The 72089-nt window shown below is 38.4% G+C and overlaps 1 protein-coding gene and 2 non-coding genes across 6 annotated transcripts in view; 1 reads left to right on the top strand and 2 right to left on the bottom strand.

The window, feature by feature from the left end:
* GPD2 (glycerol-3-phosphate dehydrogenase 2) overlaps nt 1-20097 on the bottom strand; it is a 134667-nt gene extending 114570 nt beyond the window's left edge. The window contains exon 1 of one of the 4 annotated variants that reach the window (XM_019727175.3): nt 19759-20097. The gene's annotated coding sequence lies outside the window, so the exon portion shown is untranslated. Of the gene's footprint in view, nt 1-5517; nt 5785-6402; nt 6514-19109; nt 19537-19758 lie in introns of those variants that run through there. The other 3 variants (XM_019727174.3, XM_074336576.2, XM_074336574.2) reach the window with 3 other exon arrangements.
* A 32968-nt stretch (nt 20098-53065) lies between these two features.
* On the top strand, nt 53066-53136 carry TRNAG-GCC (transfer RNA glycine (anticodon GCC)). The gene has a single exon. It is a non-coding gene; the product is annotated as a tRNA-Gly (tRNA).
* Nucleotides 53137-53435: 299 nt separating this feature from the next.
* TRNAA-CGC (transfer RNA alanine (anticodon CGC)) lies at nt 53436-53507 on the bottom strand. The gene has a single exon. It is a non-coding gene; the product is annotated as a tRNA-Ala (tRNA).
* Between the last annotated feature and the right edge of the window lie 18582 nt (nt 53508-72089).

Raw genomic sequence — 72089 nt, 5'->3', positions numbered from 1 at the left:
AGAAATACACTTTAAGAAATACTTGTTGAAGATAGTTCATGAAATCCTGAACTCATAAAAAAAAAAGAGAGAGAGATACTTTTTATAATTAGTTATAGCACAATAATTTCAGTTAATTTAATTTCCTTACATTGTAAAAGAATAGTTCAAAATTTGATCCCAGCTCTATTACAGCTCTATTAATGCATAAGCCATGGCTGAGAATTACAACAGAGACCAAGAAGTATGTTGGGATGGGAGACCAGTTATTCTACTTCCTTGAGTTTGAGAAGATCCCTAGGAAAAAAGACTAACCACATTTTTCGTCCTGTAGTCTTTTTTTCCTTGTATCCTGATGAATTCTGCATTTAAAATTCACTTCCCTACATATCTAATAATCCACTGCATGTATAAATGCAACTCTCAACAAAGGGCTAAATTACACACATGAAGCATACATGCAAAGTAAATCTAAGATGTACTATAGTCAAAATAATCATGTATTGTATTTTTAGCTTAGTTATCACATTCCCTAAAAATGACTGACCCTTAAATAAATAAGAATCAGACAACAGGAGAGACAGATTACAGTAGCTCGTGTTTCTAACAACAATTTCATTCAAAAGTATGGAATACACATCATCAACATTTTCTAAATGCTCCGTTCCTCACCTCCAAAAAGGAAAAGAAAAGATAGTAGGTCCTCCTTGACCTATGCAAAAATAATAAGCAAAGCTGTATCTCGATCTCAGTTATCTTGGCTAAAACAATCTTGGTCATAAGATCTTTTTCTCTCCACTTGAATGAGGCATCCTCTCCAAATCCCTCCTTTTCAGATTTTTCTTTTCTTCTTGAAAAGGACTGGCACACACCCTAAGTGGAAAGCATTCAAGTACCAGACTATAAACAAGTCTAGTCACTGTGCATAAGACACTGTGTACCAACATTACACAGCTAATACCCTTGCAGTCTAAAATGTAAATAGCATGCAGAGGAGAAGATAAAGGGTTCTACTCAATATTTCCTATAGAGCTACTATTGCTGGAAAAAAATACAAACTCTATATTATTTTAATTCTCAAAACACCAGATTAACAAAATCACCAGGATGGTGTCATTAAGGAGACTTCCCTTGTAATTCTGTTTCTACCATTAATTTGCTTTGTGATTTCAGGCAAATCATTTATTTGAATTTGCAGATCCTCATTCCACTGATAAATAAAGTATCTCTGAAAATGTCCAGAACTACTTTAACATTAAATTCATATTATTTTATTATTGTTCTTCGTTCTATACACACAGGGGTGAAAAAAACACCCTTATACATTAAAGGTGGTACTATCTTAATGTCCTATTTATTTAGCACTGTTGGATGATTAAGGCTTACATTCATTCTTTCATTCAGTAATTATTTACTGATCATCTAACATGTGCCAGGCACTGAACATACAACTGAAAACAAACATACAAAAATACCCTCCTTCCAAGAGCTTACATTTGAGTGAACAGTCTGAAAAAAAAGAAAAAAAAAGTCTGAACTATTTTGAATTAAAATAGTTCAAAACTGCAAGTCACCTTTGTCTTCTTAAATCAGGGCTATTAACCATGGATTCGATTATGAATGCCTTAGAACCATCCATACTAACATGAGACTGTGCTATCACAGGGTGATGCCCTCAGGAACAGTAGAAGGAACAAGACTACTAACCCCTTTACTAAGTGGCCCACTGCCACACACTGTTCCCATGTGAATTCTTCCTCTGTCTGCTTTATAAAGTTTTCTCCCATTTCTTCCAAACTGTCAGGCTGATGGTAATTCTCCTTTTTGATCTTTGAGCTCTGCAGCTCACTTCTCACTTGCTACGACTGTGGTCAGAAAAACTGAGAGCCAAGTTAGCTAAAACTGTCTTTAAAATACAAATAAATAACTCTGAACAAGGCAAAAAGAGTGACTTACTAGCTAGCATCTTAGCATTTGTATTTTCAACATTCTGGCTCTATCTATTCAAAGGCCTTTTCCGCCTTCCTTCCTGTGTTCTAGGTCAGTGGAGCTTACCAGATAATTTCTGAAGTTTGTTGTACACAGTATGGATGAAACAAACTACACAAACTGCATAAGAACATGAAGATTAAGAATTTCAAATCAGACACAAGCACATAGTCCAAGATTAGAAAAAAAAAATTCTTATTTCAATTCTGTCTCATCTGAACAGACTCACATTATCTTTAAAAAAATGTGGCAAAGCTGTTTGCTTCTGCTCTAGAAACAATTAGAACTTTTTTTTTTTTTCTGTGCTCTCTTGGATTTAAAGAAAAGTTTATAGATAAATGGGCCAAAAAAGAATCTATCTGCCTCTCCTAAAAAAATTTCAAAATTGCTTGTTGGGGACTGGCTTATGAAAAACACACTTGAGGGAAAGATAAAAATTGTACACTTTAAGAAAATAACCAAAGCAAGAGTTCAGTGAAATACTCAGAAAAGTATCACTGAAGGACCTACCCAAGGAAAGATTGACGAAAGGAGAAACATTTGTTCCTGCAACAGGTATTCAGCTGAGATTTACTAAATGCCTGCTATACCTTCAGCACAGCTCTAGGGGCTAGCAATTTCTCTGCCTCATGGATTGGGGGGAAGACAAAATAAACATGTAAACAAATTGTAAAATCAAGTTTTTTTTAAATTTTGTTTTGGTCTTTTTTTTTTTGAAATTGACAAATGCTATGAAGAAAATAAGATGGAGTATTACATTAGAGATTGACTGTGGGTAGGAGGGATCCACTTTAGATAGAATGCTCATGGGAGTGACTGACAAAAAACATCATTGAGGAGGAAGAGCCAGTCACACAGAGATCTGAGAGAAGGGCCTTCAACGCACAGGGAACAGGTATGCAGACACTTAGCAGCATGTGCAAACTTGGCCTCTATGGAAACTGAAACCCACTCTGGCTGCAGCACAATGAATGATGTGGGCAGTGGGTTCCAGATGAGGTCAGAGGGCTAGACAGGTGCTGAGTCACGTATGACTTCCTCCTAGCAAGGTGTTTATTCTGACAAGATAAAGACGGAAAACCAAGATGGAGGGTCTTAATCAGTGGAATGATATGATACTATTTATAGCAAGGAAGAAAAAGCAGGGAAGGGAGAAAAAGCGAGAGGGAAGGAGGGAAAGAGGAAGGAAGGACAGACCCTAGCTACAGTGTCAAGAATGCCTTTTAGGGTATTAAGAGTAAAAGCAGTTGTCTTTTCCTAAGGACACTATTAGCCATGTTCATAATGAGTAGATGAAAGTATGAAAAAAGGACATAATGGGGAGAGAGAGGAAGAGTTAACATATGACATGAGAAAATAGCCAAAAATGTAAACCACAATCAAAACCAGGATTCTATAACAGAAAAACAAATACTTCAGGGATAACCTTGAAATAAGTATTTCTTGAACTTACACACTTGAAAGACTGCTCCCGTCCCATTCAGTCTAACAAAGGTGGTAACAAAGAACAGTAAGTGTCGACTGAGAGCCTCTTAAATGCCAACAGCAGAAGTCTTTTTTTATATTTCTATTCCCCCTTGGGCTCGGGTTGTTTGCAGGTGACTTTTCCCCCACAAAAAACCTCATTATATCTTGAACTGATTTTGGACTCATCTTGGAAAAGTACCCTGGGTTGCATCTCAACAAGCTGAAGTACCCAGAACATTCCCCACCAAACACAGGCTGGGAAGCTAAAGAGCTGTGTGAAACTTACTGACCCACTGAGTATAGAATTAATAGACAAGACAGACTGCATATGATTAATTGCAGTTATTTATATTTATGGGTTTAAATCTTGAGTATGCCTGGCCTCTCCCCATTTTCTTTCATAATTTTCCCCCTGTTGGAAACTGAAGAGCAAAAGTCAATTGCCGAGTGTTGGCATCACACAGGAAACTAAAGGGCCATGCATTTCAATTCCCGCTCAAGAAACACTCTGGCTGAGCAGATGTAATTCACCAGACCCCAGTGGGCTAGGCTCACACTGTTGTCAGTCAAATCACATAGCTGATGGAAATCAGCAGAGCACATTAGCAATTTATACTCAGTCTCTCCTCAACCATAAATTCCGAGATAATGTTTAGTGAAACCCAAAGTTAACCCAAGGAATTTAGCCCATAGTTTGAGCCTACGTTCTTACCATGAGGCAGTCAGGAGGCAAGTGACTCACAAAGTGAAATTTCTAATAGGACTCCTGTCAAAACTCCAGGTTCCAATGTCAATGCAGTGACCTCCAGGCGTGACCTCACCCAGTGCACTTGTACCCACCCTCTCCGTCATTAGTTTGGCAGCCACCAGCAGCATGTGTGTGTTCAGACTGTATTCTACACCCCCACCCTAAGACAATCTCAGCCTGCACAAAGCCACCTGACTTCTCTGGACTTCAGTCTCCTGACATAAAACATCGAGATCGTCTGTGCATTTGCTTTCTCGTGGTACTGCTAGATCCCATAGCCCGGGCCTTTTGCTCTCCAGGGCCTCTGGCAATTTTTCCTGTTTTCCAAAGTGGACAATGAGTGTAGGTCACTCACCACCAAAACGTCTGCATCAACGTCCTCTTAACCCCTCTGACTTGAAAAAGCAACATTTGTATGTTGGTATTAATTATGATAAAGTGAAGAAAAGTCTAGAAATAAGCGGACAGCTTTAAATAAGTTAGGCATTGTAGAATTTATTGAGTAGGAATTATTTTTTTCTGGATTAATTATACTCTGGGTGAAGATGGGCTACAGGGCAGTAGAAAGTTAATTATGAAGAGAACAATAGTAGACAAAACAGTATCTGTGTGTGCATTGTAGTTTTAAAGTACATGCGTGCGCATGCGCACACACACATACAAACACAAACACACACGCACACACACACACAAAGGCTAGAAGGTTATACCTAATAATGTTTAAAATCTTACCTTTGAATGGTAGGGTTATTAAGTTACTTTTATTTTCTTCCTTGTGTGCATCATTTTTTTAATTTCTAAAGTGAGCATTTGTTGTTATTCTTGCACTAAGGGGAAAAATGTGTGTGTGTGTGTGTGTGCGCGCGCACGCGCGTGTTAGAGACAGAGAGAGATGAATAAAAAGTAAGAACTCTAAAGAGTACCATGCAGATAGATAGCTGACATTTGACTAAATCCCATATCATCTGACCATTACTTGAGTGATTTTCCTGTTACACAACCTTCCTCATCTTTAATGAACTAAAGTAAAACCCATACAGAGAAAGGAAAAGGATAGTTTGCCTTTACAATTTATTAGGAATCTTGGAGCAAGAACTGGAAAATGTCACGGAGTCATCTACCACATTCTGAAGAACAGTCTCTACACTAACTAGAATGAATTTGCCTTGAGCACTGACATAGTAACTATTTAAGCCTGAGTTAAACTACACCTAAATTAGTCTTGAATTTTCAGTTATTTCATATTACCTCTTCTCAGGGATTTAAAGTTTAATACAACATCAAAACTCCCAACAACTAATCAAACCAATGACTGCAAAGTGGATCAAACTTACTGGAATTGGTATTCCCCAGGGTTCAACTCCATCAGCACAGATTCCGTTCAGACACCAACACACCCAGGGGGCTCCTCCACTGTGCCCAGCCCTGAAGGAAACCCACAGATGCACAAAGAAAGGACAGGCCATCCTAGATGGGGCCAACATTCCCTCTCTCTCCCCACCATGTGACAGACAATTCAGTGCTCTCAGGAAGGAACACAGCTCTGGATCTAAGCACAGCTGGGATCCTTGTGGTCATGGGGTGCTGTCCTTGGCATACACAAATGGTAACTCGGGACCAGTCAATAGAACTTTATCCACAGGAGGCAGCTGGTGTAGGTGCCATGAGAGACAGACAGTCCTGGATTGAATTCCAACTTAGCCACTTACTAGCCGTGTGACTGACTATGAGCCTTAGTCTTCTCATCTATAAAATGTCATCTACTTCACAAGCTATACTGAGAATTTGAGATAATATAAATAAGGTGTAAAAACACATCTGCTAGCAACAACTTCCATTACTGGTACATAACATTACTGAGCCCCTACTACGGGCTCCCACATTTGCAATGCCAAATTGGGGTGACAGCGAAGACTGTGGTTAGAGAAGAAAAGCAGCCAATCTACACAGGTCATTATTGTTCCCTGCTTTAGCCTAAGCAGCACCTGATTCTGATCAAGCAAATGCACTGAAGACTCACAGGTTGGAGTACAAATTCCCATGACTTCCCTGAAACAAACAGTAAGCAGGCTTCTTCCGGCATTTCTCTAGCATCTTCCCCCAAAATAAACATTCTCTCAAACAGAACAGATACTGTGATTTGTGGAGTGTTCAACCAAAACTAAAAACCCTATAAAGCCCAACATCTAACGCAGACCTAACTCCAGGCCGCAGGTTACCTGTCGCAGAGGTCAGATGGAGGCAGTGGGCTCTTTCACTGGAGGTGACTCACTCATCACATGGAGTCCAACATTTAAGAGCCTTTCTCGAGTAGTTCCGCTGATGGATTTAAAACATTCCCCAAAAGAGGCTTGAGCAAAGGTTTGTGGCCTGAATTAACCCAAGTCGCGGGGGACAACTTTGACCCACAAGAGTATTGTTTTGTCCTCTACTCAGAACATTTCTTGGAATTTATTTTTAGTTCAGAGAGGGAGAGGAACTGCTTTCTGGCTCTGTCACAAACCCTGAACACCATCTCCCTTAAAGACAAAATGAATATAAAGCCAAAATGCCATCAAAACAGTCAACACTTTTGTTTAAAGGAATCAAGCTATTTCTCAAGAATATGTCCTTTCTAGTATGATACTCAGATGTAAAAACATATATCATGACTTTGGTTAACCTCACAGCAAGAAACTGGGAAAAAGGGTTAATGATCCCATCGCAAGCATCAAAATGAGTCTTGTGTGGTCACTCGTTCAATGCATGTCAACTACTGCCCAATAGTCTACTGTACCCCCCAAACCACCTTGACCTGCGCCCACAGAATCCCCTCCATTCCCCACAGACTCCTCCACCACCCCTCAATCTACTCTTGCCCTCCCCTTACCACCAATTCCTGTCCATCTACACTACGGGACTCACTTCTGCAACCTCCATTCATGTGTGCCCTTACCACACTTCTCTTACTAGGTTCTTACTGCTGGTGTCTGGTTTACATGATCTATCTCAGTCTTTGTTAAATGTAATTAAATTTAGATTTCACAATAGAAATACAGTATGTAAACCCAAATATGTATTGAATTTTCATTTATTCAACGAATATTCATTGGGCACCTACTGTGTTAGAGTGTGAGTAAATAAAGATGAATAATTTATCATTTCTGCCCTAAGGGAACTCATAGCTTATAGAGGAAAATTCTAAAACAAATACAAGTGATACAAATAAGGTTTGGACAAGGGGCTAAGGGAGTAATTACCCCTAGAGGAAAGGGGATATAGGAAACATCAGCAGGACAGGTTTGTAGAGAAAGCAATAATTAACTCAAGTGTTGAAGGTTCACCAGGTCCAGAGTGAACATAAGCAAAGACATGATGGCATGAATGAATATTTCATGTTCAAGAACAAGGGGGTGTGGTATGCCTGCAGCACCGGATGCTCTGCAATAGTGATAAGGAAGGTGAGCAGATGGAATTGGCCAGCACAGTAAATCTCTGGAGGTCTTTCAAGCATATGCTATTCAGAGGACTTTGGTTTTGCCCAGTAGGCAACGGATTGCCAAGGTGGGCTTTTAAGCATATTTGTTGGTTACATACTATGTTATAAGGACTGTGCTGGTCAGTTTATATGTGTTATATTAATCCTTACAACATTCCTAGTAGGATTAGCCAGAATCACATTTGCCTTTAAAACACCATTCTCTCATTCCCAGTTTGCTTCAGGGAAACGAAAAGAACATGAGTCTGGGAGCAGGGAAATCAGAAGACTGGGTATTAACATCCATACACAAATTCCTAAGGGTATACTAAGTCTGCGCATGACGATGGCAGTGGAGCGGAGACCACAGGAGTCTAAATACACTTGGAAGGAAGACAGCTAAGATGATTCCTCCAGAAACAGCACATACCTTAGCTTCTGCCAAATAGGAGAAAGCACCTCCTCCTGGAGTTACACCACCATCTAGGCTGGCAAGAGGCCCTCGGAGCACCTGGTGCTCTTTGCCACTTGAGAACAGTCCCCACGGAGGTCTTTACACTCCAGTTGGCCACCAGGACATTAGGACATGCCCTAAGGCTACAGATACTCTGAGGCGGCTTTTACTCACACTTGGCCACCATGTCAACAGGAGTTGCCACAAGGTGCTGCACCCAGCTTCCTCCAAGACATCACAGGACTAATCCCAGCACACTCCACAATCCGCTGTACCTGTCATCACCAGAGGCCCGAACTGCCCTATGTCTCACCTTCTCAGCCATCCTCCCTTTCCATTCTGCCCTCTGAAACTCAATATCTATCCTCAGCCAACTGCATAATGTTCTCTCCTCTGAATATTCCTTTCACCCTGAAAACATGGAGAAAGCAAGATTTAACCTGAATTTTGAAGGCTGCAGCCCATTAACACTGTTTTCCCAGCACCTCATCAAGAGGAAGTTGTTTATACTTTCACATTTAAGTCTAATGTTCAGCCGGTATAAAGAGGTGTGGCTTCCCACCACCCAAACCATGACCTGTACCCATCTTCCGTTTACTGTAATGAAATGTCCCTGTTCCTAGTAACCACCAGCCTCTTCATTTGTGCCCTAGATCTCCTCCCTTCCTGGATCGTTAGGAATTGTACTCCAACAATATCCATCCCTCTCTCTTGCCTTCCTCAGTTTTTCCTCTCTACTTAATCATTCTATCATTTACTCTCTACTTAAACTCATTCTATTACTCTGTTCCTGGCAAACCTTCCTTAACCAATATCTCCTTCCAAGAACTCTTCCATTTCTCTGCTTCTCTTCACAATAAAATGTCTTACAGTTGTCTATAAACAGTCTCTGCTTCCACAACTCATCGTATGTCAGATTGTCAAAATCACAAATGGCCGCATTTCTCCAAATGCAATCTCTGTAATTAACACAGTAGGACTACCTCGTTTTAAAAATATTTTGAACTCTTAACTTCAGGGATACCACACTCTCCTGGCTTCTCTCCTATCCCACTGGCAACTCATCCTTCTCTTCTACATAATACAATGCTCCAATGGCCCTCTTCTCTATCTATACATTCTCTATGTGTAATTCCATCCAGTATCAAATAAAATCTATATGCAAATAACTCCTACCTCTGTATTTCAGCCAAAACCCCTCCTAGAATCTCCAAACTCCATTTATCCACTGGATATCCACTTTGGGGATAACTGTCTGATATCCCCCAAGAAATGTCTAATAAGCACCTCAAATTTAATAGTCCAAGCAAAATATTTTATGTCTTCCATCAAGCCTGCTTCTCTCCCAATTATCCCCTTCTCAGCTTATGGCCCATTGCTCAAGCTAAAAACAAATGTAAGTCTTTGTCTAGATTCTTGTTTCCTCTCTCCGGATAATTAATCTAACAGCAAATTCAGTCAACTAACTCTATCTCAGAACATCCCAAATCCATCCACTTCTTTCCATCTTGAACACAATGCCTGTCCATACAACTATAATTTCTCAGTTGAGCAACTAAAATAGACTCTTAACTGAAGTCCCGCTTCCAATCTTCCCTCCCCAGTCTACCCTAATCCAGCCTACTTTTTAGCAGCCAGAGCAATCTTTGATAGCATATATTCTCAGTATGGACATAACATCCACAAGGGGACAACACTGGTTCTTGGAAGGGAGACAGGGGAGACATATTATATATGACAATGATTTGTTGTCCTCCAAAGCTCAACTCTACCCAACAAAATCGTATTCCTTAATACTTAATGAATACTCTCTTGCTAGGCAAATTTTAATTTAAATGTTTAATTAATTTCAATTTAATTTTTCTTCTTAGAGAGATAATAAAAAAGTTGAGACACTGTTTTATAGCAAAACCACATCATGTCATTTAGTGGCATATAATCATCCAATGGCTTATATCATTGAAAAATGAAAATCTAAATGCCTTATTCTCACTTATAAAGCTCAATAGGATGTGGCCCTTGCCTACTTTTAAATATTCTCTTGTACACTGTGGTAGACTGAATAGTGGCACCCAAAAGATATCCACATCCTAAACCCTGGAACCTGTGACTGTTATAACACACACACACATACACACACACACACACACACACACACACACACACACACGACTTTGCAACTGTGATTAAACAAAGAATCTTGAGATGGAGAAATTATCCTGAATTTTCAGGGTGGGTCCCAGATACAATCACATATATCATTACAAGAGGGGGGCAAAGGGCTGTCTGACACACACAGAGGAGAAGGTGTTATGACCATAGAGGCAGAGATTGGAGCAAGGCAGCCAAAGGCTACTGAATGCTGTAAGCCACCAGCAACTGGAAGAAGCAAGGAGCAGATTCTCCCCTAGAGCCTCAGAAGGGAGCACAGACTGCCAACACCTTGATTGTGGCCCAGTGATACTGATTTTGAACTACTGGCCACCTGAACTATGAGAAAATAAATGTTGTTTTAAACTACCAAGTGTGTGGTACTTTGTTACAGCAGCCACAGGAAACTAATACAGAAACCTCTCACTCTCACCCACTAAGCTTCAGGTTTATTTACCTGCTTCTGCCCATCAAATTTATCAGGAATACAATTACAGTTTTTATACCCACTGTCTTCCCTGCCTGGAATAATCTGCTCCTCATCTTTGCACAGCTAGCTCCTTCTGGTCTTTCAGAATCCAGCTCAAATATCAGTTCCTCAGAGAGGCTTTCCCAAACCATCCAAATCCAACATAATCACATAGCTATGTGATCATCTCATATGTCTTGCCTTTATTTAATCATTATTATTTCTTCCCCCAAACCCCAGAATGTAAACTCTGTAAGAGCAGAGTATATCTGTTTTGTACACCACTATCATCTTAATTTCTAGTACAAGTCCTGGCATATAATTAGGTGCTAAATAAACTTAACAAATGGATGATTTAGGTAGGAGAAAGCATGGTGATGCTCTCCAATGAGAGGAGAGACAGCATTAGGGAGGGGCAGAGGGAGGGTGCAGAGATGGTGAGTCCTGTCTTGACTGTGGACATCCAAATGGAAATGTCCACTGAGTCTGAACTCAGGGAAGAGCTCTGGTTGGGAATGTGAACTTGGGAATGATTGAAATGGGATCTAGACAAACTTGATGGTGTAGAAAGCATCTACAAACATAGGACAGTGAATTAAGGACAGACCCTGGGAACTCCAACATCAAAGGGAAGAACTTTCAAAGAGATCCATAAGGAGTAGTCCTAAAGAAAAACAAAAATCATAATAGCATCGTGAAAGTTCAGTTTCACAAAGGATGGGTTGCACAAAAATGTCAAGCAATAAAGTCCCACTGATTTGCCTGTCAGGAAGACACCAATAATCATAAAAAGAAGAGATTCATCTAAGACAGAAACCACATTTCCATCAGTTGTAGTGTAAAGATGATCAAGTAGAAAACAACATATAAAATAACTTTCAGGAAGCATACCTTGAAAGAAAGGAGGAAGTGAGCATGTAGCAAGAGAGGAGCACAGGGTGGAGGAATCGTTTTGGTTTTTACTTGTTTGTCTTTGTGATGGGAGAATCTTGAGCATTCTTGTAAATGTTTAAAATGCAGGAAAACATGGAGAAATTTCATAGAGTAAGGTATCCGAAGGGGTGGGGGCCCAGAACTTTGGGGAAAGCATCAACTTTGGATAACTCTACCTCTAAGTTGGTAGTGAATGATAGAGTTGATGTATTCAGACACAGGGAAGATGAGGAGAGGAGAGCAAAATATTAACAGATACTGACATATCTGTGTTTTCTCAGTACAACAGGACGTGAGAACACTTCACTACAAACCCATGTTCTCTTCTTCCAGGGCTCCCAGCTAGACTACGTTTGCCAATCTCCCTTTGCTGATAAGTATGTCTGTGCACCTGACTTCTGGCCAATAGTATGCAAACAGAACTGACACATTCATTTCAAGACTAAGCATTTAAAAAGTGGACATGCCTCTCCTCTTTCACTTTCCACTAGCAGGACGCAGTTAAAAACAAAGCCCTAAAGGAAGGCAGAGTCACAAAATGAAAGGTTCCAGGTACCTGATTCATCCCGTGGAGGAAAGCCATTCACCAACAAAGACATGATCAAGAAGTAAACTTCAGCTGGGTTTGTGCTTTTATCTATTTTCAAATCTTTCTGTTGTAACAGTTTAGTCTGCTCTAACCACTAACAATCATCTTCTGCTTAAAAAAAAAAAATACACAGGTGGGGTAAAAAGTTCAAAGAAAATGCTGAAGGTTTGGAAAAACTATGGCAAGAAAAGGAAAAAGGTGCTCTCTAGAAACAGGTGCCGACAGCCTCGTGGCTACAGCTGGAGAACACCAATTTGTATGTACCACCAATTTGCATGTCTGTTCATTTTCCCGCTAGCATTCACAAACCCAGGTGTAGGAGTGGAAAAGGAAATTGATACCAAGTGGCAGGTTGTTTCCACATCCATTAAGACTGAGGAGGATTTTAATAATGTCATGGGTTCCTAGAAGTCAAATCAAAAGGAACAAGGCTGGCATACTGTGCTATGCATTCAATATGTGAAAAAGTTCACCACCATGGGTGGAAACTGTTGAACCACAGGGTGAAGTATTAGAAGGTGGCAAAGTTCAGTGAGTCAAGGAATGGAATCCAAAGTAGCAAAAAGCAGGAAGTACATTACAGAAATGCCAGTGGAATTATCTCCGGATTCTATTATTTCTTTACAGCATTTTCAAGAGAGTTTCTGTGTGACTACATAAATAACTATGGAGCTTTGAGTGAGTCACTTCAGTTCTCTGGAATTGTTTCCACAATGATATGACAGGGTTCACTGTTGATGTGTGAAACAATGGGCACAAAGCACTTAGCAGTGTGCCGAGAAGACGGTGATTGCTATTTACCATTCATTATTAATAATAAAAAGACATGTTACAGAGGAAGAAATTGAAAGGTGCAGAGACCATAGCATGAGTGGCTCTCTAATGTGACGTCTGGGATTCACAGCAACAAACACTGCTCCCCAAAAGATCCTTCTACCTAGCCTACATAAGGTCCCCAAGGTTTTGGTCCCCTTAGAATCCAAAGACCTTTGAGAAGGTGACAAGTTAATTTTATCAATCATCTTGTTGTGAATTAATTGTCTGGATTCTTTCTTAAGAGACTGAAGTAGGTGGGCAGGTGAGGGGAGAAGGGAGAAAGGCGTGAAGGGGGAGCCCTCAGAGCTCTGACAAGATGGCCGAGTCCTCAGTGGACATTAAATGACCTCCTCATTTGTATATTCCTCCACTGATGTTCTTCAGGGATTGCTTTTATAACTTTGGTTCAACTGTAATGATGTCCTTCCCTCTTCCTAAATATCCTTTAGATATCAAAACTGCCAAATGTGTAGGGAGAGAGGGGAGGCCGGAAAAAAAAATAGTATCCAGTTTACCTGATTAGCTGAGATGCATCTGCCTGTGTGATTGTGTCTTATCACACACAACCCATTTTTGCCATTTATTTCTTGAGTAATTAAGTGATAAGTGAATTATGAGGCAATTATTCACTCAACAACTATTTACTATGTGGCCTCCACATGCAAAGCATGTAGGTTGGGCATGTGAGGTCTATAAAATTGTGTAAGACCCAGCCCTTGCTCTACATGATCTGCAGGAAAAGAATTATAATAGAAAGGAGTAAATAAGAGACTTGTGAGTGGCAAAAAAGAGTAAAGGGTCTAGAAAATGTACACATTCGCTGCAGTTTTATTTACAATAGCCAAGATATGGAAGCAACCTAGTTGCCCATTGATAGATGAACAGATAAAGATGTGGTATATATTTACAATGGAATATTACTCAGCCATAAAAAAAGAATGACATCTTGCTACTTGCGACAACATGAATGGACCTAGAGGGTATTGTGCTCAGTGAAATGAGACAGAGAAAGACAAATATAATACTATATGATTTCACTTGCATGTGGAACCTAAAAAAACCAAACCAAACAAACAACACAAAAACAGATTCATAGGAACAAAGAACAAACTGATGGTTGCCAGAAGACAGGGGAATGGGAGAGGAGAAAGAGGAAAAAGGTGAAGGGAAATATAGTCAATAACAGTGTGATAACTTTGCATGGTGACAGATGGTTACTAGACTTAGTGTGGTGATCACATCATAAGGTATATAAATGTCAAACCATTAGATTGTACATCTGAAACTAATATAATATTGTGTACCAACTATACTTAAATTTTAAAAAAAATAGACTTTAAGACAAAAAGAAAAGAAAGTATACATAACACTTCTGAGTGGGGCAGTGAGGGAAAGCATCATGAAACCGGCAGCCAGTTGGGTCAGGACATACAAGGATTGGTAGGATTTCAAAAAGGCGAAGTAGAAGAAAGATCATAAGTATAGGATCAGCAGTAGGAATAAGAGAGATTAAAAGAATTCCAAGTAGTCCAATTTGGCTAGAAAATAAGGGCAGAAACTTAAAGCTGGGGAAAGACTGCAGAAGTCATAAATTCCAAGACAAGTATTTAGAACTTGATTCAATAACACAGAGTGACCCACAGAAGGGAGGAACAAAGAGTAACAGGATCAAAGCAGTTCTGACATTACCACAGTGAAACAAAACATCCTTTCTTTATTCCATTTAAATAAAAGTAAAATGACTTTTGAGAACCTAGTACCTAGTGATTATTTTCATCACTTTTCAAATACATTTAGAAGTTTATTGTGTTTCATTGAAATAATAATGGCATAAAATCTTAACCAAAATTTTCCTAAAATGTTGACCTTGAACATAAACTTTTGTTCCTACTGTGTATAACTAACTTACTCTAGTAGTCACTGTTGGGTATAAGGTAAGTAATAAAGCTTTCTAAGCATATGTCAACAAGTCATACTCAGAGACCATCTCATTTGACAGTGGCAGCTTCTAGAAATCTCATTTTCAGAAAATATCCCCTCTGTTATAGTTTGCAAGTTTTGTTTTCTCCTCTATATTAAAACCTTTTACACAAGGATATAGTGGGTAATCAAATATGAGATTCCACAGAAGACATATTGCTATTTGAAAAATATGAAACTTGAAAAAAAAATCTAAGTTAAACAGTAATTGTTCAAAAATACACACATTTTAACAGTATCTCACTATTTAAAAATAAATTATTACATTAGTAATTTCAATTTGCCTGAATAATTAAATGATATTCCAAATAATGCTTTAAAGTGCTGTTAATACAGACGTCACAATAAATTTTTAGTTGGGAGAGAAATATTTTACATGAACTAATTTTTTTCCCATTAATTTTAGTAAACTATTAGAAACAAAGCTTGACCTAATTAAAATCAGAAACCATGTTTTGTCTACTGCATAAACCAGAAATCGGATTTTGAAAGAACCAACATAAAATTTTCAACTGAAAAATGAGAAACAAGAGCACAGAAAAGATACAGGAAGAAACATTTAACACAAAGAACCAGTAAGACCCTCCAAAAAAGATGAAAATCCTGGAAAACAAGAAACAACAAATAAAAAATCATGGTCACATTCATATCAGGACACAAAATTAGAGTTCTGGACAAACTCTGACCACAATCACCTAAACACTCTCAGTATTAAAACCATCAGCTCCTCGTGTTTCTTTTTCCTTAAATGTCCCTGCGATCCCTGGTCAGATAATTCAGGAAGAGGTCTCCTTTAAAGTTGTTAGAGATTTCCTGGCTTGCAGCCACCTTGGCCCTTGACTTTTCTCACTTGAAGTTGAGTCTATTCATCTCTCCCTTCTATGTTTCTTTCCTCCATCAGTCAACCATTTTAAATCAAGGAAATATACAACATGTCCTTTATTAGTTGCTTCTTCCTCTATGACGTAACTTCCAAGTTTTCATCTTATCTCAAAGGTGATGAGTCCTGCTGTAATTATCTAAGTATTTTGATGAGCATCTAAAAATACTTTGATAATATCTTCTTAGTTTAGTTCCACTCAGTTCTTCCCTATCTCCTAAAATAACAACCCTGAAATGAGCCAGTTATGGGGGTCCTAAACCTACAGACTAGTAATGTTCCCCTGAAACCTCAGATGAAAACGATATCCCATTGTACACAATTGGATAGAGTAACAGGCAGGCCATGTGACACACTTTTACAGAAATGTGTTAAAAGTGGCAAGAATAAAGTTATAATTTTTAACTCCAATCCTGGGCTTTAAAACTTCAAAGACATAGTGAAAAGTATATGATTTACTGCACATACAGAATTTTACCGTAGGTTTCTAACATACTTTTCCATAGAAAGTACACTTTTGAAAGTATATGATTGTGCTGGCTTTTTAATACACGTACACTGCAGTACAAAATAGCAAACATTCTTGAAACAAGATGGTCTTCTTTCGCTATAATCTTCAGGAAACTTTAAGTTTCTCTGTTGCTGAAGTGACATCATCTTCATCACAAAATTGCCTCGACTACTTGAGCCCATGTTAAAATTTCCCTTCTATAATCAAAAGAGCCAACATTCTAGCACTAGGTTATAACTATGCAAGATTGTATGTTATTCTCGAATTGTTTTACATCTATGCTTTATCCCATTAAACAAATTCTAACTTCTCAAATGCAGGATAACCATACTTTTTCTTTACCTAGAACTTGGTACTATATAATGCTGCACAAGCCTACAGAAGACTTCATTTAAGAAAACAAATGTTACACACATTTGATTTCCAATGCTCTTTCTGAAGTGTTGTTTCTGCAGTTAGGACAACCCATTGAGTCCAGGTATTGACAAATAGAATCAAGTTTTGGAAAACCTAAGCAGAAACATCACATTTTAAAACAAGGGGGGGGGGGGCGGGGGGGCGAGAAGAAGAAGAAAAGAAGCAGAAGGAGAAGGAGGAGAAGAAGAACAAGAACAGAACAAGAAGAAAGAAAAGAGGCAAAACTAGATAATGATCTGGAAATTGCTTCCCTTCGCTAATAACCATAGCTGCCACTAACCACCTTCCCCATTCCCTTCGCGAATAACCATAGCTGCCACTAACCCCCCAACCCCCAATCACGCACACCAAATTAAAGAGGAGAAAGCCTGGATAATTCATACACAACATGCAAGAGCTAAATTATCTAGCTAACTACATGCTTTGTCCAAATCTTCCTGTTTGGAATATAAAAATTAAAAATATAAGAAGAAAGGAAACTAATATTTTGAAGTCTACTACCTGACAGGTCCATTACTAGCAACTTTGCATGTATTATATCATATATTATTATCCACATTTTGCCAAGACAATTGAGGCTCAGTGAGTTTGAATAGGTTATCTAAGGCCAAAATCTGGTTTTCTTTCCCCCACTACACTCAGCTAGAGTTTGGCTGTGTAGTCACTCATCAAGAAAACATTTATTGAGTGCTTATTACAAGCTAGTCACCACTCTAGGCCCTAGAAATACCAAAGTGTGTGAGGCTGAGCACGCCCTCTCACAGAACTTACATGCTAGTGATGAAAGATAGAAAACATATATCCAAAGAGCATAATTTTAGAGCTACAGTAATTTTCCAATATGATTTTTGTACAATGACAGTGGAATCTTTTAAAATATGATTAAATAGTTACAAAAATTAAACTGGGGGGCAGGGGGTTTAAAACCCACTGATAATTGGTAATACTGTGGCTCTATCGTCAATTACTGAGCCAGCCCATTGCATCTTTTAATAAATCAGAGGGAGGGGAAAGGAAGCAGAGCTTTAATGCTATTCAGAATTTATTTATAAAATAAAGTGACTATGTGAGATATCAGAATGGACAGCTCCACCAATGTTGGTTCTCAAACCCAAATTCCATCTTTTATCCATTATTCACTATGGTACTGCTGCATTGTTTGATGAGTTGATTTGTAAAAATCAACGGAGTGTTATAACTTGGCATATGCCCCTAGAACAAAGACAGAGAGGTTTCAACATCCACATCAGAAGTTTCCCCAGGCTGCACTTGGTATCCATTGGGCAATGGCATCCAGTCTCAGCAGACGGCCAGCAAAAATGTAGGACTTAGAAACTAGAGTGCTCAGCAGCTAGCCACCAGGCCCCAGTGCAGCAGTTGCATCACCCTCCACACTCCAAAAAGAAACTTCCCATCTCTTAAACTTGGAACATGTGCAAAATTCTAACAGTTTTGTTTTAAGCAATAAAGACTGGGTGTAACTTACCCTGCCTTCCCTCACCTATTTATATATGAGTATAAGTTGACTAAATTAGCTGTTAGCTATTTCTATAGCTGCCTCATGATATTTATAATGTGTTATGTAATTTGGGTTGGCCCATGCCACTAAGACTGTGAGAATTTGTGTTTGTAAATGACTTTGGAACTCCTAAGGAAGGCTGTTCAGGAGTGAATGGTCCTCTGCCTGGGTGGGAGGCAGTCTAGAGCCCAGCTGCTACGAGCAACACTTCATTCATAGGCTATACCTTCCTGACAAAGCATTCTTCACAAGTCTCTTTTTGTTCAGTAGAAGTTACTACCTGGGGAGTGGAGGCTCGTTTAGGTTCATCAGTGTATGCCTTCCATTTCCTCCTAGAACTGTCACCTTCCAGTTGCTACGGTCCTCAAAGAAGCCTCAGCCCCCTTCTAGAATCTTTCCCTCCCTTGCTTCAGAAAGGAGCAATGATCATCAGACGAGCCAACAACATCCACAAGACAAAAGTTTGCAGTAAACTTGCAGTTAGATACCAACCCTTGCCCCAAAGTCCTGCCACTTAACTAAGGTGAATTATTACTACACCCCACCGCCCTCCAAAACGTAAACAGCTAATTCCTACATAAGAATGAGTCCACCTTCTGTTGTTGGGGAGAAATCCTAAAATCTTTCCCCAGATTCTGGCCACCACCCAGCCCAACACCGGAGTCGTAGAGGACTATCCCGGGTCAGAAAGGGTCCGTGGCCCCTAAAACCCTGGGGGCGAGGGAACCCACTCTCCCAGGAAGCACACACCTGACACTGATCTTCTGGCGCGAGGGGAGAGAGGGCTGGAGCACCTAGTTCCTCCGGCCGGGGAGGAGACGGCCACCCCAGGAATCAGAGCCTCAGCCCTGGTACTCGCGGCGAGGTGCGCGTGGATGTCACTCGGGGCAGGCTGAGCCAGTGTAACCCAACGCGCCCGGCTTCGCCGCTCCCCCGCCCCCGCGGCCACTTCCTCCTCCCGCTCCTGCTCCTCCTCCCTCCCCGAGGGCTGGCCTGAGTGGCGCGGCCGCCACATCCAACCCGGATATTTCGGGCCCAGGCTTCGCGGGCCCAGCAGGGAAACGCGGAAGTGGAGGATGGAGCCAGGGCCGTGGGGTGGGGGAGGCAAGCACTGCGCACCAGCGGGCGGCGAGCTGGCGAGGTTGCCGCCGCCCAATGAACGTGCCTGAACCCAGACACGGGGACGTGAGGCCAGCCGGGTGGGGCCGCGGCGCGGCGGCTGCGATGGCCCTCGCCCAGGTGGCGGTTACTGCCCTGCGCCCTCGCCGTGCCGCACCCCAGACCCTCCGCTCCGCCTTGAGCAGGAAAGGCCGGGGGAAGATGGTGGAGGTGTCCCATTACGTCTGCCCTCCACCACGCGAGACACTCGTCCGCTTGCAGGCCGGCGGGGCTGGCTTACCTGCTTTCTTGTCACCCGCCCACGAATCTGGCTTCCCCCACTTGCCGGGCAGGCTTCCCTGGGCCTACAAACGCGTCTAGGAGGCGGGCGGACCCCTGGAATCCCGCCGTCAGAGCCCAGAGCCCTCGCCCGGGCTCCCCCCGCGCGCTCTGCAGGCGCGCCCGGCCTCCTGACTCCCCGCCCGAATGTCAGCGCGGGGACCCGTAGGGAAGACTAAGCCAAAGCCCCAGGGGTTGGGATGCTAAGCACAGGCTCCTGAGGCCCAGCCTCGTACAGGTGGGGGGAGGCAGAGAATCCCGCAGCACAGCAGCAGGCTTCCCAGTTGCACCCCCCAAAACTGACCCTGCCCACTGAGCATGCCCAGCTCGCTTGTTGGAACTACAAGTGCTAAACCAACCCAAGCGGACCCAAGGGAGGTGCAGATGTGGTTCAAAGGGACCCCATTTCTTTAAGACCTTTCCTCCGAAGACCTCTGGGCACTTTAAAAATAACCTTTCTACCATGGTATTGGAAAATAACCAGAGGAGTGTTGGAAAGGCCTTCCAAAGGAAGGCAGCCAAATAAATTTGAATCCAAATCGCAGTAGTGTTTTTTTCCAATTATTTATTAAGTCACTTACTAGTTTCTTTAAATACTGCAGAATTATTAAAATTGACCCAGAGGAATTGGATCCCAAACTCCTACGACAGTAACTTCAGGAAACCAGCCCATCCAGTGGTAGTGTATCCAGAAGAACAGTGGTTGTCAGCCTTGGCTCGTGAAGGGGTTCAGAACAGGCCTCCCCAAGATGTACTACTTTGGCATGTGGGTTATTTTGAGCTGAGATAATGGAGACCCTGGGGAGGGGGGGGGGCGGGGGAGGGGAGTCCTGCAGAAACTTTTACCTCTCCCTTAAAGAATCTAGATTGGAATCTTGCAGATAATAAGAGTTATCACCAGAAACAACTTTTTATGACTTATCAGAACCTCAGCCCTGGTATTCCCTGCAAGGCAGCTAAAATATCTAATTACTAAACACATGCTCTTCTTATTGTCCTGTGAATGACCTTCCTCTGCTCTGAAGCCCCAAGGGCCTGATCTCATTTTAGCTCAGAATTCCATATATACTTCATTTTTCCTTTCTGTCTCTGAACTCCTCATGTATGTGGTGTTCCTGTAGTGATACAGGGATCTGGTCCCCCAAATGATACAAGATTCTGGTATCTGGTACCCAGAGATCTTGGTCTCACGTACCCAAAGAATGAGAATGCAGACTCGGAAGGAAAGGTAAAGGAGCAAAGATTTTTGTTAAAGTGAAAGTACAGCTCTCTTAAGAGAAGGGGTACCTGAAACTGGAATGCCCACTGGCTAAGGCAAAAACTCTTATACTTTCTCTAGCATGCTGGGGAAGAGAGTTGGCACCTTCTGATGGATTTTGTCTGTCAAATTCGCTCTGTTTGTCCAGACTGAAGGGATTTACAAAATAACCCATTTATCCCCAGAGCACAATTACATTGTTGCCCTGGAGCGAATGAGTCATTTCAGAACCTGGAGTTCCAAGATACGGTTGCCTTTGTTTGTTCTACCTGGGACTTCCCAGTTTACCTAACAACAGGCTAGCTATCCTGTCTCAATAGGCATGTATGTAATTAAATTTGGTTATTTTTCTCGTTAATCTGTCTCATGCTGATTGGGATTGGATTATTAGACCAGCTGGAAGAACCTAGAAGGTTAGAGGAAAGTTTGTTCCTCCCCCACGATACACATTAGAATGGGAGAAGAGGTTATAAAATGACTGATACCAGGTTCCCATTCCCCCACTAATTAGATCAGTCTGGATGGAACATGGAAATCCTTATATTATAAAACTGATTCTCAAAGGGTCGCCTTGGGAGCCAGCAGCCAATAGCATCACCTGAGAACTTGACAGAAAAGCAAATTTGGCTTCACTCTACACTAATTCCTAAACTCACGCTGGGACTTAGCGATCTTATTTAATAAGTCCTTCAGGTGATTCTGATGCACACTAAAGCTTGAGAAAACTGGTTCAAAGCTCCCCCAGGTGACTAATGTAAGCAGCCAGGGTTGAGAACCCCTGTAATAGACCAATACTTTTATACATTATCAAATCCCAAACATTTATCTGGAAGAGCAACATGTCACACAGAAGAATGTAGTTGAATCGAGGTGCCAGGCCTGGATTTCTTTTTCCCTAATTCTCCCAGAACAGTTCAGTGCTTGGAAAATGGAAACCATCTGTTATTCACTTTGGTGCCTAGCCTGTAATGTAATAGATGTTTGATAAGTGTTTAATGATTTGAAATGAATGCTTGGGTGAATGATTAGTTGCAGGCCTTATTATATCTACTGTTTATTTTCCCCAAAAGTCCCAGTCACTTTGCCAGCTAACAAGCCAGCCAGGGATTCAGTTGTCATCAATAACCTATGACTATCCATGATGGTCTAACCCAAGTCACACCCCGATGGACTAGGACATGGGAGGAAGCAGAAATTTTTGAGGAGGTGAAAAATGTCAATAGCATTGGACATGATTTCTCTTGCCAAAGTTGGAGCCCAAAACAACCAAAGGAAAGCAGGACATTAGAATTCAGGAAAATCACTAAAGGAAAAAGGTGTGTATAGGAGAGGGTAAGGGAGGAGAGATAAGGAAGTTTAATACTATCAGCAGTTTACTCTGGATCTTCTTTTTCTAAACAACCCCACCTCCACCCTCCACTTCCCCCTGCTATACACACACCTTGAAACTATCTCAAGTACAGCCTTGAAAAAAATGTTAAAAATAGGAAAGTGTTGTAAAATAGTTGCTTCCATTCACTGCATGAAAACATAGCTGACTTGTGATTATTCAGCATAATTAGACATCCATTTTTGTTCAAGGCAAAAGTGCTAAAAAAATTTTTTTGATTTAATTTTTAAAGATGAACATGAGCTAGTTTCAAAACACAAAAGTTTATACCTCTGCTTCAAGACCCTCAGAAACTTACAAAATCAAAACCCATTCTCTATTTACTTCATCAGTATTTTCTAGAGGGAATAAAATATAAAAATAATGTTTTCCTTTTACATACATTTCCTTATACATAATGCTTTAAAATTTAGGATATTATTTATGAGTACCTAAAGTAGCTTTCTACCTCTCTATCTCTGCCCCTGTCACTTGCTTGTTCTGACAAGAATTCCACTAAAAGAGTTCGGTTACTGACTGGGGTATCTAACAGGAGCATAATTTTTCATATGCCTAGGCAATTTCTTTCATTTTTAAGGTAATGTTGTGGGGAGAAGGAGAATAATCATTAATTTTGGAACTACTGTGCAGAATTACACTGTGGATCACACTAGATCCACAAACTATATTAAAAACCTTTCCTATATACACATACACTGCTACAGCTTCTTTTTGCTCACGGAATTAAAACAAAACCAAACAAACAGGTTGAAGGCTAAAAATGAGGAAAACTGAGTGAGGTTGTAGGAGGGGAAGCACTTACCATAACCCAATTTAAAAACTTGTAATTATTTCAGCAGAAGCAATCTGCTGAAGACCAGTACCTCAGGGAAGTTAGAGTCTTAAGTGCTTCTCCTTGTCATCATAAGCATGATTCAGCATTTGGAATGAAACTATGTTTACTGTCTTTCAGATTGAGAGTGTCAAATATCTTTGGTGCCACCTAACACTTTTCTCATCTGCCTAACAAAACTTCAGGACTGCCATGGGTTTTTAGCCTCACATGGCCACCAAAATCTAAAAAGCTTTCTTCTTTCCATTTTACCAAAGCATAAGTTTAATTTATCTTGCTTTTGTAGTGTTGTCAGATGAACTTAAGTTATCTTCTATACTCGAGTGTAACAATATGACTGCGTTCTTCCTTTCCCGAGCATAGAGGGTAGGTACCTGCTACTGAGATACCTGAAACCCAGCTGCTGGGGGTGAAATTGCCCCAACATGGAGGAACCTTCCACTGGTGATTCTACCAAGCACCTTTTATAACCATCTGCCACATGCCAAGAGCCAACTGCTTTAGGTCCTGCCCATTTCTAGGGTGTCGACATAAAATGTCGAAACCTGTAGAGAATTTTTATAAAAATTTGTTTGAGCCAAACAGAGGACATGCCGAGAAGCAAGATCTCAACAGACTGAGAAAATGCTTCTTAGAAAGGCAGCTGCGGCTTCATTTATTCATTTGGAATTAAGGAGGGAACATAAGGAAGATGACACGAAGGTAGGAGAAAGCAAGACAGTGATTGGATTACATGATAGTTGACAAGTTTATGTACTCTCTTGAGACTGGTTTCCCTTCTGAGGGGTCTGAAAAGAGGCATTTCAAAGGTGTGTTAACCTAGATGCACAGAAACAATGGACAGGGCTTGCTCAGAGCAAAGATAAGCCTTTCACTAAAAGTATATGCCTAGGATGCAACTACAGACCATCATCTGCCCAGTTAGAAATGTATGATCAGATCACCCTGTTGTTACTTTCCATAGAATCCCTTTTTGGTCCACAAGAGAGAAACAAATTTTCCCCAAGTGCTCATTAGTCACCAAAACTCATTATAAAATGTATGTAATGTAAGGATTGAAAGGCGCTGTAAATGTTATTAATGCCCACATTTTTGTTTTACAACTGATGAAATCAAGGCCCAGACGTATTAAGTATCTTATCTAAGGTTATTTAGTTAGCTAAACATATAGTCAAGACTGAAATGAGAAACTGCTTGGTAAAGAGAGCAGTGTGTGGGCGTCAAATCCATCCTCTTTCTAAGTTCTTTAACCTGGACCTGGTTCTCCAGCCTCCCTAAGCCTCAGTTTCCTCCCTGGTGAGGATGCTAATAGTGAACATTCACATAGTGTTTAGTCTGCCAGGCACTAGTTTTAACAAGGCACATGTAATCTTTACCCTCAGAGTAACTCTGTGAGTTTTTTTTTTTTTGGGGGGGGTTGTTTTGTTTTTACAAATGGGTAAATTGAGGTTCAAAATTGTTGAAGAACATACTTAAGGTAACACAACTAGCAAATGACCAAACTAGGATTGAATGGGATAATATTGTATCATCAATGTCAATTTCTTTCGCTATATCCCAGACATCCTGACTCTTGGTTCAATATTGAGCCAAGACACCTTTGTTCGGAGCTCTAATTGCTGTGTGTGTTCACATATTTCTTACGTTATATATTTTTACTCGGGTGTATTTTAGTAGTTTACATTATTTAAGTACTATATGCACCTATAATCTCACTTGTTGTTAACAATAGATGTGAACACTAAGAAGATAGCCAGAAATGAAACAAAGACTACAAGTTTACTACTTACAAAGAAAAAAGATTAATATAGAGTTTATAAAAAATTTACAGTGCTATCCAGGAAAAAATCCTTGAACAGGAGCGGACCAGTGACTTTTGGGTCTTTGAGATTAGAACAGCTCATTTAGTAGGCCCTCACCTACTTGTTACTTGAATTCTTAAAAGCAAAATTATAGATGTCTAAAAATAGCCAAGGAAATCTTCCCACGTCAGTGATTCTCAAAGAGTTAGGATCAAGAATGAGGTGAAAATATATGATCCTTGAAAAGATGAAATAAAAATACTAAATATATTTTAATGGGTACTTTAAATTTTATTTCTGCTTTATAAGAATCTGTGGAAGTATTTTTAAAATAAATTTTTAAAGCGTCAATATAAAGTGGCACCAAGAAACTCACTTAGATTTAAAGGTCTTGAGGGTAAAGGAAATGTGAACTTTTTCCTTAGGCAGGCATCTACTTTGTTCGTAAGACAGGGTAGCACTGAAAACAAGCTTCAGCAAATGTTGATGATGTCAGTTGAATAATGTTGTCTCTGGAACATAGCCTCCTGTTTAATAGCAGCAGGAAGGTTGTGGGTAAGCAGAAATGTCCCAAGAAACTCATGCAGAGAACATGAATAAGTATTAGGTTCTGAGGTGGGAACCAAAGCAAAATGGAGAAATTGGGTTCTTCAGAGTAAATCTGGTTATGATTCAGTAAAAGAGGCAACTGAGCCAAGGGTAAACAGTCTGAGAAACTGGAGATTTGTTCAGTTCCACATCAGGACACCTGTTATATAACCTGGAGATGGCTTGAATCTCAGCAGTAAATGCTTAAAATAAACTTGACCCCTGTTTGTAATGTTCTAATATGATTTTTTTAAATAAATGAATCTGAATCACGAAACTAGAAAAATAGCAATGGACAAGGGTTATGTCTGTGCATGATTCGCTTTAAAATGAGAATGTTGTGTTTTAATTCAGCAGCCTTGAAACATGCAGGCATTGACCTAATTTCTTCCAAGCCAAAAGGAAGACACTTTACACACAGGGCACATAAGCCAGAGAGTAACAGGTGCTGTTTCCTCAGCAAATACTTTGGCCTCAAAAGCAAATCTCCTTCATTCCTCCTCTATCAGCAAAAGCATCCTGTAAAGCCAAAAAATGAACAACAGAAATGTAGACACTCTTTGACAGTTATCTTTGAGTTACATATTGAAGTTTATTTTCCAAATAACTCTTTCAGGGGGTGTAATAAAACAAAAGGAGAAAATTTCTCTTTGATCAAACTTCCATCAAGGAGAAATTTAACAATTTAACGGAAAGTATATATTTTAATATTCTCTAGACCACACTGTAAATAATCTCCTTTCCTTCCTGCCTAACTCTGAGCCCTAGCCAAGTTTCTGAGAACTGTGACAACTTGATATGTGATAAGAAGCGAGAAACTGGTGTCAGGGCATCTAAAAATATTTTTTTTTGCTAGTAAGAGTGCAGTAATGTGAGTTCTAAAAATACGTTTCAATAGTCAAGTATGGAGGAAGGCAGCTTTTCCTGAGCATGTGCTCTTCACTCCCAACCTGATCCTCCTCAGGTTTGGGGCTAGTTCTATACTCACAAAGATGGCTTTCCGAAAGTGGGTCTCAAAGACAGCAGGGTGAAATTCCAGCTTTTCTATCATTATGCTCACTCTCGACACAACTTACGTACGTTCCTGATCGTAGGCTAGATGAAAGGCAAATTGTCCCTAGACTTATGGAGCTACAGCAAAGACTCAAAAGCTATCCTGTGGTATCCTGAAGAGTAGCCTCCCTGGCACCAGTGAATGTCACCTTATGTGGAGGAGGAAACGAGGAAGGAGGAGTGAAGTACTTTGCAGATGTGATTAAATTAAGGACCTTGAGATGGAGAGGTTATCCTGATAGAACCTAAATGAATCACATGGATCCTTGTAAGAGAGAAGTAATAGAGGGATTTCACACAGACAGATAGTAGAAGGCAATGTGACCGTGGACACAGAGAGTCTAATAATAGAGACACGAGCCAACATATGCCAGTGGCCACCAGAAGCTGGAAGAAGAAAGGAATGGATTCTCCCCTAGATTCCCTGGAGGGCGTGAGGCCCTGCTCACCCCTGATTTTAGACTTCTGGCATGCAGAACTGTGGAAGAATATATTTCTGTTGAATATATTTCTGAAGACTATATGACTACTTTGTAGTAATTTGTTACAGCAGCAATAGGAACCTGATACATCTTCTTACATATACTTCCCTTTGGCACTGATGCCAACCTGTCTTTGTAGAGCTAGCCCTTCAGGACGTTATCGGCATCTGCAGGGTATTTTTCACTCAAGATGCCAAAGCAATTTACAACCATGTAAATGGGCTCAGTTTTCTACCTCGTGGGACATTCAAGCAATATCAGAACCTTCTAAAATTTGCAAGATGCTTGGATCATTTTATTTTATTTTATTCTATTTTATTTTAACTTTCTAATAAGTAAAGAAATGCCAAAACAGGGTTGAAAAAAATTATAGTGTAAGTTAAATACTACAATTAGCCAACTAATGTTTAGCAGAAGGAATACCATTCATACAGCTTCAATTAGAGTTAAGAGCAAAATTTTGAATTTGGGGTCTGTGGTAGACAGACTGCTGGACCACTCCCCCCACCCCCCACACCCCACCCTCAGATCTTCCTTCAAGCAGAACTCATTTTGTCAACTGCTGGAAACATCTTCAGCAAGTGACATCCACATGCCAACGCCTTCAGTATGTCCCTCCACTACAGAGAGCTATGCCATTCAAGGTTATTCCTTGCCTGGACAAGTCCTTACTCTGTGATTGAGTGAAGCAGGGCTGTGTGTGCTCCCGAAGTATCTCAGGTGGTGAATGAGTTTTTCTTAGGCCTGCATCACAATTCTATTTCTCCCTCTGCCCAATTCTGCTTCTGTGCTCCCCTTTTCAGAAGAATACCTAATAATAACCCACATGTCATACTCTGTCTGCTTCTAGAAAACCCCACCTGTGACAGGACCCTTCACAAATGGGAGGCCCGGGTAACCAACACTCTTGAGTTTCACAGAATTTTAAATTCATTCTTTCTCCTTCTGATTTCTCCACTGGGATGGTACATTTCCGTCCAGTTGAAATAAAGAATCATTCCCTACAGCCAGGGCCCTCTGCCATCTGCTCTGCGTATCTTAGAGCACAAGACTTCTCTGATCCACATAGAGTTCAGGAGAATGGTTCCCGAAATTTTTTTTTCAGGTTTTTCTAACTGAGGTGTTCTTTAATCAATCAATGGATATTTGTTTAGCACCACCTATGTACCAGGTGCTATTCTATTGTTCTAAGGATACAGTGGTATATGCTCTTATCATAAAGCCCAAATTGTAGCATGTGATAGACTTTAGGTCAACATTTACATACACCTCTCAGGTAAGGTAAAATGAGTTGATTAAGCTAGGTGTAGAACAAATAAGGAATGGTGGGGTCTGTGACAAATTGAAGAGAGCATACCACATCCAAAGAGGTTAGGCCCACGACCTTAACCCAGTGACCAAACTTTGTGTTACCAACTAAAACAACAGGTATTACGTGCTTCCGTATGTGATGTAATATAAAGTCTGTACCATGACCTCTGAATTCTGTTTGACCCAAATATTTAATCTGAATTAATCAAGTCTTTAGATATTAATTCTTGTCCACAAGACAACTGACCACTCCAACAAGACAATGCCACAGAAGAAAAGAGGAGATGGGGAGAGCCTGATATAGTGTATAAAAGATAAATGTGACATAACCAAATGCAATGCATGTATTTTAATTGGATCCTGGCTTGAAAAGAAAATGAATGTAAAAGACATTTGGGCACAATGAGGAAATTGGAATACGGATTGAGTAAAGGGGACATTAGGGAATTACGATTGTTTGGGGAGTTTTTTGGGGTGTGATAGTAAGATGGCAGTTATGTAGGAAACTCCTTATTTCTTAAAATCTATTCTAAAGTATTTAATGATAAAGTAACATATCTACTTAAGATGGTTCAGCAAAAATATAAATGTATAGATATAGGTTTTTAATTTTATAATAATATAGCAAAATATTAACAATTATTGAATGTAGAGATAGGCGAAGAGATATTTTTTCTACTTTCCCATAAGCCTTAAGATTTTCATAATCAAAATCTTTAGAAAAGAATCAAAGGAGCAGCCTTTATGGAGCTCTTGTTCATTACTGTTGTGAGAGAATTAGACCTAGTATTACTAGATACTCTGAATGTTCAAAAGATCCTGGAAATCTTGAATTTGTATATAAACTGCTTTTTCCATTTAAGAAAATACTAGAATCAAATTTTTAAAAAAAAGTCTGCGCAGGCCTCTTACAATGCATTTGAATGCTGAAGCTGACCTCTAGGCTTCTAATTTACCATGCCCATTTGAGATCCTTTGCAGCTTAACCCTTTTTCTTACACCTTAGCTCTCTCAACCTCCGTCCCTGATTTTCTTCTTCCTCAAAGTGATATCTAGCTAACTTGGTCCTTTTCTCACTCTTGCTCTTCTTTTTTCCCAACTGGCCTCTGCCACTTTGCAGTTTTACTGAGCAATTGGCAGATAATGTGCGAATTAATCAGGCTATGGATTTCTCTGGAGTATCAGGTGATTTAGCAAACTGGGAATTGTTTAATAATTATCCCAGGGCACTAAACATTATCCTAATGACTTAAAACAGTTATTAAACCTCCCCACTTAAGATTATTAAATTGCAACATCTGTCTTCAGGAAGCATTTCTATTGCAGGTACTATTTGCAAAACATTTACAACTACTTTTAGTTATATCTCAGACCCCATGATAAGGTTATAGTTTTTCCTTATTAATGGCTGAAAACACTAGGCATGGAGTCCTAAAAGTAACTTGAGTCCTCTGTATGAGGAGGTGTTAGACCTCGGTAAGCTTCCTGGCTGACAGGCTGCTGCTTATCCAACTGTGCCGCGTTCTCTCCAGCTCTTGTTTGCTTTATTAGCTAATTACCAGGCTGCATATTCAACCCAGGTTCCAACTATATTAAGGGCTATTTACTAGCTAAAATCAATACCCTTTCGATTAGACACCTGGTGTGGCTTTTGGTAACTAAGCATTATTTGGGCTTCACTGCTTTTACTCCATCAGGGAGACTGGAAAGTGCTTTGTTTTGATTTTTTACACTTAGTGGCTACTGCTTTTAATGGTAGGAGATAAAGGGCATTGGAGACTCACTCTGCCATGGCAGAGACTAGGAACAAACACATAATATTTACTGCACAAGAAAAGGGGCAAAGAAATTAGCATGGCGACCAGTGATTTTACTATTTTAGTTTTTTCAAATATAGAAATCAATGTTTTTGGATATATGTTTGGTGTTCCAGGCACCACATTAGCCCTAAAAATACAAAGATGAATAAAATAGATTTTTCAACTTGGTCAAGTTGAAAGGAACAACATTAAAACAATAATTTCTGTAAAAGAGTGAGAAAACCAAAAAGTTGATGTAGAAGTGGGTTTCGACATGACATGGCAAAGGGAATGATTCATTCTTTTTAGAGAGAAAAATGCCGAGAAGGCCTTTTTGTTGTTGACAGTGGTAAAATGAACTCCAAAGACCCATTGTAATGTATGTATTTTATTACAGAAATAATCCATTTTCATTTTGGAAACATGAAAATACATAGACAAAAAAGAGAAAAATATCCCTATAATCCCACCACTCAAATCACAATTAACCACTGTTAACTTGCTGTAAACATCATAAGAATGTTTTCTTTGATATACATGCACAACTACTTAAAATAATAAAAACCAAAAAATGTGCGAAGACATGGGCTTTGAACCAGATCTTTCAAAACCAGGTCTTGCCACTTACTATATTCATGACTTCAGGCAACCTGGGTAATCTCTCTGAGCATCAGTTTTCTCATCTATGCTATGAGGTCTGACAATTAAGTTCGCGAACTCATCCTAGAAAAAGTGCTACATACATCATTCCTGGATATCACTACAGTCACCTTTGAAGTACTCCCCTTGGGAAACTATGCACTGATGCCAGCTCCTAGTCCACACTTCAAAGCAAATTTGGAACTCTTTTTCTGGAATGGCCATCAGAGCTGTCATCATATTTCCCTTGATGTCCTGAATGTCATCAAAATGTCTTCCTTTCAATATTTCCTTTATCTTTGGGTAAAGAAAGAAGTCATTGGGGGCCAGATCTGATGAGTAGAGAAGGTATTCCAATACAGTTTTTTGTTTACTGGCTAAAAACTCCCTCACAGACGGTGCCTTGTGAGCTGGTGCATTGTCGTGATACAAGAGCCATGAATTGTTGGTGAAAAGTTTAGGTCATCTGACTTTTCCATGCAGCATTTTCAGCACTTCAAAATAACAAACTTAGTTAACTGTTTGTCCAATTGGTACAAATTCATAATGAAGAATCCCTCTAATATCAAAAAAGGTTAGCAATATCGTTGCAACAAGTTCATGAACTTAATTGTCAGAACTCGTATGTGGGTAATGGTATCTATTTTAGTGAAATGTTGTAAAGATGATTGAACATGGCACCTTGAGCTGAGCTGCCACTGAGCTCCCGGATGGCTCAGTTGGTTGGAGCACGTCCTCTCAACCACAAGGTTGCCAGTTTGACTCCTGCAAGGGATGGTGGGCTGTGCCCCCTGCAACTAGCAACGGCAACTGGATCTGGAGCTGAGCTGTGCCCTCCACAACTAAGACTGAAAGGAAAATAACTTGAAGCTGAACGGCATCCTCCACAACTAAGATTGAAAGGACAACAACTTGACTTGGAAAAAAGTCCTGGAAGTACACACTGTTCCCCAATAAAGTCCTGTTCCCCTTCCCCAATAAAATATTTTTTTAAAAAATTCTTAGAACAAACCCTGGGCTATATAAAGCATTCAACATATTCATTCATCCAACAAACATTTATCAAGAGCTCTCTGTACTAAGCACTTAGTTTAGACCACATCAGTGAACTAAATATGGTATTTATTTTAAGTAGTATCATTATTTTTAATATAATGTTCCATAAATCCTTTTTCATTTAACAAAATATCAAGAACTTCTATGACAATAAGCATGGATCTATATCATCATTTTTACTGCCTGCATAGTATTTCAAGAGAAAGATATACTATAATTTATTCAACCAATCACCTATTCAGAGGATCTACAAAGATGACTTCTAATCTGTATTATAGCTAACATTGCTTTAAATATCTTTGTATTTTTGTCCAATTGATTCTTAAGGGTATATCTTTTAAGTGAAATTATTGAGTCAAAGATGATGAACATTTTAAAATCTTTTTAATACCTGTTATTAGCTTACCCAAGATAATCTTTCAGGTGGAAGGCGTACCAGAGCTGGGTGTTGAAGGGTAAGCAGAAGACAGGTGTGAGGAAGAATAAAGAAATAAAATGAAGTCACTGTGGTCAAGCTGCTAAATTATTAAACTCAAGGAGGCTGAGACATGAAGAAACAATTCTATTCTTGCTTTAACTAGCCTAGGAACTTAAACTTTTGAAAGTTCACTTGTGTACCAATGCTTGGATGTACCTAAATTCCACAGATAAACCTCTGAAGCACTTAAGAAAGAATGTTCATGTGCTGGAGATGTATATATCTCTTATAGATAACTACTTATGCTTATCAAGACAACCTGGCATCCATTATTCAGGTCACCTGACATCTGGAAGATTCCTGTCCTGAGCCAATCCATGGACTAAGAATGCAGGACTAACTTTTTTCAAATGTGTGTTTTTACTGTAAAAACCTTCAAACTTTTCTTTCTCCTTAGGAACACTGAGTATTGCCCAGTTGTGGTTTTGACTTGCAAATACGAAGGTCTTTGAATAAATCTTTGTCATTTATTTCTAGCCAAAGTTTCCTGACTCTTTTGAGGTAGGGGGAGGGAGGTATTGAAAGGAAAACAGGAAAAGGAAGGGGTTCATTATCTTCAAGTTGTTCTGAGGTGAAATGTGACTTCACCTCATCTTTGCATCTTTGGGGTTGCATAGATTATGAGGACCAGTAATTTTAAAAGAGAACCTTGCAGGTAATCTAAGGTAAAGGACATAAAGGATAAGAGTTGAGAGGGGTGTGTGTGTGTGTGTGTGTGTGTGTGTGTGTGTGTGTGTGTGTGTATGTGTGTGTGTGTGTGTTTCTTCTTTCAACCCTCAAGCATATTCTAAGTAGCTGGGGCACTTTTGAAATGCTAGCATGCCTATTTTCATGATTCACAACTCCAGACAGAATTTTCAAGAAAGGCAAACCACTGTTTCAGCTTAGCCCACTCTGACAATATCTACTCAACTCTCTCTTTGCTCCCATGAAAAGTGCAGAATGGTAAACTGCTTGATGCTAAGTTGTTGTTTTATAATAAATGTATGTAAAAATAACCTGTACACGTGTTTCAAAATGCTTGTTTCTAGTTGTAAAGGGTACTTACATAGATTTTGTTTCTGTAAAAACAGGTTGGGGGATGAAAAATCTGCATTCTAATGAGCATCCCCAGCTAATTCGGATGTAGGTAGTCCCCAGACTCACTACCCCATGTCGAAAAGACTACACCAAGTTGAACAACTCTGCCGTAGACCTTTGCCACTCAAAGGGCCCTTCCTGTTTAAGCAGTGAAAGCATCACCTAGGTGCTTCTTGACTTGCACAATCTCAGACCTCACCCCAGACCTACTAGACAGAATTTGCACTTTAACACATTTCCTGGATGATTTGTATGCACATTAAATTTTGATAAACCTTGTTTTGTAGGTTAACTATCAATAAATAATCTGTGAGTAGGTCCAACACAGAAAAAATTTTCCAAGAAAAGTAGAAGTCCCATCCATTTGGTTCTTGAGGGGACCTAGAATCCATATAATACTGGATATTAGGAAGATGCAGTAAGAAATCTTGTATCTCAAATTCTTTCCTGCATCAATTGAGTAATCTATTGAAAAAATTCCCAGAAAGATAAACCTGTAGCATATAAGGCTTCTTCACTAACATTCCAGGAAAAGTAATAAGAAAAAATAAGATCTAAATGGCTATTAATAGTTCCCTAGTTATCCTATTCTGTTTATATATCAATTTCTAACTCTTTTCTAGGTATAAATGACTTTATGGGAGGTTACAGCAAGCAAGACTTTAACAGCTCAAAGTATGGTCAATAGATGCTAAATGAAATAAAATTGGTTTGGGTTTTATTTCTCTTGTCAGTTTCTATTGACCAACCTTTTGAATTATAAAATTATGCAGCTGGAACTAAAAGCAATTAGGGGCAATGATGGAGCTTTTATTTAGCATTACTAGTTGATATTTTAAGAGATGCAAAATTAATAGAAATACATCCTATTGAGTTACAGATTTCACTGTGTTAGTCTCTTATGGAAATTTGGCTAGAGATAACCATCTTTTCATCAAATCTGAACATTTCTTAGGATGTCAAAATTTTATTAAGTAGTTAAATAATTATTTCAGATAGTTACAGTGGGATTTGCAATAAACCCAAAGGAGAAAATATATGTTGGAACAAGTAACAATTTTGTGTCCCCCAATTTCTTACAGAAGTTTCAAAATTTGTTGGATCTTAAAAATGCAATGAACTTTATTTGTCCTCATCCTCTAAATTTTATTTTAACTAAGGCAAAGTTTGATTTTGATTAACAACAACAAAGAAACAGAATTAACCATAGAGCACTTATAAGTTTTTGATTGGTACTCAAAATCACGTGTCTTGATGCTTATTTCACTATAAAAACACTTAGGAGATGGTAGATTACCAATCTCCCTTTCTCGTAAAGCAAATTTAACCACATTCTGTCTCTTCAATTTTGTTATTTTGATGATAAGGAGGATAATGATGATAAGTGACAAAAGAGGTCAAGAAATAAAGAAAAGCAGAAGAGAAGTTCTGGGGAGCGAAAGAGATCGCGATAAGACCGATCAGTAAGGAAGCTTTAAGTCACTCAGATGCATAAATTTAAAGACAATAGTAACAATAAGAGTTGGAATGCTTGATTCTTTTCTCCTTAAAACTGGAAAGAAATGCTATTTCTTCATGAAACGAAGCTTCATTATCAGCTATAATACTTCATGGTCCATTTGGCTAGTCAGAGAGAATGGGTCTCTGTGGAAATCTCTTGGTTGCCACTTAATAATTCGTGGTATAATAGTTCTCCAACTTTTAATAGTTGTACATGTTTTGTACTGGTCTCAGCTTATCTGTAATCAATGTTGTGGCTGGACCAGACTTTGTGGTTCTTATGATTGCAAGATCCCCTTCAGCAATAACCATCAGTAAACTTTGAAAAGATACAGGACCGGGAAATTATACAACACACTTGGGGCCACACAGAGAGGTCCTAGATAGAAAAAGCATGCACAGCCATGGCATTCTGCTTTTATTGGGGTAGAGGGTGAGAGCTTGGGGTTTCCCCAACTCGCTCTTTATTGATGAATTAAAAACACAGCAGGAATTAAAAACTTGGGGAGAGAAAACAAACCCACATGATCAGTAACTAAAACAAAGTTTCCTCAATTGGGGAAGGTGGCCTTTTTGAAGTGGAAGCAGGGGCAATCAAAGGTAAAGCAATGCCTTTGCATTACAAAAAGAAAAACAAACAAACAAATGTCAGAGTTTATAGCACCATTCCTCACTATTTTTGCTTCCTTTGTTATTAACATTTTTCTTCAAAATCAACCTACTTTTTAACCTAACTTACTTTCAACTTACTTTTTAATCAATTTACTTTGAATCTAACTTCCCCTAAGAAATAATTTCCATAAATTAAACATTAATATAAACAAATTAAAATAAATTTAAAAATTTAAGTATCCATATGCCACCTAAAACCATCTCATGAACCAAAAGCATTTGGAAAATCCTTACATTATCAGTGCTCAATAAGGAATAAATCTTATTTTTAGCATCTTGTTTAGGAACTTGAACACACAAGATGAAAATGGAAAATTATTGCCTATTTATTAAGACTTTGCCCTAAATCAACCATACTTTTCATCTTATGTCCTATGTTTAATTTTATGAAATCACAGTCTCAGAGTTTACCTAATTATTCACATTAATCAAACAATATTCTGTAACTTTTCAATGGTCCTTTTTTATTGATCTTCCATGTTACAAAGAGTGAGATCAAAGAGAAAAGAGAAAGTGGTCCAAAGCCAGATTCTTCTGAGTAAATTTGATTAATTTACCCTTCAATTAATACTTACTATGTGTGAGGCATTATGCTTGTTTCTGAAAATGAAAAGACAAATAAGATTTAATCCTGAACTCAGATTGCTTAAAATTCTATGAGGAAACCAGGCAGTTAAACAGAGAAATGTAATTCAGGGTCAGAGGTAGGTAAAGGAATAGAAAGAAGTGAATGACCAACAGTGCCTGAAGAGAGCTAAGGTGAGGTTTCAGTGAAGCCAGGTAGTAAGAAACTAAGCTCCAAGATCTGGTACCTTAACAGGCACTCAAGAATCACTTTTAAAACACGTGAATGAGTGAAAGAATAGAGTCAGATATTAACTACATGGATAAACAGAAAAACATCAATCTAGATCTAAGCTGTCTGGTATGCCATGAAAATGAGTTTGAACTTTAGGATAAAGTTACATGAACATGAGGTGACTGAAATATTCTCATTTCATTTTAAACCATGAATTCTGACACATTTACATAATCTATTTTTCAGTGTAGTTACAAAGGATGAGTTCTTTTACTTCTTACACAAGTGAAATTTTGGGGGGGAACTATTAGATGAGGTAGAAGACCTGTGATCTGATGCCAGCTCTGCCAGTAACAGGCCACCTGTTCTTAGTCAAACCACAGCCGTTCTGGGCCTGAATTTTTCTCTGTTTGGTGGCATCCAACTTTGGATTCTAGCTGCAAAATACATTCAGAGTCTAACAACTTCTCAGCATTGTCACTGCTACCATCTTGGTCCCAACCTCCATCATCTTTTGCATGGATTACCTCTTAAACTCTTAACTTGACTCATGGCTTCCCCCCCTTGCCCCACTCACTCTATTCTCAATTCAGCCACCAGTCTACTCCTGCGAAGTAAAACCGGGTCATTCTGCTTAAAAACTTCTAGTGGCTTTCCTTATCATTCAGTACCAAAGCCAAAGCCAGTATGAGAGCCACCACCTACACACCTATCTCCCCAGTCTCCTCTACCATCACTTTCCCCTCCCTCCTTGCGTTCTAAATACAGGACCTCTGCTGTTTCTTAGAAAACAGCTCCTTCCACCCTTTCCGTGGTTCATTTTTCTCCACAGCACTTATCACCATTTAGAGTACTATACATTTTGTTTTATTTTTTTGTACCTTTTTTTGATATTAGCTATAACAGTCAATATTAGATTGATAGAGTCACAAGGGCAGGGATTTTTGTCTGTTTTGTTCATGGGTGTATCCTCAGTGACTCAAAGAGTGTCTGGCACATAAAAGCCCTCAAAAATATTTAAGAAACGACAAAGTAATTAATGAGAAGTGAGGTTGGATTAGACTTCCTTCTTGTTCTACTCTTCCGCAGTTGCATAATAACAGCTCAGGTGTCACTATAGTGTCTAAAGGACAGGAAATGGGAGCATTCATCATCATAATTATATAATTTCTGAATTTATTTAGATATTATGTAATACCTTTATGTCCTTATTTAACGACACGTATGAAAGACCTATTGATGCCTTCTGGGACTGTAATTGTTATTTAGAATATATATGGAACTGATAACATTCCCCCTTTTTTAAAACGTATGTGGCATAGGATTCACAATCACTTAAAAAGTAAGTACTCATTAAAGTCATACTAGTACTAAATAACCTTTGAAAAACTTTTCAGATCTCATCCACTTTGAATGTAAAAAGTTGATTTCTTTTTAAATAAAGTTCAATAATATGATGATACTAACGCCACTGAAATGTCACAGAGCTGTCGAGCTAGAAAGTAACTTGAGATCATTTGGTTCACACCTTTTCCATAAAGCATGTGAATATCTAAGATATTCAGGACCCACGTATTTCTTAGGATAGAAACACATTTAGATATATCTGTAAGAAGCATTATGAATACTTCCAGATAATAGACCTATGCTTTAAATTTTAATGTGAATGTTTGACCTCCCATTGGTTCTCTCTCCTGCTTCAGCATCAATTATTATAGAAATGATGGGTTTAACTTTCAGTTTATATAAAATTTAAAGAGTAAAAGTCATAGATAAGTAGTAAATTGTATGTTATTTATGTTCAACAACTATTAGTCTGCTTTAAAACATCAATTCTGAAAGCAATTTCATTTAGAACGCAGCAATTAGACTAGACTAATGACATGTGTTCTCTGTAATTGTATTGCAATTTTTTAATTTAAGTAACAACAAGAATGACATCAAGACCCTGTCCTTCAATTATAAGGATAATCAAACTTTGTCTTCAAGTGATTTGTGCACTTGCATCAAAACTTTTAAATTTAACATTGCAAATTATTGAAGCAGAAGTGACTGAATTTTTGAGGCAAACTTAATCCAATTGAATACTTTCTGCTGATTCACTAATTATGTAAAGTATATAAATCACTTTATCTACATTCTCCACACTTGCATAGAAGAAATTTCAAAAATTTACAATAAAAATACTAGTATTTCAGTCCCAATTCTGCCTCTTTAGAATAGTAGCTTTATTTTTCTAATCCTGAGTTACTACATTAGTAAAACAGGAAACGTTACCTATCACAGAGCTGTTGCAAAGAAACAACTGCCTGTGGAAGTACTTTGTCAGCATGAGTATACCATAAATATAAAGGGCCATCATAATTATTAATTTTGACATCACTTCTCCCAAAATAGCCCCAAAAAGTCTAAGCAAAGATTTTTGAAATATTGATGAAATAAAGAACTGCCATTTTTGCTAACTCAGCAAAAATATATGTTGGCTGCTACCATGTTTCCCTGAAAATAAGACCTAGCCAGACAATCAGCTCTAATGCATCTTTGGGAGCAAAAATTAATATAAGACCCAGTATTATATTGTATTATATTATATTATATTATATTATATTATATTATATTATATTATGTAACATTATATTATGTTATGTAAGACCCGGTCTTATATTATATTAAAATAAGACCAGGTTTTGTATTAACTTTTGCTCCAAAAGTCGCATTAGAGCAGATTGTCTGGCTAGATCTTATTTTCGGGGAAACATGGTATGTAGTTTCTTCTCTCAGTTTTATGTTTATTTGTCTTTATAACCAGGTTGCTCATCTTTATACTGATTATAAGCAGGTTTTACAATATTGATTCTCATTGATTGTTATCAATAGCTAATATTTATTGAACTAAGCTTATTATGTGCCAGACACTATGGAAGAACTTTATACCTGTTAGCCCATTTACTTCTCACAACAACCCTATGAGGTTAAGTACAGTTGCCTGTGCATTTTACCAAGGAAGAAAATGGGACAGAAAGGTAAATGCCTTGCCTAAGTCCATAGAGCTAGAGATCGAAACAAGATTTAAACCTTGGAAGCCTGACCAGATCCTGTACTCCTAACCAGTATACCATGCCACAAGGGTTTCATACAATTGTCTGCAGTACTTTAGAAGGTGAACTGATAAAGTCTACCTATTTATTTCTCAGCACTGCTAGTAGTGGCTTTGGGTGGTTACCAGTGAGTGTTCTTAAGAGACTTGGGCAAGCGCTTTCACTCAGGATGGTAAACTAAGCCAAGGAAACAACTTAGTATCTGAGTGGACTTGGCTTTTAATTCAATGAATTTTTCTGCCCAGCCATAATATTCCTTAAGCTCATAAAGGATTCTATAGGAAGAATTCTTATCAATGAGTCAAACACTTAAATGCTATTTTTATAACATGTATTGGCTTTATACTATAGGGTCATGGAGTCAGAATATGGCAATTATATTTGGAATTCCTTACTCTTCTGAGGAACAGCTTCAGTTTGAATGTCACTTAAAGTCATAGTAGAGGACATTTTATTAGCTTGATGCCTTCTAGCTACTTGGTGCTAAAGGAAAAACTGCGAGAAATGTCCAATTGCTGTGTTGCTTAATATTCAGAACTTAATATGACTGGAAAGTTGTACAAATCAAATCATTACAGAGTAAATCTGTTATGGAATATAGACCAATTGTCAAGAGTACAAGTGCTGGAGTCAGAATCCGAACCCTCCACGTATTTTTTGAAGGCTCTTTAGCAAGTTGTTTAAGCCCTAGTTTGTCCATCTGTTGACTAAAAGTGTTCTATTTTTGGTAATTATTTTGCTGTTACTTCAAGCTGAACAAAGACTGGTTTCTTAAAAATACTATATGTAGTTTTACTTATCTTCACCAACCCCATTATTTTCTTCCACTACATAGAATTAGTACTAGAAGTGGCAAAAAATTACGTTAAATTGGAAATAATTTGTCTGTGTTAGACATTCAGTTAATTGACCAAAGGGAATGTTCCTTTCACCAGCATAATATCCTTTTTGGGTAAATATTGTATATATGTATATTATAGATTGATACATAGATAGAGATATATACTAGAGGAAAGGGGAAAAGTGAAGCGGTCTCTAAGTAACTCAAAGCAATATTAACTTTGTAAGCATAAACTCAAGATAAAATGGTCATGAATGCTAAGGAGCAAAACAAAGTCAAACAATACATGACTTTCCAATACAGCCCCTTTCAGTAAATGAGTATGAATAAAAAATAAAAGCCAGGTGTTAATGATTCTTTGTGTAAAACCAAAGTCAAATCTCTTAGTTTCCACTGAGCTATTTCATTCATTTACACATCGTCACTTCAAGGATGGTTCAATGCTACATGGGAAAAGCTTAAGGCATTTATAAACAACTCAAAAGATGAATTTGTCCATTATATTAGCATATACTTACAAGAAACTAAATTTGTGAAAAATGCTGAAGGGGCAGAAAAGTTGTATAAGGCATTGCCTTGGCCCTACCCTCCAGGACAGTGGCATCCAATCTGGGACCTTAGCAACTGAGCTAAATGGAGTCTAGGGAGCACAGGGTTAAAGGAGATAAATGCCCAAAAGAGGGAGTACTAGGAAGCAAGACAGTTGGGAATCATATCCAAGAGCAAGTCTGGGGCTATAGGGAAGGGAAAACAACAGAATACACACCAAAAAAGCCAGAATTTGGGAGCAGAGATGCTATGAAGTGCCACCATCAGCAGAGAGGACACTGGGTGGGCAGGTATGAACACAGGGAAAATAGATCTTTCTATGACCTGCTATATTATTTTTCTTGAGTACTCTCTTTGTTTGTAAATAAACAAAGATATTTGGAAGAGAATTCACCCCTGGTCAGAAAGGCTTTGCTTGCTGCTTCACCACACATTGTACATTCTCAGTGTTACCCAGAAACAACAGTCTGGCTATCCAACATATTTTAATAGTAGGGAAGATGTGTTAGAGGCAGCAAAAGTTATCCCCTAAGCAAGGAGCAGAAGCAGTACAACCAGTTGTAACTTTATCAATGCTATTAATACATCAATGTATTACTGGGAAGGACTTGGGGATGCTTGGCTTAAAAACGAGAGGCACGCTTTAGCTATGTGCAGCTCATCCAAGGATGTGAAAGGTCTGATCCATGGTCCCTACTCAATTTCTGTGACGGGATATATACCCATTGTGAAGATGGAAACGTGAAGTATTTCATAAACTGATGCCACTGAGCATTTGAATTTACAATAAATTCCCCATGCCATGACACCCTGTTTACCAATAGACATCAAATTACAGCCTGATTTCCATTATACTTTGATCATAAGAAGAAAAGTGCTCTGGTCATGTATAAATAATAATGCTGATCAAGGAGAACAGAGGAGTTTGAATTGGAAACAAAATAATTGCCTTTCTTGTTTTATGTGCATCTGACTCAGAGAGATGGTTTTATTCTGCTCGTTCCAACAAATGAAGTTTCTGAGCTTGCAAAATTGAAGACCAGACCCTGAGCTATGGGAAAGTAACCAAAGAAAATGCATCACGGTGAACACTCCTGGAAGGCATCTGGCCTAATTTTGACCTTGAGACCTGCCTTCATCAAACTTCAAACTAATGACTGATAATTACCCACTGAATTAAAGATATTTCAGATAATTGTTTTTTAAAAACAATTTGTATTGTTTCTATTTATTACAAAAGTAATATATGTAGATTTTTTAAAAATATTGATACCCCAAAACTCAAAATTTTAAATTGCCTATGGTAATTATTAACATTTGCTGGGTCCTTATTATGTTCCAATAACTGTTCTAAGTGCTTAAATGTATTAACTTATTCTTTTCTCAAGACAACCCAGTGAGGTTGGAACTACTGTTATTCCTATTTAATAGATTTTAAAACTAAGGCAAAAATGTTAAGTAACCCACTAAAACTCACATAGCTGGTAAAAAGGCAGAGTATATATTACCCTCACACTCTCCTGATCCTATAATCCCCTCTTTCATATGGTCCCTACAATTAGATACATTATTTTCCTTGCAAAAAATGTGATTATACTATACACAACCTTTTTATTTTATTATTATTTTTTTTATAATGAGCCTTTCTTTCCCCCACCCCCAAAATATCAGAGTACATCATGCAGGTCTTTAGAGACAAATGAGGTATAACATCGGATACTGGAGTATCATTGTTTCCATGTCCTTTCAGTTGACAAAACTAAGCATCGTGTTTTTTACCATGATTTTTTTAAGTGACAATCTTCACTTATTGTCAAATTCAGTAATGTAGAGCTCTTTTTCATATTTCCCCAATCTATATTTTTATGTTTCTCTCCAAAGTGAGAAACTTAGTACCATAAAACATCAATATATTACTCATTTGCACTGTCCTAAAATACCCATAAAATAGTTTCCAGAATCAATACATCAATACTACTATTAATAACACATCTACCATGTAAAGTTCAAGATTTTTGCAACTTTTTTCCTTAGACTATATGTCATTAAGTATTTATAGTCCTTAGAATATATGTCATAAAGTATTTATAGTCAAAATACTGTGTTTAAATGTTACTTAAGTTAATTATTTACGTGTGTGGTTATGTTTTACATACAGTTACACTCCTTGGTTTCTGTTTACATTCAAATTTTAGGGTTTGCTTTCTTCATCATTTCTTATTAAACATTATTATCCAAATATGTTTAAATGGTTAAAATACAATGCTACATAAAAATGTATCCTCAAAGATGTCTTATTCTCATCTGCCTCATTCTCACATATCCCCTATAGGTTTCTCCTTCTTATGTTTCCTTTTGGGAAACAAACAAAAAGTAAATACGTGTGTGTGTGTGTGTGTGTGTGTGTGTGTGAGAGAGAGAGAGAGAGAGAGAGAGAGAGAGAGAGAGAGAGAGAGAGAGAGAGAATGCACAGCTGATGAGGTATGTGGAAACTTCGGTTACATTTATAAATGAACACAGTACATTTAAGAGCAAATCACGAAATTCACAAAGCTAAGATGATTAATAAATGAGGTATTTGACAAAACAAATGTATGGATTATGCAATGATATTTACATGATTGAAAGTGAAAATAAAATATTTCATTCCTCCCTAAAGTTTTGTGTTCTTCTTGTTTGTGTTATACCTGTCTCTGCCACCTTTCATGAGCATTAATTATATGTAATGCCTCTAACCCTTAAAATAATCATGAAGATAGAACTATAAACATTTAGATTATGAATTATTCTGAAAAGTTATCTTAAGCAAAGTGGTATTTTTTAAAAAGTGGTCATCAATTATTTCATTACATATGGGCCTTATTAAAGAAGCTACACTGTAATTTATTTAAGGAACTAATACATTCTTAAATTATTTAAATAACTTTACTAAGCTTCCATCAATTAAATCTCTGGTAACTAGGATGTTACTTTTAGAGAAGAGTTTATTTGTGGACTTCAGTTCTCTCTCTTAAATATTCATGTTGAATAATTTCTTGACTTTCTGGCATAAAATTACTGTTGAGTATAGCTTTGTGTTGCTTAAATTGTAGGAACTGATTGAGGTGAGAATTCACATTAAGGATGAAGTTAATGTTATTAATAAACAAATATACTAGTCTCTGCCAAGTCAAAAATTTAAAACTGTAATAGTCTAATTGCTGAATTTATTTTTCCTGCAACCTGATGTTTTAGTTTGGTAAGACTGCCATAACAGTAAACTACAAACTATGTGGCTTGAACAACAAATACAATAAATTGAAATTTATTGTCTTACATTTCAGGAGGTCAGAATTCTAAGATCAAGGTGTTGGCAGAATTGGTCTTTTTGAGGGCTACGAAGGAGAATCTATTCCATGCTTTTCTCCTGGTTCCTGCTGGTTTGCTGGCAATCTGTTGTTCCTTAGTTTGCAGAAGCTTCATTCCAATCTCTGCTTTCATCTTTACATGGCATTTTCCCTGTGTGTGTCTGTTTCTGTGCCCAAATCTTCCTTTTTTTATACGTTCAAATTCATAGTGGAGTAAGGCCTACCCTACGACTTCATCTTAATCATCTCCAAAAACTATTTCAAAACAAGAAGAAGGAGAAGGAGGAAGAGGAAGACAAGGAGGAGGAGGATCAGGAAGAGGAGGAAGAGGAGGTGGAGGAGGAAGAAGAGGAAGAAGAGGAGAAGGAGAAGAAGAGGAAGAGGAAGAGGAGGAGGAAGAAGAAGAAGAAGAAGAAGAAGAAGAAGAAGAAGAAGAAGAAGAAGAAGAAGAAGAAGAAGAAGAAGAAGAAGAAGAAGAAGAAGGAGAAGCCTCGTTTACAGATAATGGGGTTAGGACTTCAACAGGTGAATGTTTGGAGGGGACACAATTAAACAAATAACAGCTGATAATTAAGTATACTCAAAGTTACTATTATAATGTTCTATTGTATTTTGGGGGAAAATTTGCAATGTTTGAATATAGTGTGCTCAGTGCTATCATTCCAGGATATGAGAGAGAGAGAAAGAGAGAGAGATTGTTTTTAAATATTTCCAGACCTCAGAGTTTTCTACCAAAAAATATTAACTAGTATTAATATACATATATATTGATGAGTATTGATAAGTTACTTTGCATATGCAATTCCCAATGTCAATCAGAACATGTGAACACAGACTTTATATACAATATTGTGTTAGGGACTACTGAAAAGCAATTACACAAATAAACAAACAACTATATAAAAATTTATCTGATCACAAGTACAGTGTATTAGGGAAATATGAGAAACAGTAAAATATACACAAAGCAAATATTTAAAAGGTATATTTTGGCAGTGACTAGAAATATTGCAGTAGCTCAGAAAAGGAAAATACAAATGATCTTTGTTAATATACAAACACTTTGAAAAATCAATAAGAAAATGAGAAACACATTCTAGTAAACAGGGTTCTTCAATAGGGTATTGATTGAATTATGCTACATCCCACTACCATGGAGGACTCTGCCATTATTATAACAAGGGCAGATCTGCCTGTGCTAAAATGGATATATAGAGAGATAGGTTAGACAAAAATTATTAATGGCTGAAAATTTTAAGAAATGGGTTCAGAAAATACAAGAGAAGAATGCTAGAATGAAGGGTGAATTTTACTTTTGATTTTGTACCATTCTGTGCTGTTTGCATTTTTATAATGCATATGCTTACTTTTGATCAGTTTTTGAGTCGAGATGAGCTTATCTGTCTGGAGCTGAATTAATTATACTTCTCTCTTTATGACATATATAATCATTTGGTCACAACTTTTTGTTGTTTTCTTTATGTATATCTATCGATCGATCAATCGATCGATCGCTAGATAGATAGATTACATAAGTATTTTATTCACTTTTATTCTCATTTTCATATTCTATAAACCATCACTATATTGTGTTTAACATACATCTTTTTGTTGCTCTATGATACATCTAATCTGCTCCTGCTGTGTGCTGCCTACACGTCATGCAGTCTGTACTCCATCATGATTCCGTTCTCCACTCTCCCAGAGGACACTTGGATTGCTTCCCCAAGTGATGCTGCAATGAATATCCTTGTACAAGTACCTTTATTGACCACATAAGAATTTATTTGCAATAAAAACCCACATGGATATGCTAGGTCATGGTTTACATGTAACCTAATTTGTCCAAGTGGTGCCAGCTGTTCTGCCAAATGCCTGTAACCATCCACACATCCACAGGTGGGAAAACAGGGCCACATGTTCCCACATTGCTGCTCACACTCGGTGTTGTGCAGTTTTATAATGCTGTCTAGTCTAGTATGTATAAAGTGGTATCTCCTTTTTTACCTTGAATTCCTTTGATAAGTTTTAAAAATTTTAATGAGAAAATGTCTCCTCCATTCAAATCTATTAATATCTTTCCCATTCAATCTGTTGCAACTTCTCTTAGAACCCAATCATGTGTTTCACTTACCCAAACTTGTATATTTTCTTTACAACCTGACACTCATCATCTTCAAAGCAATATACAAAGTTCATAGGTTATTAGTGCTGAGAAGAACAATATCCTCATTGGTGTTCCAGACCAATATCCTCATTTTAAACCCAGGGAAACTGAGGCCTGGAGAAAATAAATGACTCAGTGTATGAAAACAAATAAAATAAATAATATTATCATTTAATAAATAATATTAAAGGGGTGTGAGGAGCAAAACCAGAACTGATAAGCAGCAAAGTGCAGGGTGGGAGAGGCAGAGCTTTGGAGTCAGACAGAAAAAGGAAAATAAGATGGTTGGAATAGTTGAATAGGCTTTCCAGGGAGAGAAAAGGTTGAAACTATGCTTTGAACGATGCACAGAGAAAAAGGGGAAACGTTCAGGATGGAGAAAGTGGCATAAACCAAGCCGTTGTTAGAAGGAATGAGCATGATGTGTTTCGTGCATAACAGAGAGCCGCAGGAAGGTAGGACTGCAATAGGTAAAATGGGCCTGGAACTTGGGGAGTCTGGAGCATCTAGCCAGGACTGGTTACACGATGTTTAGGGCCTCATGCCAGATGAAAACGTGGGGTTTCTTATTCAAAACTTCAGAATTACAACATGGTGACAGCAGAACATTAAACCAAGTGTGAGGGTCTGTGAGACTGCACAGGCTACACACCCAAGAATTTCGCCCTGAGGCTAGCAAGGTTGGAGAAATGTGGTTGGAATTAGGATCCAAAGAAGCTTGTGAGCAAAACAGTAATATAATGAAAGCAATATTTAAAAAAAAATATAGACCTTTCTGGGGAGTAATTCCGATATACATCTATATAAATTTAAAATGCATTCACCCTTTGACTTAGCAGTTGCACTTCAAGGAATTTATCCTGCAGATACTTTCATACGTGAGCAAAATGGCATTTGTTCAAGGATATTCATTGCAGTGTTGTTTCTACTAGCAAAATATCAGAAACAGATTAAATGTCCTCTGCTCAGGCACTGGCTGAGGTAATTATGGTACCTTAGAATGCAGTGGACGTTCTCACCATCTTCATGCATTTTAGCATTACAGTTGGATTCTTCATTTCCATGTCTTGATTCTAAATCCTTAGGAAACTTGGCCATGGGGCATTATGTGTAATTGCAAGATGGAAATAAGTTTTAATTCTTAGTCTGTAAAGGGCAGTTAGTTACAAATGAACACAAAGCCATTAAAAAGAAAGAGGTAGCTCTTAAATAGAGTTAAAAGAAAAAGTTCCTGAGGTCTATTTTTTCTGAAAAAAATAAAGAAGAAAAAGCAATGAGTACAAGAGCATGCATGGTACATACCATTTGTGCATAAAAGTAAAGTGCAATATTTGTATCTATGTAGAATATCTATGGAGGAAAATGCAAGCATCTGATGACGGTGGCTGTTTATAGGAAAGGGAACCCGTTAACAGGGGTGAGTGGGGTGAAGACATACTTTTTAATGCATACCCTTATACTTTTTGAATTTTGCACCATATGCATGGATTACTTATGAAAAAATATTTATTTTAAGAGACCAAATGACTTGGGAAGAAGAAGAGAGAGCACTTGGGAAGAGACAGGAAAACCATTTCTACCATTAGATGGTGGGTGGCCAAGGGGCCCTGTTCAAGAGTATTCAAAGAAATGCTGTACCCAGTGATGGCTATCAAGAAAAGGATAAAGAATTCACACCCACATTTCCTCCACCTTGAGGACTTTGTATGGATTGAAATTAATTCATTTCTTGAACTAGCAATAAAGGAATGATTGAATTTTCACAAACGAAGGAAATAAAAAACAGAGAGATAAAGGGAGGAAGGGTATAAGTAGGAGAGGGAGGGAGGAAATTCAACTGGTAGCAGCATACAGGATGGCAAAGGAATTCAGAGGTTTCCCAGGTAGCCCAGGGAGTGAGCTGGTAAGGGTCTGCACTAGGTAGGAGGGATGGGCGTGAGGAGGAAGAACAAGCTTCAGTGCCATTTTAAAAGGGGAAAATCAGACTTGTTGACTAGTTGAGACATGCTAGGACACAAGAAATGAGCATATCACTGTCAGGATGATTTTGCAGTGACAGCTTTCCAGGAAAAATTGCTGTATTCTCAACATCTGCATGCATCTGAGAATTATACCTGGATTCTTCATTTCTATGCCTTGCTTTTAATCCTTAGGAAAGTAGGCCTTGGGGTACTACTTGTGATTCTAAAATGGAATAAGTAATGATTTAATTCCCAGCCAGTAAAGGGCAATCCAAATGACTGGCTCCACCATTTCCCCAGGGCTAGTTTGTAACCTGGGACAGAAATAAGCTGTGTGTATTAAATCAATACAATCACTCACAAGTTAAAAAAAAAAAAAAAAAAAAAAAGTCATTGCTTTGGTGGCTGTGTATTATATGAAATATTTCTGTTTCTTAATGGTTTGTTTTCTTCAAATGATATTTATCTGGCCACATTCCACAGTGAGCTAACACAAACCAGGGACTAGGTGCCTTGAACAAGTGCTCCAAGATGCTACAATGCAACTTACAAGCTCTTGCCTGCCCCCTTGGGCGCCCACAATGACCAGGTTTCCTAAGAAAGACTATCGTGTAACATTTCATGGCAACCTCAGTGTGTGTGTGAGGGGGTGCTCATCAGAGCATGGGATCACAGCTGACTAGGGAAAATGTCAGTGTGTGCCACCCAGAAGGCACTGTTGGCCATCTCGTGATCTTTCCATGCTTGGCCATACCAATAACAAAAGCACTATCTGCCACAATATCTCTGATGTGAAACAGGATTAATACAGAGTACATTTATGAAATATACCAATACATGTATTTGTCATGATGTATTACTGGGAATTAGAAAAGGTAGAGAGGACTCCGCCTGCCTGAAGAAGCCATGTCTCCACTGATTCCATGACATCCAACTCCTCTGTTTTTCTGCCTTTGGCTCCCCAACTCCTTCCATGCCCTAAAATAGACCTTCCCTAGGCTCTGCCCTCAGTTCTCTTCTCTCTGTGATTTCCTCCACTTCTACATTCTTACCTTTCATTTCTGTACAGTTGGCTCCCAACTCCACCTTTTTAGCCTTGATTTCTCCAGATCTGGATGTCAGCTGCTCAGTAGGCATCTTCCCCTACTTCAGCATCAGTATTTCCAAAAGTAAAAACTCTATTCCATCCTTTTCCTTCCAGTCCTTTCTCCTCCTGACTTCCTGACATTATATCACTATTCTCCCAGTCACTTAAGCTAGATTTCCATATTCATTGTTCTTCCTCCTTCTGCCTTGCCAAGAACCTCATGTTAGAGCCTCACCCTGGTTCAGAACCTCATTGCCTTTCCACTCCCTTTATAACCACCTCCTGGGTGAATTTCTCTACTTTCAGTTTCTATTATTTTTCACTTCTCTAACACATTGTTGTCAGGTCTTCCCTTCAGGTGTCCTGATCCTTTTACCCGCTGAAGAAAAAAACCACAAAAAAACTTCAGTGGCTTCCCTTGCTATAAAATTAACATTATTCCAACAAACTAGGGATGAGTCCTTCAAACTTTTCTCATGAGTTTTATTGTCTCTTTGTAATTCTACCACTGATAAATTTTTTAAAACTTTTCTTAGATATATAAAAAAATATAAAACTTATCTTAGATATATAAAAAAACATAAAAATATTTTCAGCCTATATCACATTGTGGGATAATGACTTTTCTACATTTACTATGTTTGGGGTAAAATTAGTTTCTCATATTTGTGTTGTTCAGATGCAAGCAATATAAATACTGCTCAACTAACAACAACAAAAAACACAACTTATTGTCTAAGGACAAGTTGCTCACTCACATAGACAAAAAAATTCAGAATTTGTTCCGGTAAGGCATGGCTGCTTTCTAGCACCTCAATGTCATATTAGATCTCTCTCTCTCTCCATATATATATATATATATATATATATATATATATATATATATATACATATACATATATTGATATAGATGTATCTAGATCTATATAGATCTATATATAAAGAGATCAATATAGATCTATATAGATCTATATCTATACATATAGATATAGATATCATCTCTATCATCTCTATCGTCTCTATCTACATCTCTCTATCTCTCTATCTCACAATCAAGATGGCACTAGCAATATCAGCTATACGTTCGACCTATTTGTTCAGCCCAGGAAAAAGGTAGTGTTTGCTTATAGCTTTGGCAAGAAAGTTTTGGTAAGGACTCTCATTGTTCCTGCTATGGTCACATATCCATGTCTAAATTAAACACAGTGGTGAAGGAAAATATTTGGCTAAACCTGTTTCACATTCCTACCCTTGTGACAGAGAAACAGGGGCTTAAGGAAAAGTTAGCCTTACACAAACCTCAAGGTATTAGTTCTCTACAGAGTAGAGGACTTATCCCAGACTTGTACCTGAAAGTGTGTGAACTGCCACATACACACACACACACACACACACACACACACACACACACACACCCTGCATAATTTTGGCTGCATGTAACAAAATGTCCAACCAAATGGGGCTTAAACAATAAAGACCTTTCATTATCTTACCTAACCAAAAGTCTGAATGGAGAAAATCCCAGGATGGTACAGTGTCTCTTTCCATCTTTCTGATGGGTCATCCTCAGTCTCCCTTCAAGTCACTAGATGGTTGGGCAGCTCCAAGCATTATACGTCATATGGCAGTGTTACAAGCAAGCAAGAAAAAGCAAAAGAGATCTTCCATCTTTTCCCAGAAGCTCTGAGCTGACTATACTTTCCTCTCATTGGCAGGAACTGTCACAAACCCATCCCAGATCAATCTTTGGAAAGGAAAATGGGATAATTGGCTTAGAGTACCACTTTTGTCCCTGGGGCTAGGTAGATTGGTCCCAACTTTAAGTAAGAAAGAAAGTAAAATGGCCTTTGGTAGGCCACTAATAATATTTGCCATTAGATCATACTTATTTGATTCCTTCCACCTGTTTTAAACTTTTGGTAGTGTTTCTCACACTGAGGGTTTTTTTTAAGATTGTTTTTTATTTTGACTCATAACATTTTGGAGTTCAAAGGAACTTAGGTCATTTAGTTCAGGGCTTTTCAAAGTTTTATTTTTATTTCAGACTTGTAACCCATCAAACAAATGTAAATAAACAGAAGAGTTTAAAAATGAGCTGGTGGAAGTGAGCCCCTGCCCCTCCTTCCCCTCCACAGAGAAGGTGGGACCTCATCAGCCAATGGCCCTGAGGCCCTTCTGGAAAGCTAAAGCCCTTCAGAATGCAATTTTAAAGCCACATCTCTCCTCCAGTTCTCTAATTTTAAAGAACTGAGGTTTGGAGAGGTAAAATGATTTGAACTTGTTCTTCCACAGGTTACTTAGGATTATAGTCTAGATTTCCTGCTTCCCTAATCTCTTCATCTTTTGTCTTTATAATCCTGTAATGTAATTTTAATTTTTTTCTGTATCTACATACTAAAAAGTCCTTTCAAAATAATCTTAACAGAAGTTCTGACGTTATTTCAGTAGCCTTTTATGATCTTTTTCTAACTTCACTCTACTATTTTTGATATATAATGACATGAGCTACATGCAGTATTTCTGGGGCAAATTGTGATGTATTGTGTTGTTGACAGCCATCTGACATTAAACCATGATACTACCTGTGCTCTAATCTTGCTAAGAGCCTCCGTTTCCTCATTTGCTAAGTTGGAGTAATTATAATATCTACCTCACTGGGGTGAAGTCCACGTGTAATACACTTACATAGCCCCCAGCACATAGACACTGCTATGTGTTTACTGTTATTTTCTCTTATTTTTCCCCCCAAATCCTCCTTGTCCATCAAAGATCCTGCAAATTGGTGGAAATGTCCTTCCCAAAGATAAAGGGTCAATGATGACTAAAACCAGAGCTTTCTATCTTATGTTTAGACTCATTTCCATAGATGCATTTTATTCACTTTACTTTCTCCCCCTCATCTATATTTGTTGTATGGTTTGCAATTTTACTTTCCATGGAAACTAAGGGTAAAAGATCAGACTCAGGGAAGGGGCAGTTTAGAGAATTAGGTCACTTGGCTAGAATCACCAATGCTTTAAATTTCACTGCTCATATCACACAATTCCAATTTACCCTTATAATTTGGTTCAGCGTTCCAGTTCCCCTTCACTTCTCCCTCATCCCTACTCCCAATCCCTGACAAATATCATCACGTATTGTCTGAATAGCTAAAATAATAAAAGACAAAAGGGAAGAGATGTTATAAATTATCTAAATGGCTGAAATACAGCTAGATAATTGTGTAATCCTGTAAATACATTACAAAATTTTCATTTGCCTCCTTCAATAAGGATAGCTTCAGAAGAATCTCCTCATAAAGTTCAACATAAATTAATTAATGAGACTTTTTATAAATATTAATATTTTCTATAATTATTAAATTAAGTATTCCATTTCTTCCTCCCAAATTAAATATACAAATACTATATAACTACAGAAAACAATCCTTATATGGAAATATCTCTTCTAGTACATCATTTAAAATCATCACTTACATGGGCATTGGTGGTTCAGTGGTAGAATTCTCGCCTGCCACGCGGGAGGCCCGGGTTCGATTCCCGGCCAATGCAACACGGAACTTTTTACTTTCCTCATTTGTATGTCTTAGGGCCTCAAAATAAGTTCAATAATAACATCGAAAAGTTTACTTACTGCAAACAAAGCCGTATGAATCAAGGTAAATTTTCAGTTTCAGTTATACTTCGAGCCACCGAAGGGACTTTTGCGGAGCTTCACTGTTTTTCTCAGACTTCCCTTTAGAATGTTCTTTTAGATCGGGCGCCCTAGAGTACGTGAACAAAAACTGTACAAGTAATGAGATATCGTGTTCCACGATATGGAGGTAAAACAAAAACCAACAGCGGCTGTTTGGAGATGCCGGGGATTGAACCCGGGACCTCACACATGCGAAGCGCGCGCTCTACCACTGAGCTACATCCCCCAGCCGGAGAACTGTTCTCTGGTATAGCTATTCATTCGATCTTCATAGCGCTAGTTAAATTATTATAACTTTTAATAATTTATTTTGGTATCTCTGCAGTATATTTTTACCTTCCCATTCCCGTCTTTAGCTGCTTCCGTGGCGCATCGGGACCCCGCGCATGGAGGAGCCGCGTGGTGAACTAACTACTGAGCACTCTTGCCCCGAGCCTGGAGCTCCGGGAAGTTGGGGTCGGGACTCAGCCCTGCCAAGGGCTTGAGAGAAGTCCGCGCGTCCCTCCCGCTGTCTTGCGGAGAGTGGAACACTGACCGATTCCGGCCCCACCGGAGACCAGCGCACACGACGCACCGCGAGTGTTACCCGCAGCAGAGCGGTGGGGGACCCTCTGTGCGCACCCGAAAACCCTATGGGCTTATCTGTACAACCTCCGCTCCCGAAATAAACCCTCATTCCGGGAGAAAGACTCGTTCACACCGAATTCCCACAAATTGCGTTATGTGGGGGTTACAGCCAACTCTTGGTGATGAAAATGATTTCGCAAACGGGCTGAAACTGAAAGAAAATGACACCGCCACTCTCTTTATAACTTAAGCATATATAAATGATGACAAAGTCGGGACGAGGGGTCTGATTAAGATCGAGTTTTCTCTGTGATAGTTACACCTTGGACCCAGCTGACTGATATGATAGCAATATAAGTCACTGAGCACCTCCTTTAATGTCCTCTGAACCTGCCCTAACTACGTACTAATCGTACGCCCAGTCCCAAATGAAGAAATGTACCCGGTCCTTTTTCCTCGGAAATTGCCTCTCCCCAGTTGTTTGCGTGCTAGGCAACAGAGAGTTAACTTGCCTTCTAATGAAATGTGTGTTTGGCCCTACCCGGTGCAGTTTAAACTTGAAACCACCCCACGCAAGTGAAGGCTGGGTGGTAGAAGCCTCAGACACCGTGATGAGAGGGAGCAGGTGAGAGATTTGGTATCAGGGCAGCTGGATCAAGGTCATTTCCAGTCTACCTGTGAGGCTGACCACGACAGGTAACACGGGGAAGGCCTAGAATTTCCAGTTCCTTGGTGGCTGCAGAGCACCCTCATAAATGAAGTGGTCAGCAGGCCAAAAGCCAGAGCAGAAAGCAGAAGTTTCAAAATAACTGAATAAACTACAACTCCTAGATTAAAAAGTTACTATATTTGCTTATAGTAATTTAAGCAAATAATGGCTCATAACCAGATTTTGTTTTTCACTAGAACAAGCCACATGCTGATCTAATAATACAATACACAATGTCCAAAAAAATGAAGAAGAAAAAAAAGCCACGTCAGTGGATAGTCATTAAGGAGCCCTGCTCCAAGCCAGAATATTTCCAAACCAACCTCTGCATTACGTCGTGAGGCCCTCGAACATGAACATCTTCAGATGACTGAATCAGGAAACAGGAACAGAGCCATTTCTCCAGCCCCAAGATTTGCACCAGTGCAAATTACAAGTGTGGTACTGAGTTTATTGAAAAGGAAGCATGTTCGCCTCTGGTGACCTCCCCTAGACATCCTCTTTAGGATTCCTTCCTCATGTTATGTCTTATGGTCCATCACCTGAGGCCCTGTCTTTCTGGGACTTCTTTTTCAGTCAATTCTGAAACATTAGAGCCAAAGTAGAGCCAGAAAAGCCCCCCTTTTAAATGCTCGCTCTCAATTTTGCCAGTCTAAGGCATAACTAGATGCATTTGATAAACAAAATGAAGCCAGGCTCTAAAACCAACAGAGGATGTGAAGTTGATTTACTGGCCTGGCTTACTTACCCCAAAAGAAAGACTCAGTGGGCTTTTAGAGCCACTGTGGTTGATGGGAAAGATGAAACAGGAGGCAGCCTTTGGGATTAGGGGCCATTTCAGGAAAACTTCTTGGGTCGCATTGATTCTGTATGCATATAAGACCGCTCCAGTTCTGCTCACAGATGAAGAGAGAGGCTGACCTAATGTCCAAAATTATGGAGTATTAAAAATTCCAGTTCTGATAGTTGCTGGAGGGAAGTGGGGTAGTGGAGGGGCAGGTAAGGGGATTCGGAAGTACAAACTTGCCGTTATAAAAATAAGTCATGGCTACATAAGATACAGCATAGGGAGGAGAGTCAACAACATCGTAAAAACTATGTACAGTGACAGATGGTTACTACACTTGTGATGATCACTTTGTCAGGTATATAAGTGTTGAATCACCATGTTGTACAACTGAAACTAATATAATATTATTATGGCAATTATAATTAAAAACAAAATTTTAAAAAATCCAGTCCTATGTTCTACCCTCCTCACATCTGTTTGTTGTGGAAAAATTTCCCACATTGTCAGTCTCTTTCTCTGTCACACACATCACATACACTAACAAAGATTGACCTTAAACCCCCACTTTGAGGCAGGTGACGTTTATCTTTGGCACTGCTTCCACATTACCTTTCACATGCTTTATACCATTCTTGGCACAATTTGTCCAGCAGGTATAGAGCACCTTTTCCTTAGAGCTGGCTCTGAGCTAAGGTATTTATTCCCAGTCTAAGCGGTAGTTCCTACTCCTCACTGCACACTAGTATTACTGGCAGAGCCTTTGAAAATGGCTGATGCTTGCTTGAGCTCAACCCCCAAAAATTAAATCAGAAGCTCTAGGAGTGGGTTCAGGTATCAATATCGTGGTTTTTTTTTTTTTTTTTTCAGTTGGTTTATTTAAAAAAAAAAAGATTTTTATTAAAATATCATTAACCTGCAATACTGTATTAGTTTCAAAGTATACATCATAGTTATTTAACATCAATATCTTTTTAAACTCTCAGTTTATTCCAATATCCAGCTTGAAGGCTATTTGCATGTCAAGAGCTGTCTAGTGATGGTTGTTAACTAAACTTATTGTGTTAATCACTTCACAATATAAACATACATCAAATGATTATGTTGTACACCTAAACTAATACAATGTCTTATGTCAGTCATATCTCAATAAAACTGTTAGAAAGGCTCAAGAAGAGACTAGGAAGGGGATGGGAGGAGAGCAATGTGCAGTTGGTACCTGCAATTGCCCAGTGCTTGTGGCTTCCTGGATGAAAAAGGACTAGATTGCTTTACTCAACTCTTAAAGAAACAGGCAGTTCTTTGAAATACATTATTTTACTCCTCAGGGTCATAACTGTTAGTAATTCTTCATCATCACAGTTAATTATCATTAATAACAACCTGAGGGCCAAATAAGCTACTGGTTACATTTAACTCAGAGAAAGTTAATAAACATTACTCTTCTCAATAAGTACCCTAAAGTAAAAAATTATAGTGATCATAATTTGCATTTAGAATTAGAAGTATTTATTGAAGAGTAAATTACATCCTATTTGGAAAGATACAAATTCTATCATTAGATTCTGGTTACAAACAGATGGAAACAGAAGAAGGTATACATATGTAAGATGTCATTTAAGAGAGATGATACAAAATCCCATATTTCTGGAAACTACCAATGGTCAGTCAGTTTAGAAAAGAAGGAAAAAAATATCCATCTGTATGGGCTATGAAAGATTTTTCCAAATTTAGATGATCTGCTCAATGGTAAGAGTTTCTGTAGTCTTATAGTTCTGACCCATTCACAAAAGCTGCAAATAGGATACATATTTTCTTATGGTGGTCTCTAACTAGGCCTTATTTTACCAACTAGCTAGCCCCCTTGAGATTAGGTATTACATGTTATTCTATATGAATTCCGCATAGCACTAAGCACTCACTGAGTTCTCTATAGGCATATAATTAATGCATGGTGGTTTATAATTTCAAGTGGGAAATTAGTTTTAAAATATGAAACCAGTAGCTTTTTTAGTATATGTGCTGCCGAAGCGAGCACAACCAGTAGCTTTTTAAAAGGTAACTGGGCATAAGGAATTCTATTGGGATGAAGTATTCTAAAGGATATTCTAAAACTGGATTATGGTGATGTTTTCACAACTCAGTAAAATTATCAAAAAGTATTTAATTACACAGTTAAAGTGGATGAATTTTCTATGTAAATTATACTTCAAGTTTTTAAAAGGGGGTATGTAAGGGAAGAAAATGTGTTAACAATGGAATGGAATTAATGTGACAGTGAAAGTTTACACATACAGACTGGACAGCATAACTGATCTGAAAAAGAAAAAACATGATAACACGAAAGAGGGAGAGCGGAGGATGAAAGACAATGGTTTGTGAAGGTAGAAGAAAAGCAAACAACAGCTGTTAGGGAAACTACTGTATCTAATAACTGTTATAAGGGTAGAGAGTACAAACTGTATGTTGGGTGTTTAACGAAGCACAGGGGAACACAGATAAATTGTAATACAACCTGGTACATTTTATAATGGGCATTGCATGGAGTATTAAAGGAAGATAACAACACTCAAGAACATTTTAACTTGCCCGAGTTCATATAGGTAGAGATGTTGAAAGCAGAAGTCAAACCAAATTGATCTCGGCCTTAAATCTGAACCCCTAGGCTGTATGATTAATGTAAGTCTGAAGAAATGCTGTTAAAACCTGTGCCGCATGCTGTCGCTTGTCCCCAATATCTGTTCTCCCTTCTATGATAATATATCTTCTGACTTTCCGTTGGACACAGGAACAGTGACATTTCCTACCCTCCCAAACAGCAGTGTGAAGGAAAAGGACATCTTCCTTTAAGGACACGAGCAAGAGCAGTGAACATCCCTTCTTCTTACATCCCGTTGGCCAGAACTTACTCTCGTGGCTAAACCTAGCTACTAAGGGAGGGTTGAAGAAAAGTCAGGGTTGACACTTGAAGAGAAAGGTCACACCTGGGTAGGTGGGAGCAGCTTGGGTCCCAAGCAGCTGTGCAGCCACATACCAGCCCTAAGCTGTCTGCATCTGGATTTTCTGAGAGAAATAAACTTTCTTCATGTTTAAGCCACTTCATTTGGGATCTCTCCCACAAAATAACCTAAATTCTAATTAATAAAAAGAATTGTTCTTTCTAGGACACAGGGAACCATATAGACATATGTTGTTTGTGCGGCCCAAACAGACATACTTTTATTGTCAGTTTTATGACAATAGGCTGAGGCTCTCTCGGCCCTGCCAATGAGGTTAGGCTCAGACAGGTTGAATGGCAGCCAGTGGTTTTCTTCACTAATTCTAGGTAAAGAAAGGATATAGAATGTTCTTGCTTGTTTATCACCAAAACAGAAAAGGAGATAAAGGCAATTGCACCCTAAGGAGATACTCTGTCTCAATCGTTCCTCTGTATTTTAACTATCTTTAACTGATTAGAGGCATATTAAGAGGAAATAGGCAGCCATACCTTTTCCCTTGGATTTAGAGGTTTATCTCCCAAAGATTGTACTTCAGGAGGCTCCCCTCCAATTATATGCTTTTGTTATTATGTTACAAACTCCTTAAAAAGTGAGAAACAGATATCAATGTTAACTGGTATTCCAAATGCTCATTTCTTGTCCCTCTTGACTAACAAAAAAGAGCCAGCTACGACATTACTCTTATCCTCACTCAGGAAACTAAGAGTTTTGCACTGATGTACAAAAAGGCAGACGATAATAAAAATGCCTCTACACTTAAGAGCATTTAGATAAACGTGCGGAAACCCAGAAAAAAAACTATAGCTCTCCAAATATATATGTATATATTTGCATATATATGTACATATTTGCATATGTATAATAATAATATATAATAATATATACATGCGTTAAAAACTCTACATCTTTAGTAATATAAATAATTTCTAATATCAATTTACTAAATATTGATTGACTTAGGGATACACAGGAAATACAGATTAGGAGAGAAGGAGGTGTCTAAGGTGATTCCCAGCACTCTGGCTTGAACAGTTATGTGTGGTGTCATTTAATGAAGCAAAAAACATTGGAAGGAGAGTGAGCTTTGTAGATGATCATTAATTCTATCTTTATTTTTTTCAATTTGGGGTGGCTATATCTCTCCAAAGGGAGATCTTAAGTAGATACTTAGATGATAGATTTGGAGACAAGAAGAGAGGTTTCACATTGAAATAAATACACATACTTGAGAAACATTGGTGCAGAGAAAATAAAGGCATGGGACTATTTAGGGAGAGAGCAGAGAATGAGACAAGAACTGAAAGTCTAGCTTTGAAGAACTCTAACATTTAAAGACTGAGAAAGGAGAATGAAAAGGAACAGCCAGGGAGACAGGAGGAAAATCAGAAGAATAAGGTTTCAGGGATCCCAATGGAAAAGAATGTTTCAAAGGGGAGAAGAGTTTTAAAATAGTGGCATCTGATCCTACTGAATGGGAAAAGATATTTGCCAATGATATATCTGATAAGGGGTTAATATCACAAATTTATAAAAAAAACACTCAACTCAACTCCAAAAAAACAAACAACCCAATTAAAAAATGGGCAGAGGACATGAAGAGACATTTTTCTAAAAAGGACATACAGATGGCCAACAGACATATAAAGAAATGCTCAACCTCACTAACCATCAGAGAAATGCAAATAAAAACCACAATGAGATACCACCTGACCCCAGTCAAGATGGCTATCATCAATAAATCAACAAACAACAAGAGCTGGCGCAGATGTGGAGAAAAGGGAACGCTTGTGCACTGTTGGTGGGAATGCAGATTGGTGCAGCCACTATGGAAAACAGTATGGAGGTATCTCAAAAATCTGAAAATGGAATTACCTTATGATCCAGCAATCCCACTCCTAGGTATCTATCCGGAGAAATCCAAAACGCCAATTCAAAAATCTTTATGCACTCCTATGTTTATTGCATCACTATACACAATAGCCAAGACATGGAAACAACCGAAATGCCCATCGGTAGATGACTGGATTAAGAAACTGTGGTACATTTATACAATGGAGTATTACACAGCCATAAAGAAGAGGAAATATTACCATTTGCAACAACATGGATGGACCTAGAGAACATTATGTTAAGTGAAATAAGTCAGACAGAGAAAGACAAATACCATATGATCTCACTTATATGAGGAATCTAAAGACAAGAATAAGTGAATAAACTAATCAGAAACAGTTTTGGAGACATAGAGGAAAAACTGAGGGTTGCTAGAGGGGCGGGGGGGTGGGGATAAGGGGGAAGGTGAGAGGTTTAGAAAATAGTCGGTAACCACAAGATGGCCACGGGGTTTTGAAAATTAATTTGGGGGACGTAATCAATAAAGTAAAGATTTTGTAGGGTATCCGATGGAAATGTGTCCCATTTGGGAGACCACCTCAGGGATGATGTAGATGCCTGATCTCTGCACGGTACACCTGAGGCTGAACAATAATGAATGCCAATTATAATTTTATATATATATATATATATGTATATATATATATGTATATATTTGTATGTATATGGTTGCAGGAAGCGGAGTACAGCATTAGGAATGGAGAGAGTGGAGATGTGATGGCTGTGTGCAGTGTCAGAGGGATAGTGAATGGGGGGAGGGGGGTTCACACGGTATGAGGGATATAAATGATAAACGTCTAAGTTTTGCTTTGTCTTGTGCACCTGAAACTAATAAAATTATATTTAAAAATATATATATACTGGCATCTGAAAAATGAGGTCAGATAGCTACAGTTTAAAATGTCCATTAAATTTAGTTACAGGGAGGTCACTGTTTAACTTTAATAAGTTATTTCACTACAAAATTAAATGTTAATTCTTCTAATACTTATATATGCTATACAACTCACAGTTAGTCTCTCTTGGAAGTTTTCCTAGGTTTCTTCTAGTGAAAAAGCTATTTCATGCTCTTTGCCTTTTTTATTCCTATATCAAAGCAACATTTTTTTTTCTTTGAAACAAACTCATCTGGAAATTACTGAGATCCAAGGAAACCAAGACAAAAACAAGAAAAAAATACCATTGAATCACAGGAGAATTTGCAAATAGTAAAGTTTCTCTTTTTTCTTTCTTTTCTGATACTCAAAAAGATTACATTTATTAATTTACTCATATATGTACTCAGTGAACGTCTATTGATCACCTACCATATACTAGGCACTCTGTTTCGAGCTGGGGATAAAAAAGTGACAAAGGTAGTTCCTGCTCTGTACTTTGGGTAAAGGAGGGAAGGTAACTAAATATAAAGAAAGCGTCAACAGTGCAATAAAGGCCATGGCAGAAGAAACTAAGAGCTCCATGTGAGCACACAAAAGGAACACATAATCCAGGCCAAGGGCATCAGGGAAGGTTTCTGCAGAGACTTGAAATATGAGCAGCAGTTAGCCTATTGAGGATGAATGGGGGCAAGGAGGATGAAGAAGAGCATTCTACGTAGAAGGAAGAGAATATGCAGTGAACTAGAAGCCAAGAAGATCAAAGTGGCTGTAAGGACCAAAACTAAATGTAGTGGGGCGTGTGCCCTGTACTGTGTAATATGAAAAGGAAGAGCTGAGGCTGGAAAGTAGGCACGGTCCAGTTTATGCAGAGCCTTATAAGTATCATAAAAGCTTACAGATCTGTGAGAAACCATACAGAGTTCTACGGAAGAAAACAACATGAGATTTTATTTTTAGAAAAATCATTCTGGCTGTAGTATATAGAACATATGGGAGGGGGCCCCAACAGGAAACAAGAAAACCACTGGAAGCTGCCTCCTGGCATCCAGCGAGAATTGATGGAATCAGGCAATAGATGGTGACCTAGGGCTGCACTGTCCAATATGGTAGCCACTAGGGAAGTGTCTCTTCAGGTGTGGTTAATCCAAATTGAGAAGGTCAATATCTCATTCATAACTTTTATCATGACTACATATTGAAATCACATTTTTAAATATATTAAACAGAATAGTGTTAAAATTAATTTCATTTTTTCTTTTTACTTTTTTGTGATTACACATATGGCTCACATTTTTTTTTATTGGACAACGCTGATTTAAAGCCTTTGCATTGGAAATGGAAAAAACTGAATGAATAAAGAGATACTGAGGAAATGGATTTGGCAGGATGGGCATGTTAATTGGATGTAAGGGATAAGGGAAAGGAAAGAATAATAGATGCTTCTGACTTGAGCATCCAAGTGAAAGAATGCTAGATCTAAGAGCTCCTAGGGGTAAAAAGAGCTTATTTTTGTTTTGTTTTTATTTTTAGATGATTCAGTATGTTTGAATGAAAATATGAAGGAGTCAGAAGAGAGAGAGAGACAATAAAGATATGTGAAAATTCCTTAAGTGTCTCTCCCTTGTACTCAAGGGAGTACATTTAACATTATTGCAGCAAAAGAAAAGCAAGAAGGGATGGGTTCTGGCATACAGTTAATTTTATAGATTTGGTGATAATAAATTGAGGACTTTCTCATTTAAAAAAAGCTTCTATTTTCTCTGCAAAGAGGAGAGCTCATCTAGTTGGTCTCATGCCAAGTTAATATGTTTAAAGATTTGATGAAAGTGGAAGAACTTGAAAGGAGCTGGACAAATTTCCAGGCAGCACTGAGACCCGGATGAGATTGGTGAGAGGAATGTAGAGAACCACTGGTCCAGCAGTAGGGACACAGAAAGACGGATGCCAGATTGCCTGAGTTTTGTCAGGTGCCTGTGGCAAAAAGATAACGGGTCCAGAACTTTTAGAAATTGACAAAGGTATGACTGAAGAGATGAACATAGAATCTAAGATTTTCCTGAAACAAACTAGAGAGGAATGGGTTGACCAGATGCTTGATGAATTCCTTGAGGTCAAATGAGAGAGCTATGATCAGTGGGATCTTTGGGGTAAATATTTCAAAGGTGGGGAAGTTCACAGTGATGACATCACCCTAGAGGTGGGTATCTAAAGTAGAACGGAGGTGAACGTTAATAAAGATGAGATGATCAAGGAACTGAAAGCCTTGAGATATTCACAGGGACATTCATTTACCTCAGGAAGACAGTGGGGTCTGGGTGGAGCAGGCAGTGAGCCAGATGCCTGTCTTTAAGGAATGGGGATGGGGAGGGTTGTGCCAGGAGGGAAGTCAGTTTAGAGCATAGTAATTATCCAATAAATGTGAGTTTCTTTTAACAGTTCACATACAAATCAATAAGAGATTCTATTTTGTAATTTCACATTAGAATAATATACCGTCCTTCTTTCCATGAACACATGGAGACACACTCTCTTTCAACACACACAGACACACACTCACGTATGCTCCCACGGCTGATATACATTAATTCAGTTTTTTAGACAAAAACTGTTACAGAGAATGGGGAGGAAATATATTAAATTGTGCATTTTCTTTTTGTGGTGCAGGTAGAAAAAAGATGTAGAGTTTCTTAGCATCATTAACAATAGAAACTTCATAAATGTGCTCAAACAATAGCTTCTAAAGGTTAGGGGCAAGCCATGCTGATACATGCTGAAGAAGCATTTTTAAAGACAGATTTTTATGGTGAAAAGAGTGCTGAACTAGGAGTCAGAAGACCTGGTATCCAAGCATATTGGTGAATTATCAGTTAGGTGTTTGGGCACCACATTTAACCTTGCTTAATACCTACCTTGCCATCTTTAGAAGCAGGTGGCTTTTACAGTTCCTACAACTCAACAGGATCTTTGTGAGGACTTAGTAAGAAAATATACAAGAATTTCCTTTGTGGTTTGTTCAAGGCTCATGTTACCTGAGAGGCCCTGAACTAGTTTCAGTAAAAATTTATCATGGTTCCTACAATACTAACAATATTCACATTCATAATGGGGAATTAGACATTCAATCAAATTTATGATTTCTGAAAGATGGCTACTTATTTATTGATTATTCTGAACGTTTGTGTGATTTCTTTTCTTCTTTAGGGAAAATACCAAAATACATCATCTCTTTTAGATTTCCTTAGAAGCTTGAACCTTGGGCCATCTTATCAGAATCATCTGAGATGTTTGTTTAAAATACAACTGCTTGGATGTTTACTACACTCCATTTTGTATATCAGGGATATTAAAGTATCCCTGATATACAAATTGCCTAAATTCACATAACTAATAGACATATGCATGAATCACCAGGGGTTTTTAAAAAACGTAATGTTCTGCCATTCTGATTTATTTTATCTAGGATGGGATAAAGCAATGATATTTAAAAAAAAAAATCCTCAGATGATTCTAATATGCAGCCACAGCTGAGATCCTCTTTTATAGATGGAGGATCTGAAATCCTAACTCAGCTTTCTGGTTTTCAAGCCCACACAGTTCTAACTTCCTTTCTCTGTTATTATGGTGAGCTGATGCATACTCTTATTCACTCAACATTAGGCATAATAAAGAGGGGAAAGTTTTTTTATTTAAAATAATCAATAAATATATTTTTAGATGATCTGCTAAAAAAAAAAAAAAAAAAAAAAAAGCCACCTAGAGACTCCACCCTCTAATCTGAGACTTGAGAACGTGTATCTTATTTGGCTCCGGACATACGCTAAAAATTTTTATAACAACTTTGTTTCTATCTAATTTACATACCATATAATTTACCCATTTAAAGTGTACAGTCCATCAGTCGATGGTACATTCACAAAATTATGCAGCCATCACCATAAAATTTGAGATCTCTTGGGTTAGGGAAAAGTTTTATGGAGGTTGAGGCTGCTCGTTGATTAATACATATAGAATCCCATCTCAACCCCAAGTATAAAGATAGATGAAAGACAAAATCATCGTATACCACCAGACTAGTCTGCTTCTGAGCACTGAGGGCTTTCTACTAAACGAATTTTCTCCATTTTACACAAGGGTTAGGAGATAATAGAGATAATTCAATTGTTGTATGGCCAAAGGAATGTGGGATTTTTCCCTCTCCTTGAAAATTTGTAAGCCTTGGTCTCTTTTCCCAGCCTGTGGACCAGAAAGAAATTGTAAGGGGGAAAGAATCACCATTAGGCCAAGTTTCTCTTCTACTCTTAAGTCCTGCTTTCTGATCTAAAGGTCTTTTTCTTTTCTTAAGAATTCAGGATCAATGCAACTTCCTAATATCTTTAGACAGAGCATGTTTTTAATAGCTTATTGACATTTTCAGTTTGTCAGCTTCCAGAACTCAGTTGTTGACTCAGTTCCATCTCTGTTTAATTACAGGGGAAAGACTTTTAAACAAAAACACTTCATTGTTCCCATAAATGGTAACATAAATGGTAAGCTGTGAGGCTGAAACACCCAAGACTTTAGAAAAAGTCACAACTCTAGGCTCGTGCTTTAGATATTTTGCAAAGTGCTTTTCTTATTTTAAGAGAAGAAAAATGTTCTGGAGAAGCATATTGAGGAAGCTAGGTAAGTTTCTTTTCTGGTTTTCGCAGAGGTTTTCTTATTTATTTTATAGTGTGGTAAATTTCACTTATGAGTATTATATATATTATGATATGTATTACATATGTAATATATATATATATATATATATATATATATATATATATATATACACATATATATATATATACACACATGTATGCATGATATAAACACATGCACAAACCCCCGGCCTCCCTTCTTTTCTGTTGGAATTCTAGGGAAGTCATATGGACAACATCTGAGTTTGAATATGAGGATAAAAAACAAAACAAAACAACATAAACTCAGAGAGAGTTTAGACCAATCTTCCCTTTTTATAGATGAGAAAACTAAGGGTCAGAGAGATGTGGTAACTTTGAACTAGAACACACTTTCTTACTTTCCTTAGAGTAGGTGGTTACACCTTTAGCAGAAGTAACCTTGAATTAAATTTAAGAACACAATTAAAAATGATTTTCAGGGTGAAACCCTAAAAGCTTTAATGAAGTAAGTCCTAGTCTCTTGTCAATAGCCAAGTACTATATTTTCAAGATCATGTCATTAAAATGAAAACAGTGTAAGTTATGTTTTAAAATTGGTTACTTTCCATGATGTCAAAATAAAAGCAGAGAGCAAGTTGTGTTTTAAAGTTGGTTATTTTCCTCTGCTGTATGGAAAGATTGCCAATTCAGTATAAAGCTCAGCTCAAACTATCTATGAATTGTTTCCAAATTCCAGAGACCTCTGCCTGGGAATACATTTCAAACCGTTAGTAATATTGCCACATATAGATCCCACCTTGGTTTAAAGCATAGGCCCCCCACAATATTACCCGTGTTTATATGTCATGCAGCAGCCCCTAGTTCCAGGAAATACTTTGTCATCGTGCACTTGACAATTTTTGGTTGCCATCAAACACGTCACAAACTTAACACTCAGCTTTCCCAGTCATTCTTTCCAGGGACCCAACTCACCTCTTTCTGTTTGGGTTTCCATGCTGACATTTAGAAAAACAACAGTCACTCAACTCATAAAGTCCTTTCTCTATGTTCGTACTAATTTTCTTATTGACTTTCTCATAAAAGCTCCAAAACAGTTGAAGGATTTTTTTTTCTTCTTCTTCTTCCTCTTTTTTTTTTTTTGCAAGATTAAGCTTCCAACTTGTATTTTTTAAGTGCTTCCAAATTTTTTCTTAACATATGTTGCACGAAGTCTGTCCTATTAACAGAACCCACTCCTCTTCCAAATAGTATAAAAATCCAAAGATTTAGCCTTTCAGAGAGCATTTCTAGGTGGTACCACTAATTTGAGCTTCGTGCATAGCTCAAATCAATTTGTTTAGATTAGGTTATCTCATGTCTCTTGTCTATAATTATCAAAGATTCTGAGTTCATATCCATTTCTGGAACACTCTATTTGATGTTGCATTTGGATGGGGTCACATTTCTTTGTACTCATGAGGGCAGTGAAAGATTTTTTTTTTTTTAAATGAACACAGCAGTATAATGTTTGATCCTAACATTTTTGAACAGCTCTCTTTTGCTTCCTCCTTCCACTCAGGAAACTGTTTCAAATCATAGGATTTGATAAATATCTATAGCAAATTAAGATTTTAAAGAGGCATTATTGTGTGTGACTAAGCACTTTGATGCTGGAATCAGATTGCCTGGAATTGGATTTTAGTTCTGCTACTTCCTACCTGTGCAATCTTGAGAGAGTTGCTGTCTTTTCTGTGCCTCAGTTTCTAAATAGGAATAACAGAACCTAAATGGAAATTGAGACTGTGCCATTGACACTGTATTATAGAAATAATAAATGTTAGCTATTTCTATGTCACTGCATTACATAGAATAAAATATATAGGTCAGTTACCAGGAATACAGATACCATAGAGTTTGGAGGCATAGAGTTTTGTACCCCTGGGATACATAAACAGGATAATTCTGGGAGGGATTTGAGAAAAGTTCCTTATTTTATTGTTTTATTTATTGTCTTGAAGAATTGTATTTATTGCCTTGAATTTCAACTTGCATCATAAAGGAATAATCCTATAGTAGGAGGTTTCTAAGGACTCTTCCATGACTGTTATTTGTGGTTTTATTCAGTGCTGATATTCATTTCATGATGTGGTTAGGATTTGTATGAAACTTTTTCCAAATGACTTTGATTAATCTGAGCATCATGATCTTGGACAAAAGTATCAGAGAACACTGGAGAAGTCTGCAGGAGGGCAATCCGAGAGAAGGCAGGAGGGCTGCTACTCCCACCCATCAGGAAGGCTGCTCCTAACCTAACCAGATCTTTCAGATTCATGGTAAGGCCAGAGGGTGAAACCAACATTTAGAGTATATTATAATTTAGGATGTTTAACTTGATTTACCTTGTTTTGGTTGGGTAAAGGCAATGACCCAGTCATTACACTACTAGTTTGTGCTTACACGTCTGCTTGGCGGTTGTTGAAATACTCAAGCTATTCACAGGGCTTTACTTGCTCATTAAAGAAATAGTCAGAGAACATGATTAAAAAATTCTCCATTGCAGAATGGAGATTAAATGGATTACAGTCTTCAATGGGGATAAAATATAGTACAGTTCACTATACAGGTGTATGTCCTGAGGGTGTGAAGTAAACAATGATGTCCCTAAAAATGTAGTGCCTAAGTAATGATGAAGACTCTCTTGGGCTATATGAATTCCAATTTTTTATGTTCTGTACCAAGGAATTTAGCAATTCATTGCTCTAGTCCTGCCATCTAGGTAAATCTCAACTATCTGAGCAGGTTTCAGGATTTGCATTTCCTTCTCATCTCCTTCAGCATTTGCACTCTATCAGGTTGTTCATTCAACTATATTACAGCTTCACAAGTGTCTTATCCTTGACCTCAAATCTCAAGATGTCAAACATACTGTTGGCAGTGCCCTGGGTGGCGTGGACAATGGACTTCCCAGGGGCAAATATCTTGTGTCTGTTCAATTCCAGGTGATGCTTCCAGTTGGAATGTTCACAACTAAAGCCAGAAGTCAAACCATCTGCTCTGGAAGGCCCAGAGGAGCATGCAGTCATGGGAAGAAGGCCATTGAGATTCCTAGCTTAAATGTACTCTTTGGTATAAATTTACACAAGCCACAGTTCACCCAAACTCTGCCAATTGTTGGATCTGACCCTGAAAATATAGAAATAGATGATGCCAGATCTACTCTTTAAGGACTGCATAGCCCATAAAAATGGTACTCTTACTCAACAGGGTTAGGAGGAAAAACAAAGCAGTAACTGTAATTTGAAAAGAGGACTTCTCTAAATGGAAAACAAAAAAGGTTTCTGAGACAACCAAGATAGCGCAGTAGGTAAATGCTACTAATTACAAAATTACAACTAATCTACAAAACAACCATTATTGAGAATCACTTAAAATCAAGCTGAACTGAAGCTTTTCAACTAAGGACATGCAGAAGAAGCTACCTCCAGACTGGTAGGAAGGTCAGAAACACGGAACGAGCTGGTCCCATACCCATGTGTGACCATTAAAGATCTGGAGGGCTATTTTGGCTGTGGGGGTCCCCCCCCATCCCCTAAAGGAGCAAGAGATACCAGCCCCAACCCAGCCCAGGGTTCCAGTGGTGGGGAGAGAAGTCGCCATAATTTTTGGTTGTGAAAAATAGCAGAAATTATAACTGAATGAGACTGAGTGCAGCTGCACTCACAGGCACTTCTATTAAAGGGACTGCACATGGACTTACCCACCAATGAAATCCCTTGCTCTGAGCTCCAGCACTGGTACAGCAGCTGGAAAGATAGCAGGGACAAATGGTAGGGAATTGAGTTGTTTGGTTTGGGACAGAGGCTGGAGATGCAGCTTTCTCCTGGATAGAGGAGATGGCAGAGGCCATTGTTTCTTTCTTGAGTCCTTCCCTTTCCTGGAAGACGAACACAGGCGGCTGTCATTTCTGAATCTCCCCTGTTCGTTTGCCCCACCCTGGTGATTTGAGATCTGGCCCCGCCCAACTTTTCCGCATACCCAGGCTGCTTTCAGTTTCTTTCTCATGCAGACCACCTGCCTTGGCTCAAGCTGCATTTTCCTAGGGTCTCTCAAAGGTTTGTGGAACCCAGATAAGCAGCATCTGACATGAGCATGTCTTGCATCTCTGGCTGAACAGCCCTAAGCCAGCACTAGTGGCAGCCAGCCTTGGTTCATAGCTTGGCCTCTAAAAGGCACTTCCAAGCACAGCACAGGTGGCAGACTTCTGCAGATTTCTTTCTGGCTCTTGCTAGGTGGCCCCGGGTGGGGCACAGGCTGTGGCAGAAGTAGATCTACAGTGGATCCCCTCCAAGGTGGTCCTGGGGCTGGTGCCCCCAGTGGCCAGCTTCAAAATGAGCTGGAGCATCACCCAGCCACCTCCAAGTGTGACACACCCAAGTGGTAAATTGGGCAGGCACCAGAGTCCTGCTGAGGCAGATCCTGCTCTATAGGATCAGCCCCTGCACAAGCCAGTCCTTACAACAAGTGAGCCCAAGGGTCAGTCCCTCACACTGATGTGATTATCAACCAAGGCTCAACTACAAGAGGAGGGCACACACAACCCACACAAGGGATGCACCAGGAGTACGTGGCTCAGGTGACCAGAAAGACTGCACCTCTGAACCCCACAGTATACCTACTACATAAGGCAACTCTACTAAGACCAGAAGATATAGCAGCCGTATCTAATACACAGAAACAAACACAGGGAGACAGCCAAAATGGGGAGACAAAGAAACATGTCCCAAATGAAAGAACAGAACAAAGCTTCAGAAAAAGAACTAAGCGAAATGGAGATAAGCAATATATCAAATGCACAGTTCCAAACACCGGTTATAAGAGTGCTCAATGATCTCATAAAAATGGAGATGGAAACCATGAAAAAGAAGCAGTTAGAAATAAAGGATACAATAATGGAAATAAAGAATATATTACAGGGCATCAATAGTAGATTAGATGAAGCAGAGAATCCAACCAGCTGTGTAGAAAATAAGGTAGCAGAAAACACCCAACCAGAACAGCATTAAGAATCCAAAAAATTGAGGAGAGTTTAAGGGGCCTCGAGGACAATATCAAGCGTGCCAACTTTTGTATTATAGGGGTACCAGAAGGAGAAAAGGAAGCATGGAATTGAAAACCTATTTGAGGAAATAATGACAGGAAACTTCCCTAACATGGTGAAGGAAATGGACATACAAGCCCAGGCAGCACACAGTGAGTCCCAAACAAGATAAATTCAAAGAGACCCATACTAAGACACATCATAATTAAAATGCCAAAGGTTAAAAACAAAGAATCTTAAAAGCAGCAAGAGAAAAGCAGTCCGTTACCTACAAGAGAGCTCCCATAAGACTGTCAACTGATTTCTCAACAGAAACTTTGCAGGCAAGAAGAGAGTGGCAGGAAATATTCCAAGTGATGAATCTACCCAGCAAGCTTGTCATGTAGAATTGAAGGACAGGTAAGGAGCTTCTCAGACAAGAAAAACCTGAAGGAGTTCGTCACCACCAAAACAGTACTACAAGAATTCTTAGGGGGACTTCTTTAAGATTGGAGGGGGGTTAAGGACTGGTGAAAGGGGAAGGGATTAAGAAGAACAAATTGGGTGTTATACAGCAGTCATGGGAATGTAGGTGATAGAATAAGGAATATAATCAACAATATTGTACTAACTAGGTATGGTGCCAGATAGGTACTAGACCTATCAGGGTGATAAAGAGGAATGAGGTTGAGGTCAGGGTGAAAAAGATGAAGGCATTAAGAAATATAAATTGATAGTTAATACAGTATGAGGAATATAATCGACAATGTTGTACAGATCATGTAAGGTGCCAGTTGGGCACTGGACTTATCAGGAGGATCACTTCATAGACTGTGTAGATGCCTGACCAATGTGCTATACACCTGAAGAGCTGAAGTAGAATTGTATTGAATGTCAACTATAACTAAATATATAGATATATATAGTCACGGGGTATAGAGTACAATGTAGGGAAGATAGTCGATAGTATTGTAACGGCTATAGAAGATGTTAGAGGGGTAGTAGCTTGGGTGGTGGGTTAACACTTTATGAGGGGTTTAAATGTCTAACTATCACGTTGCTTTGTACACCTGAAACTAATAAAAAAAATTTTAAACAAAAGGTGAAAAGTTGAAATGATAATTAAATCAGATGAAAGAGTTGTTTTGCCTATAAAATGACCAAGTAGAATTGTAACAAAGTCCACTCTCTGTAATAAAAGCTAAAGCTTCACACACACACACACACACACACACACACACACACACACACACACACACAC

The sequence above is a fragment of the Rhinolophus sinicus genome, chromosome 17, assembly GCF_057876585.1.
Source record: "Rhinolophus sinicus isolate RSI-liver-muscle chromosome 17, RSI-T2T, whole genome shotgun sequence".
NCBI lineage: Eukaryota > Metazoa > Chordata > Mammalia > Chiroptera > Rhinolophidae > Rhinolophus > Rhinolophus sinicus.
Note: the sequence above shows the minus strand (reverse complement) of the source record. Positions and strands in the feature narration are given on the sequence as shown.